Here is a 72,089-nt window from a genome sequence, read left to right as displayed (position 1 = left end):
GCTGTAAATTGCATAGGTCTCCGGTTTCCTAGCAATGGTCTCTGATTGGCCCCAGCCCTGTCTGTCTGCCCACTGCCCGCCCCTTCCCTAGGGCGGGGCTAGTAAGGGTGATTGACACCGAAGCTGGGAGGCCCAACCCCGCCCCAGCGTCCTGGATGCAATCACCATGAATCCTGCCAATTCTGAAGGGTGTAGCACCTCCTCCCAGCTGCCTCCTTTTGGTGAAGCAAGGGTCTGGATGTGGGGGGAGGGAGGCGCCTCCCATCTAGCGGGGCCCAGGTTGGAGTGAGGCTGAGTTTGGGAGGGCCAGCAGGGAGGCTCGGCCAGGGAGGCCTGGTGAGGGGGAGGGGGGAGGAAGGGGAAGGGAAATTTGCTGGGGTTCCAGAGGGAGAAGTCCAGGGCTGGACTCCCACCACACGCCCGACCTGGGAGGAGCTTGTGAGGCAGTGACAAGCAGAACCAGGACCACCAGAACAGGGGCAGTGGACAAGGAAGGTCCATGTCAAAGCCCCTCTTGACCACCTCTTCCCATCAAGCCAAGGGCACGTTGGAAGGAAGGGTGGGAGCTCAGCATGAGACACTTCCCCCAGTCCAAGACAACTAGATGCCTATCTGCTATTAGAAGTGTGTGTGTGGGGGGTGGAATTCCCGGGCCGAGCTTGGTAACACATGCATTTAATCCCAGTTACCATTGAGGAAAAGGGTCCTAAGGCTCCCCAGGAAAAAGCATGAGACCCTATCTGAGAAAGAATCTCAAATAAAAAAAGGGCTGGAAGCATGGCTCAAGTGGCAGAGCACCTGCCTAATAAGCAAGACATCCTGAGTTCAAACCAGCAAAGCAAAAAATAAAAGTCTTTCAAACATGCTCTCCTGTCCTCACTGACTTCTTACTCTGCCAACCCTTCCCTGATGCAGCTATATAGTCCTGCAGTCCAAGAACACAGCTTCAGCACCCAGAGCAGACACAAAGACACTGGCTGTGTTCAAGGCCAGCTGCCAGGTGCTCATCTAAATCCACAGTTTGGAAAGATGACCACAAGCCATCCTTCCTCCCCGAAAGTGGCTGTGGGGTTGCTGTCTGCTCAGAACTGTCTGCAGTTGAACAGACCCATGCCACACTTAAGACACAGACCACTGCTTTCCCTTCAGGACTTGCTGGCACCTGGCACTGCTTTTTATTTACCTTGTCCAGGACCCAAGTCCCAGGCTGGGAATTTAGTCTCTTCCCATCTCTTCCTCAAAAATTGGTCTGACCTGAAGCTTTGAAACTATTAGAGGAAACACTTCAAGACCACCAGGTAGGTGTGGTGGCTCCTGCCTGGAATCCTAGATACTTGGAGGCTACGAACAGGAGGACTAGACAGAAAAGTTCAAGATATCCTACCTTAACCCATAGCTGGGCACAGTGGCATATGCCTGTCATCTCAAGCTACATGAAAAGCTGAGATTGGGAGGATCATGGTTCCAGGCCAGCCAAGGCAAAAATAAATAAATAAATATCCTCAAAACTCCATCTGTACAGAGGGAAGTGGAATGGGGCAACCTGTTCCTGCGGTTCCAACAACAGAGCACCTAAAGCAGCCACGACATGGGGAATGGAAAGCCTGCCCTAAAAACAATAAGCAAGGAATAAGGATGGAGGTGTAGCTCAGCAGTATTATGCCAGCTTAGTAAGTATGGGACCCTGAGCTCAAACACAAGCACAGAGGAGGAGGGGGAAGATGTAGGCACAGGCAATAGCTCAGGAAATAACTAGCAAGAACTAGCTAGGTACCCGGTGGCTCACACCTGTAATCCTAGCTACTCAGGAGGCTGAGATCTGAGGATCACGGTTCAAAGCCAGCCCAGGCAGGAAAGTCCCTGGGACTCTTATCTCCAACTAACCACCAGAAAACCAGAAGTGGTGCTGTGGCCCAAGTGGTAGAACGCTTGCCTTAAGCTGAAAAGCTCAGGGACTGTGCTCAGGCCCAGAGTTCAAGCCCCACCACCTACAGACCCCCCTTCCCCCAAAAAATCAAGGACTAACAATTGGGATTGCATCAAATTATGAAGCCACAGAGCTGGTTTGTTGTTGTACACCTGTAATCCCAGTACTCAGGAGACTAAGGAAGGAATGGGTAACCTAGTAAGATCCTGCCTCTAGAAAGAGGTAAACCTTCAGAGCAAGCAAGGCCTGCTGACACCTGGTTTGAACAAAGAATAAATCTCTGTTATTTAAAGTCACCAAGCCCATGAGAATTGGCTGTGGCAGGCTAGAAAAGTAGTACCATCCCCATACCGTCTCCCTCTCCTCGGGTGTCATGCCTTGGTTGATTCTCTGTGTCACCTTGACTGGGCCACAGGGTGCCCAGATATGTGGTTTCTGGCCTCCCTGTGAGTTTCTGGATGGCATTGGCATTTAACTTGGTGGGCAGAGTCCAGCCAGGTTGGGCTATGCAGGTGGACGTCATCCAACCCAAGAATAGAGCACAAAGGTGGAGGAAGCTTGATTCTCTCAGCTTGCCAGCTGGAGCTGACACCTTGCTCTTCTCCCCTTGGACTGGGACTGTCACCTCTGGCTCTTCCAAGTCTCAGAGAATCTGAACTCAGGCTGGAATTCACACTCTGCCTTTCCCAGGTCTCCAACTGACAGATGGCAGACTAGATTTCCATAACTCAGAAGCAAATTGCTGACGATAACTCTTACTATATACAGATGCTCCATGCACAGCCTAAGCCCCGACTTCCCATAGGGTTACATCCTAAGTCTCCTGTCAAACATTTTGACAGACTGTAAGTCAAAGATGCCCTTCATCCACCTACCCTCCGAGCCATTGTTGCTTAGCAACACAGCACACCACAGAGGGTCCCGGGGACGTGTAAGCTCACTGTCACCACGCAACTGTCACCACGCAATGTCCTGGACATCACTAGCCAGGGGACCAAGCAAGACCTGCTGAAAGTGAACTGTTCTTGTCTTTGTCCCATGGTAGGATATGCCATTGAGAGTTCAGCCATCATAAATCAAGGACTGTCCACTCACCTACAGATCCATCCCTTGCATCACCAAGGAAGATGCCATAGATCTCATCTAAACAACAAACACAACTGCTCCAGCAGGGAGAGGGCCTGCTCTGTTCCCCAGGAGGATGGCTGTGGAGGAGCCAGTTCATGGGGGTAGAGGCAAATGAGAACTTGCGGGACCCTGGAACAGAGGCCCATGCCATTACTTAAGGCTCCTCCCAGTGGCTCACTCCCTAATATCACCATTCTGGATTCAATGTCAACAGATAAATTGGGGGAAAGAGCATGTGGAGCCCCTGCCTGTGCCTGTCACACTAGCCAGTGGCTCTGAACACTGAGGTCAAGGTGGATCTGCAGACACCAGGAAGGTAGGGCTGGATGGAGGTGACCTAGAGCTACTTGCTGTTTGTATTTGAGGGACAGCTTATATCCGAAGACCTGTGCTTTTATTATTGGTGTGTGTGTGTGTGTGTGTGTGTGTGTGTGTGTGTGTGTGTGTGTGTGTGTGTGTGTGTGTGTGTGTGTGATTAGTGCATGCACACACACTGGTTCCAGAAGCTTGAACTCAGGGCCCCACTCAGCTGCTTGGCTTTCTTGCTCAAGGCTGGCACTGTAGCACTTGGAACACACCAGGCTCACAGGCAACCCACCAGGCCACACATGGATGGATCCTTTTCCACTGCAGAGATGGGCCTGCGCAAGAGGCAGAGGCCCGTGTACTCCTTCACCCCAAGACAAGGAATGTCTGCTCTGTTTCTTGCACCAGTCACCTAAGACTTGAGGAACACAAAATTGCCTGTGGGGGCTATAAATCCTTTGATGTTCCTCTCCCATCAACATGTACTGAGACAAGGCCCCTCCTCTTCTCTCTCTCTCTCTCCTCTCTCTCTCTCTGTCTGTCTCTCTCTGTCTCTCTCTCTCTCTCTGTCTCTCTCTCTGTCTCTCTCTCTGTCTCTGTCTCTCTCTCTCTCTCTCTCTCTCTCTCTCTCTCTCTCTGCCTCTCGGTCTCTCGCTCTCTTTCTCTCTCTCTCATTGGTCATGTGGCTTGAACTCAGGGCCTGGGCACTGTCCCTGACCTCTTGCTCAAGGCTACCACTCCGCCATTTTCAGCCACGAGATCCACTTACACTTTTCTGGTGGTTTATTGGAGATAAGATACAAAGGGACTTTCCTGTCCAGTCTGGCTTTGAACTGTGATCTTCAGATCCCAGCCTTCTGAGGATTACAGGTGTGAGCCAACTATACCCAGCTATGTCCCATCCTTTTGAGCCTAGGCTAGCTGCAGCGCCAGGTCTGTGCAGGGCAAAGCCATGCTGCGATGCACTGCTAACTCCAAGTCTCCTCAGAACATGCGTACTGCAGCCCTGTGCTGCCCTGAAGACCACGTGCTGGAAAGAAACACACACACACACACACACACACACACACACACACACACACACACACACACACACACACACACACACACACTGCGTATGACCTGAGCCAACACAGCATGGCAGATGGCTCCAGCGGTTCCACATGCCTCCACCTCCACCCCCAGCCAGTTCCAGCCCCTTGGGGCCTGAAGCAGGTGGCAGAACTACGTGAAAAAGCACCTCTGGGATCCTGGCCCACACAAGTAAATTGGGGTTACACCACTCAAGTTTGGGGCTGCTCTATGGGAGCAATGATGCTCTCTTTGAGTTCCCTCAGTAATCAAAATTTCAACTTGACCTTCTCAGGGTCACAAGCAAGGCAGGAGTTTGCCTCTGGAAAATTCTAGAACCTTTTATATCATCATGGATCATGGGATCAATGGGACCATGTGACAGAGAGAGAGAGAGAGAGAGAGAGAGAGAGAGAGAGAGAGAGAGAGAGAGAGAGAGAGAGAGAGAGAGAGAGAGAGAGAGAGAGAGAGAGAGAGAGAGAGAACCAGTTAAACACAAAGAGAATAAAAAGAAGAGCCAGGCACTAGTGGCGCATGCCTCTCATACTAGCTGCAACTCAGGAGGCTAAGATCTGAGGATCAAAGTTTGAAGCCAGCCAAGGCAGGAAAGTCCATGAGACTCTTATATCCAATGAACCAACAAAAAATGGAAGTAAGGGATGTGACTCAAGTGGTAGAATAACAGTAGAATACCAGCGTAAAAGCTAAAAGACAGTGCCCAGGCCCTTAGTTCAAGCTCTAGGACTGACAAGAAGGGGTAAAAGTAAGAGGGAGAAGGAAGGAGAGGAGAGTGGAGGGGAGGGGAGGGGTGGAGGTGAGGAGGGGGAGGGAAGAGAAGGAAGGGAAGGGAAGGGAAGCTGCAGCTCTGCGGGACAGGGGCAAATGCATCATGCTGACCACAAAGGGCAAGCCCTGGAGGCCAGAGGCAGCCAGAGAACTCTGTGAAGCCTGTCCCAGGAGGGAAGGAGAGGGGAAGGGAGGGAGGGGAAGGGAGTGAGAAAGGAGAGGAGGGGAGAGAAGGGAGAGGAGGAGAGAGGAGAAGAAAGGAAAAGAGAGAGGGGGAGGAAAGAAGGGGAAGAAGGAAGAAAAGGGAAGGGGAGAAAGAAGGGTTATAGGAGAGGAGAAGGGAGGAAAAGTGGGGAAGAGTGTAAAGGGGGAGCAAAAGGGAGAGAAGAAAAGAAGGTAGGACAGAAGGACTGAGTGGCATGAAGGGAGCTGATAAGAGGAAGGAGAGGGTGGGGCTGCAATGATGGAGTCAGTGGCCTTAGAAGAAGAGACACAGTTCAGGCATGGTGGCTAGTACCTGTAATCACAGCTGTGTGAGAAGTGTAGGTTTAGAAGATCTCAATCAAGCAAAAGGGTGAAACACTATCGGAAAGAAAATAAGGAAGGAAGGAAGGAAGGAAGGAAGGAAGGAAGGAAGGAAGGAAGGAAGGAAGGAAGGAAGGAAGGAAGAAGGAAGGAAGGAAGGAAGGAAGGAAGGAAGGAGAGAGAGAGGGAGGGAGGGAGGAAGGGAGGGAGGGAGGGAGGAAGGAAGGAAGGAAGGAAGAAAGAAAGAAAGAAAGAAAGAAAGAAAGAAAGAAAGAAAGAAAGAAAGAAAGAAAGAAAGAAAGAATATCCCCCTCCATCCATCTCCCCCATCACTGAGCCCTTCTTAAAGAAATCTCAGGCCCCAGGGTTGTGAGTTTCATCTGTAATACTCCGGAGACTGAAATCTGAGGATAGATGTTGGAAGCCAGCTGAGGCAGGAAAGGCAAGAGTTTCTTGTGTCCCATTATCTTAACAATAGAGCTCCATCCTTAAGCAGAAAAAACAGAGTTACAGGCCCTGAGTTCAAGCACCAGTATATACAAAAAAAAAAAAATAAATGTGGTCTAGGCTAGCGAAAATCACAATCCTATCTCAAAAATAACTATAGCAAAAGTCAGTATACACTGTGGAAATTGAACTGTGTAACTTGCAGGCAGGCTGGGAGGGAGAAACTGAGGGAAAGCAAAGAAAGGATTGAAATGTATTCATTGCCTGACTTATGAAATAGTAACTTCTTTGTATAACACCTTAATAACTGAAAAAAATAACCACAAGCTGGGCACTGGTGCCTCATGCCTGTAATCCTAGCTACCCAGGAGGCTGAGATCTGATGATCATGGTTCAAAGCCAGCCTGGGCAGGAAAGTTTGTGAGGCTCCTATCTCCAATTAACCACCAGAAACCCAAAGTGGCATTGTGGCTCAAGTGGTAGAGCACTTGCCTTGAGCTGAAGATCTGAGGGACAGCACCCAGGCCCAGAGTTCAAACCTCACGAAGACCATCCCCCCCAAAACAAAAAGGGTTTCCTAGGGGCAGGGAATGTGGCTCAGTGGTAAAGTGCTTGCCTAGCATGCATGGGGCCCTAGGTTCGATTCCTTGGTACCACATAAGATTAATGAAGAAAAAGAATCATTAAAAAATGTTTTTCCTAGAGTTACAAGGATTTTCTCTTATGTTTCTCTCTGGATATATAGGGCTTGAACTGGGCCTGAGTGCTGTCCCTGAGCTCCTTTTCTGCAAGGCTAACACTCTACACTTGAGCCACAGTGCCATCTCCAGCATTTACTGTGATAAATTGGAGGTAAGAGTCTTATCTCCAAAGTCCAGCTTGGCTTTGAACTGCAATCCTCAGCTCTCAGCCTCCTGAGTGGCTAGGATTACGGGAGTGAGCTACCAGCACCCGGTTATATTTTATTTTTAGTTTGCCTTTAATTCTGTGATCCATTTTAAGATCACTGGTCCAATTGTGTAAGCTTGGTTACTGTTGTTGTTGATGATGATTAAGCAGATGTTTCAATGAAGTGTTTATCTTCTCTTCTGAATTTCCTCTGTCCCTACAGCCACACAGCTGTGAATTTATTTCTAATTTACTAACTTCTAATGCATGAACAGCAGGATAAAGACTTACCTGCTAAGAAGAAAGGAAGGAGAATTTAGATACAGAAAATTGTTGAATTTTTTAAACAAATATTCCTTGGGTGCCAGTGTCCAAAAAGAAATATAGTCATTACCTGACTTACATAACTGTGACCCCTCTGTACATCACCTTTATAATAATAGAACAATTTGTAGGCACCATGACTCATACCTGTAATCCTAGCTATTCAGGAGGCTAAGATCTCAGGATTGCAGTTCGAAGCTAGCCTGGGCAGGAAAGTCTGTGAGACTCTTATCTCTGATAAACTACTCAAAAAAAGCTAGAAGTGGAAGTGGCACTGTGGCTCAAGTGGTAGAGGTCTAGCCTTGAGCTCGAGCTGAGCAATAGTGCCCAGGCCCAGAATTCAAGCCCCACAACCAATAACAACAGCAACAAAAAATCCAATTGTAGACTCCTTATGGGTCTGAGACGGTGGCTCAGTGATAGAGTGTTTTGCCTTGCATGCTTGAGGCCCTGGTTCAATTCTTCAGCACCAAATAAGCAGAAAAAGCTGAAAGGGTTCTATGGCTCAAGTGGTAGAGTGCCACCCTTGAGCTGAAGAGCTCAAGGGACAGTGCCCAGACCCAGAGTTCAGGCCCTAAAACTGACCAAAAAAAAAAAAAAGCCAGAAGTGGCACAGTGGCTCAAGTGGTAGAATGCTCACCTTGAACAAAAGACACCTGGAGGCGACAGCACCCAGGGCTTGTCTCCAAGCCTGTGGGCAGACAAAAAAAAGCAAAAGAGTAAAAACGAATAATTTTTAAAATCCACGTATTTCAATCATGCTGCTATTGTGGTCATGGGACAGAGATAGGACATTTATCAAGAAATGCCCTCCAAACCAAGTCCATGGAGAATTATTGAAAAAACTTGGCCAGATGCTGGTGGCTCACACCTGTAATCCTAACTACTCAGGAGGTTGAGATCTGAGGATCACACGTCAAAGACAGCTTAGGCAGAAAAACCCTGAAAGACACTTATCCACAATTAATCAGCAAACTACTGGAAGCAGAGCTGTGGATCAAGTGGTAGAGCACCAGCCTTGAGCAAAAAGGCTCAGTAAGAGCACAAGGCCCCAAGTTAAAGGAGATGGAGGGAAAGAAGAAAGGAAGAAAGGTAGGAAGGAAGGAAGGAAGGAAGGAAGGAAGGAAGGAAGGAAGGAAGAAAGAAAGGAAGGAAGGAAGGAAAGAATGAAGGAAGGCAGGCTTATCAAATGTCTTCCTGAACAGAGAGCCAGGCAAGGTGGTGTGTGTCTGTAATCCCAGCAATCAGAAGGCAGGGGCAAGAGAATTATAAGTTCCAGGCCACCTGGAATGCCATAGCAAAACCTTGTTTCAAAGAACAGGAGAGGAAGCCAAGTCCTGGTGGCTCCCATCTATAATCCTTGCTACTCAGGAGACTGAGATCTGAGGATCACAGTTCAAAGCCAGCCAAGGAACAAAAGTCTGTGACACTCATTTCCAATTAACCAAAAAGCCAAAATGGAGCTCAAGTGGTAGAGTAACAGCCTTGAGTGAAAAAACTCAGGGACAGCACCCACTCTCTGTTCAAGCCCCAGGACTGGCATGAGTGTGCGCATGCATGCACACATGCATGCATACACACACTCACACCACCACCACCACCACCATGACAACCACCATGACCACTACCATCCAAGCTCCTCGCCAGGCAGACAATTCAGACAGCAAAATGAAGCGGCCATCACTATTGCTTTCTCTGAAATCCACATTGCTAAGTGGCTGGCTGTATTTTCCAAAGATGGCTAAAAGAATAGTTTCACCTATATACTTTTCCTTAGTTTGTTTTGATTTTGAAACAGTGTCTCACTATATAGCCCAGACTGGCCTGGAACTTCTGTTTCTCCTGATTGCCAGCACATACCACCATACTTGGCTTTGAATATTTTTTAACCAAGACCCATATTAAGAAATGGTTAGGCCAGGCACACACCTGTAATCTTAGCTACTCAGGAGGGTGAGATCTGAGGATCATGATTCAAAACCACCCCAGGCAAGGAAAGTCCAAGAGACTCTTATCTCCAATTAATCAGCAAAAAGCCAGAAGTGGCACTGTGGCCCAAATGGTAGAGAATTTGCCTTGAGCTGAAGAGCTCAGGGACAGAGTCCAGGCCCAGAGTTCAAGCCCCATGACCACCACCAACAAAAACACATTTAAGCTAGGCAATGGTGGCTCCCACCACCTATAATCCTAGTTACTCAGAAAACTAAGGATCTGAGGATTGGGGTTGGAAACCAGCCCAGGCATGAAAATCTATGAGACTCTTATCTCCAATTAACCACTAGAAAACTGGAAGTGGAGCTGTGGCTGACAAAAAAGAAAGAAAAAGAAAGATGGATGTTTAGGCCAGGTGCTGCTGGCTCACACCTGTAAATCCTAGCTACTTAGGAAGCTGAGGTCTGAGGATCATGGTTCAAAACCAGCCCTGGCAGACAAATCTGAGATTCTTTCTTTCTTTCTTTCTTTCTTTCTTTCTTTCTTTCTTTCTTTCTTTCTTTCTTTCTTTCTTTCTTTCTTTCTTTCTTTCTTTCTTTCTTTCTTTCTTTGCTGGTCATGGGTCTTTCTTTCGTGTATGTGTGTGCATGTGTGTGTGTGCTGGTAATAGGACTTGAACTCAGAGAATGAGCTTTTGCTTGACTTTTCTGCTCAAGGCTGGCATAGCACAACTCAAGCCAGAGCTGTACTTCTGGCTTTTTGGTGATTAATTGGAGATAAAAGTCTCAAGGCCTTTTCTTCCCTGGCTAGCTTGGAACTACGAGTCTTACTTCTTACCCTCCTGAGTAGCTCAGAAAACAGGCATGAGCCACAGGCACCCAACTAGCTCCATGATATATTTATCTATTTGGACAGTTTATGATGTTTCCAGGTTGGTTTTTGTTATTTTATTTTTTTGCCTTTTAAAAGAATCTGAAATAGCACAGTTGTAGCTCAGTAATGAAAGCACATATGATTCTTTTTACAGGGTGATTTCTTAGTGGTAGAATTTCTAGGCTAAAGGAGCAAATGCTTTACCTTTTTTTTTTTTTTGGGGTCCAGTCGTGGGCCTGAACTCTGGGCCTGGGCGCTGTCCCTCAGCTCTTCAGCTCAAGGCTAGCACTCTACCATTTGAGCCACAGTGCCACTTCCGGCTTTTTTCTTTTTGCTTATGTGGTGCTAAGGAATCGAACCGAGGGCCTCATGCATGCAAGGCAAGCGCTCTACCACTGAGCCACCTTCCCAGCCCCAGCAAATGCTTTTCTTAAACAAACAAACAAACTTATTTTCTGCCAGGCACCACTATAATCCTAGCTACTCAGGAGGCTGAGATCTGAGGATCACAGTTTGAAGCCAGCCAAAGCAAAAATGTCCGTGAGTCTTGTCTCCAATTAACCACCAGAAAACCCGGAGTGGTGCTGTGGCTCAAGTGGTAGAGTGCTAGCCTTGAACTGAAGAGCTGAGGGACAGCACCCAGGCCCAGAGTTCAAGCCCCATGACTGACAAAAAATTAATAATTCTATACTCTTCAGAAACACACACATATACATATCACCTTACAATTTCAAAAGGGTGTTCTCATACTGTCAGTCACTAGTTCGTTCAACGCTCATGACTCCTCCAGAGGGAGGAGACCATTATGAATTGCAACTTTTCAGAGAAAGCAAAGAGGTTTCATTAAGTGAAGTCATTCGCTTAGTGTGACACACACAACCAGCCAGTGGCTGAACCTGCCTGCCCTTCATGTCACCTGTTCCACACCCCTCCATTCCACCACCTCATGTCCACTCCTCACTTCATAACATTCCTGTGATAGAGACCTTCTAGACCCTTCTAGATCCATAATGGATGGCTGACCTTGCAACCACCATGAATGGAGCAAGAACGGTTTCTGTAAGAGCAAGTGGATCTTGGCCAATTTAGTTTTGTAGGATGATGTTCAGGGGCTCCATTCAGCAAGAAGTAGATAATTTCTGGGGCTCAGATGGTTCTAGCACTGCTTTCAAGGAGCCCAGAGAGATCCCTTTGGGCAATAGATCCTTGTCAGTTCACTAGTATAAATTAAAAATTCCACCATTAGATTTATTTACTTATTTATTTATTTTTCCCCAAAGACAATCATTGTGATTCTGGTTAAAATGCAAACCTGCAAAAAAGGTCAGAGTCTGAACACTTGCTTACATGCCTCGATCTCCTAGCTGTCTTGGTTTCCTGACTGTCAATGCTACAGCATTGCATTGCAAATGTAGCCCTCAGCAAGGTGCTCACAAGAGTCCCTAAGTGCTAAGTAAAACCAGGTCTTCTGGGTGCTGCTTGGTTTTGGTAGCTGCTGGGGAAAGGAGCTGCAGAGGGTCAGGACCGAAGAAATAGCAGTGCACCTGGGAGGAGCAGCTCATGGGCAGAGGAGGCCCTGGCCATGTGAGAAGGGATGTGGCCCTGGTGGGAGGTGGGGGCTGGTAGAGAGGATAGATGGATGGTTGAGAATTCCAAGTACTGTTGTCCTGTTGTCTGGGAAACCCATAAAGGTGACAGACCAAGGCGGCTTTCATCTTTCCTTCCCATCTCAGCAGGTGGGGCCCACCCTGGGTGGCTGGGGAAGAGGGGGAGGAGGAGGAGGAGAAAGGCAATCAGGTTCTGGCTAAGGGTGGGTTCACACTCTCCAGGGAACTATAACATTGGCTCTAGAACAGTCTGGTTCAGAATTTGGAGCAATGTGGCCAGACGGGGCGCATGGCTGTGTATGATGGCAGGCGTGGGTGTTTTATGGCTGTGGTGATGCAGGTTTGCCGGTTTATATGACTTGCCTTTTAATGTTCTGCATCTCAGGCATTGTTTTTGCAGTGCTCTCTCTCTCTCTCTCTCTCTCTCTCTCTCTCTCTCTCTCTCTCTCTCTCTCTCTCTCTCTCTCTCTCTCTCTCTCTTCTCCCTGCTCCTGTCATCTTTCCTTTGTTTCTGATCTTTTGCAGAGACATCACATAGAAGGGCAGAAGCAATGCAGTTCCTATGGCGTGCACCACACGTCTGTACACACAGGTGACCATTGTGGCCCACTTCATCCTGCAGCTCAAGGATATCCACACACATAGGACCAAGGATCAGGCTTTGTTAAAGCAGGAAGCAGGCAACTTGCAACTCAGACTTTGCCCTTCACCCTTCTCTCCACCAAAGATCTATTAAATGTGCAGACACAGAAATATGCTTATGCTGGCAATGAGGCTTGAACTCTGGACCTCATGCTCTTGCTTAGCATGTTTTGCTCCAGACTAGTGCTTTACACACCATTCGACTGACCTCTCCAATTTTGACCTTTTTCTGGTTAATTGGAGAGAAATTTTCCATGGATTTGTCTGCCCTGGCTGGTTTTCAACCTTGATCCTCAGATCTCAGCCTCTTGAGTGGCTAGGATTAGAGACATGAGCTATTAGCACTAATGTGAGAAAAAGTCTTTTCTATCAAAGGAGTTTTCTTCATTTTTGTTAATATTGAGAGATTTTCTTTTCTTTTTCCATTTTGTCCACTATGGGTCTTTAACTCTGAGCCTGGGAACTGTCTCTGAGCTCTTCAGCTCAAGGTGAGAGCTCTACCAATTGGGCCACAGTGCCACTTCTGGTTTTCTAGTGGTTTATTGGAGATAAAGAGTCTCATGGACTTTCCTGCCCAGGCTGGCTTTGAACTGTGATCCTCAGATCTCAGCCTCCTGAGTAGCTAGGATTACAGGTGTGAGCCACCGGTGCCTGGTGAGAATTGTTTTTCTGAAGGGTTCCTGCTTTGGCCAGGTGGCTTGGCCCTTGTTAAGTACACTTTACTTACAAACTTCCTTTTCCTGAACACCTGAGAAGCTCTTTGAATATTAATTACATCTACATCCCTTTCCACATTGTGAGCCTGAGCTCAGCCAATGGGAGCAGAGGGGTGGTGCCTGCTGGATCATGGATAGAAAGGGAACAGCCAGCCTGCCTGCTCTGTGTAGTTGCTTGCCAGCTTTTTGACTGATGGTGCATTCTTCTGTAGAAATAAACTTAGTCTTGATGAGTTCCGTTTGAGATACCCAGGAACTGAAAATCCACTTTACTGTCCAAGTCCTTAACCTACACAACCTGGAAGTCTGCATGCATACAGAAGAGGTAGGGCTTGCTGCCTGTCCTGAGCACACCAAGGTTGCTCTATAATTGACCATAATGCACTTGTACTGAGACAGGAGATAGCATGGGCTAGACTAGAATCTCCATCAGCTCTGTGACCTTGTCTCTATCTCCTGGCTGTTCATTTGCCCATTCAAACAATGGAGTTCCTGCTTAGCAATCTCTATGTTCTTCTCCAGTCCCGTTGGCCTTGTCCTCTTGCTTTTCCCAGGCTCCTTCTTCTCTACTATATATTTAAGACATTTTTAAAATTTGTTTATTCCTGGTGCCAGTTATGGGACTTGAACTCAGGACCTGGGCACTGTCGTTTATCTTTTACTCACAAGGCTGGTGCTCTACCACTTGAGCCACAGCCTCACTTTTGGCCTTTTGTTACTCATTAATTGGAGATAAGAATTGCACAATCTTTTCTGTCCAGACTGGCTTTGGATAGCAAGCCTCAGGTCTCAGCCTCTTGAGTAGCTAGGATTACAGATATGAGGTATTAGTGCCCAACAATCAATTATATATCTAAATGAAGTGAAACATACATAAAATATTAATTTCAATGTTGGACAATAAAGTGCTATAATGAATCCTCCATCTTAGACTGTCTCTTTGTCAATCATATAACTTTCTACTCTGTCAAGTCCCTTAATAATGGCAGCCCTTATGGCCAAATAGTTCCTAACAGGTGACAGCCCCCTCCCCACACACCAGGGAGGGACTCGAGGGAGACACATATTTTGTAAGACAGACATTCAGACAATGGCACTCAATCATCCCCCTAAACTCATGTCTTTTCTACTTTCAAAACACATTAACTCACCTGGCACCAGTGGCTCACACTTGTAATCTTAGGTGTTCAGAATGAGATCTGAGGTTCGTGGTTCAAAGCCAGCCCAGACAGGAAAGTCCATGAGACTCTTATCTCCAATTAACCACCAGAAAACCAAAAGTGGTGCTGTGGCTCAATTGATAAAGTGCTTGCCTTGAGCTGAAGAGCTGAGGGACAGTGCCTGTACCTAGAGTTCATGTGCCATGACCACCAAAAACCCCCAAGAAAACAAAATAGACACATTAACTTCATCGCAGTATTCCCCATCCCTCCATCCACAAAAAAGTAAACTTTGTCACTTATTCCAGCATCAACTTTAAAGTCTAAAATCCCCAGTATGACCAAAGTCACATACAGACAGCTTTAAATAATGCTTCCTTCTGAGTTTGTACACCAGTGGAATCCAATGTATAGTTCTAAAACACAATGGCAAATTGGCATAGAATGGACATCCCCATTTCAAGAGGGCTACATAGAACAGAAGAAAGGAATAGCCATTAAGTCTCCCAAATCCAACAGAGTGAGCAACATTAAATCTCAAGGATGGAGATGTGTCATCTTAATGAAATTCCATTTCATGGACACTTAAGGCCTCAGGAAGACTTTCCTAGGTGATGCTCAAGTTTCTGCTCATGCTGAAATTTCATGCCTATGACTTCTTTAGGTTGAGGCTGTACATTGTGGCTTTGTGCTTGTGTGTGTGTGTGTGTGTGTGTGTGTGTGTGTGTGTGTGTGTGTGTGTGTGTGTGTGTGTGTGTGTATAGCCTGGTCTTCCATCAGTCCTCTCAATATTGTCGTAGCAGAGATCTTGATAAGACTCCAGTGTCACAGCCTGCTCTCTATAGCAGCTCTATGATAAAGTGCTTGCCTTCAGCTGAAGATCTAAGGGACAGTGTCTGGACCTAGATTTCAAGCCCCATGACCACAAAAAACCCCCAAGAAAACAAAATAGACACATTAACTTCATCCTAGTATTCCCCATCCCTGCACCCACAAAAAAGTCAACTTTGCCACTTATTCCAGCATCAACTTTGTCTAAAATCCCCATTGTGACCTAAGTCACATACAGACCAGTTTTAAATCATGCTTCCTTTTGAGGCTGTATGCCAGCAGAACCCAATGTATAGTTATAAATTACAATGGCAGACTGGCAAAGAATGCACATCCTCAGGCTGGGAAGGTGGTTCAGTGGTAGAGAGCTTGCCTTGCATGCCTGAGGCCCTGGGTTTGATTCCTTAGCACTACAAAAGCAAAAAGAAAAAAGCCAGAAGTGGCACTGTGGCTCAAGTGGTAGAGCACTAGCCTTGAGCTGAAGAGCTGAGGGACAGCACCCAGGCCCAGAGTTCAGGCCCCATGAATGGACCCCCCCCCAAAAAAAATAATGCGCATCCTCATTTCTAGAGGGCTACATAGAACAGAAGAAAGGAATAGCCATTAAGTCTCCAAAATCCAACAGAGTAAGCAACATTAAATCTCAAGGCTGGAGATGGGTCATCTTTATGAGATTCCATTTCGTGGACACTCAAGGCCTCAGGAAGACTTTCCTAGGTGATGCTCAAGGTTTCGCTCATGCTGAAATTTCATGCCTATGACTTGTTTAGGCTGAGGCTGTACATTGTAGCTCTGTGCTTGTGTGTGTGTGTGTGTGTGTGTGTGTGTGTGTGTGTGTGTGTGTGTGTGTGTGTGTGTGTGTGTGTGTGTGTAGCCAGGTCTTCCATCAGTCCTTTCAATATTGTCCTAGCAGAGATCTTGATAAGACTCCAGTGTCACAGCCTGCTCTCTATAGCAGCTCTGTCCCTGAAGTAGGACCCTGTCTGGTCATCAAGGCTTTTGCAAGCATCCTTTGAAATCTGGCAGGAGGAAGCCATGCCTCCATAACTCCCACCTTCAAATTGCCTGTGGAATTCACTGTATGTGGACACTATACAAACAAGGCTTGCATTGTGCTGGCCTGAGGCAAATCTTGGCCCTTGGAGCCACAGCTGGGGGTGTGGCAGAGGAGTGCTGTGGTAGAATGTAGGGATCAGACACAAGAACACCTCTGGGCAAGGAGCCCCGTAGGTCCCCCAGGTACTCTGGGCCTGTGAGGGGATGGGTAACCCTAGAAATCTCAGACATGCCTTCTAGAAGCTTCTTTCTAGCCTTTGCTAATCTCCATATGATTACTTGTTCACAACTTTGCTTTTCTGTCCTCAGCACACTTTGTGTATGTGTGTGTATGTGTGTGTGTGTATGTGCACACTTACTTGTATGCATGCATGTGTGCATCCTGGTCTTGGGGTTTGAACTCAAGACTTTGTGCTCTCCCTTAGCTATTTTGCTCAAGGCTGGTGCACTGGAGCCACACCTCCATTTTTGGCTCTTTGCATGGGTACTAGGACTTGAACTGAGGACTTTGAACTCTTGCTTAGCTTTTATGCTCAGGGCTGGTGCTCTAACACTTGGGCCACATCTCCACTTCTGGCTTTGCTTTTTGGCTCATTAGATAAAGATAAGAGTCTCATAGATTTGTATATAACCAGCCTTGCTTTGAATCGTGATCCTCAGATCTCAGCCTCCCTGAGTAGCTAGGATTACAGGTATGAGCCACTAGTGCTCAGCTTGAACATTCTTTTTTGGCTCTTTACATGGACCGTCTCAGAACTTTCCAGATCTTTCCATGCTCATTCCTTCCTGAGTGTAAATACTGGGCTTCAGATCATTTGATAATTCCTCTCTTCTTGCATTTTACAAGAAGCTATTCAGAGAAGCCACATAGATTCCTGAACCTTTGCTCCCTGGAGAGATTTCTCCTGCCTGATTCCAGAGCATCACCCCACACATTCTGCCTTCTATAGCTTCTGAGGAGAGGGACAGAATTCACCCAGCATCTTTGCAAGTTCACAGCAAGGCTGGCCTTTCCTCTTGTTTCTTTCTCACACTTTGCTCAGCACGTCTAACTGAGGGTCCATTTCAGCTGATTCTAAGTCCTGACTGCAACTGCTGAGAACACAGTTGTTTTCCCTCCCTACCACTTTATTCTCACAGAACCCATTGCCTAATGCTTCCTTTACAAAAAAGCAAGACTCCTCATGGCATTCATCTCCAAACCCTTCTAGCTTGGGCCCTGTATCCAGCTCCAAACCCACTTCCACATTGTTAGATATTTAGGAGAGCCACCACAGTGTACCCCATGGCTCTGGGCTCCATCTTTTGTCATTTTAGTCCATCGTTATGACTATAACAAAATACCAGAGGCTATTAACAAGAGAAACTTGTGTTTTATTGCCTTGAAAATGGAGACAAGTTCATGGCCCAGCTGTCAGAGGCTCAATTGTCAGATGATGCTACACTTGGCTTCCAACATGGTGCTTGGAACATAGCATCTTTGGATGGGGACAGACACATGCTGAACATGGACACCAATGGTCAGACTCCCCTTAGATTCCTTTCTGATAGCATTAATCTCTCCACAAGGTCAGAGCCTTCCTGGCCTAAACACCTTCCCAAGTCACCACCTTCTAACACTGAGAGAATGGGGATTAATTGTTCAGCATGTGAACTCGTGTGTGTGTGTGTGTGTGTGTGTGTGTGTGTGTGTGTGTGTGTGTGTGTATGTGTGTGCACTCAGATCACAGTGATCTCACTTTCTGCATCTCTGATATAAAACATTCTGAGTGCTAAACAAGTATATTCAGGACTTCCATGTGAAATCATATGAGCACCAGGAAACATGCCAGGAACTTTAGATAGAGGGAGAAAGGATGATGGTTAGGATTTTTTTTTTTTGCCAGTCATGGGGCCTGAACTCTGGGCTTGGGCGCTGTCCTTGTACTTTTCAACTCAAGGCTAGTGCTCTACCACTTGAGCCACAGCACCACTTCCTGTTTTTCTAGTAGTTTTTTGGAGACAAGACTCTCACAGACTTTCCAGCCTGGGCTTGTTTTGAATCGTGATCCTCAGATCTCAGCCTCCTGAGTATCTAGGGTTACAGAAGTGAGCCACCAGCGCCCGCCTTTTCTAGGATTTTTATCCCTTTCTGCTGAATAGAATTAAACACACTGTGAACAAAAGTGTCAGTTTGTCCTCTGTATCTTGGTATTATTTCCAGGCCACCATTGTGATTTCTGAGAACTGGGATAAAAAGATTCATGAAGCCAGCTTTCCAAATATATAGCTTGGAGCTATATTTGGTGATGTCCATTCAAACAGCATAAGCTCATTTATGAATTCTAATTTGTATTTCACTCAGGAATCACATAGAATTAGACACCAGACTAAGGTGAGCTATATGGAAATGAAATGGACAGAACTCGAGACTTCAAAATTCTGTTGGTCAGCCAGGCCCTGGGGGCTTATGCTTGTAATCCTAGCTACTGAGGGGGCTGAGATCTGAGGATTGCAGTTCAAAGCCAGCCCTGGTAAGAAAGTCGATGAGACTCATGAACCACCACAAAACTGGAAGTGGTGCTGTGGCACAAAGTGGTAGAGCGCTAGCCTTGAGCAAAAAGAGCTCAGAGACAGCATCTAGTCCCTGAGTTCAAGCTCCACAATAGACCAAAAAGAAAAGAAAAAAAAAAAACAAGACCAAGGATACTAGCCAGGCCCTGAGTTCAAGCCCCAGGACAAGCACAAAATAATAATAAAAATAGATGCAATCATGGTTCTAATGTCTGAATTAGCTCTTACTTGTTTGAATTCTCTTTATGAAGGGATTGAGCTACTAGGGGATACTGTGAGGAGGTGAGGAGTACAGAAGTAAGGCCATTCTCAACGTTTTTGTGTGACCCAACACTCAGTTCCATAACCTTGATGGCTGAGTTGTGGGGTGAGTTTTATAGTCCTTGCCTTCCCTCTCAGGGGTGCAAAGCATTCATTGAGTTCTTCAGGTAATGATGGTAGTGTGCATGCTCTTAGGAGGTCTCCTCATCTCTATCATCATGTGAATTAGTAATGGGGTTTACACAGCCATGCAAAACCACCTCCACCAGCACATTGACCCTATGGGAAGGTAAATATATGGGCATACTAACACTCAGGCTGAGTCTGAACCAGTGAGACAGATGGCTTGCACCATGAACAGCTCCTCTAGGGTGGAAACCTGCAAGCTGGATTTCTATCTCTATCAACAAAAGACTTGACGTCCTACAGGGTCTTCTCATGACAGACAGGGTTGCACCTGGCACCTGTAGGATCACAGATCAGCTCCACAACACTGATTGATGGTTTATAGTGGGTCTAGTAAAAAAAAGAAAAAAAGGAGACAAAGCATTCTCCTCCCTTTCTTCCTTTCTTCCATTTCTCCCTTCCCCTTTCATCGCTCCCTCCCTTCCTCTTTCTTCCTTCCTTTCCTCCCTCCCTCCCTTCCTAGCTTTTCTCCCTTTCCTTCCCTCCCTTCTGCTATCCCTCCTTCATTATTTCCTTCCTTCTTTGTTTTTCCTCTTCCTCCTCCTCCTTCCTCTTCCTGTTTCCTTTCTCTTTTTCCTTCTTTCTCCTTCCTCCTTCTTCCTTCTCCTCCTCCTTCTTTCTCCTCCTCCCACCTTTCTCTCCTTCCTCTTCTCTCTTACTCCCTGCTCCTTCTTCCCCTCTTTTGTCTTCTCCTCCTCCCCTTCCTCCTCATTTTCTTCTCCTTCTCTTGTTCTTCCTCGTCATCTTTCTTTCTGTGTGCCAGTCTCAAGGCTTGAACTCAAAACCTGGGCCTTGTCCCTTCATTTTTTTTAACTCAAGGCTAGTGCTTGCCACAGCTCCCCTTCTTGTCTTTTGGGTTGTTAATCTGTGATAAGTGAGTCTCACAAACTTTCCTGCCAGAACTAGCTTGGAACCATGATCCTCAGGTCTCAGTCTCCTGAGTAGCTAGGATTACAGGTGTGAGCCACCAGTGCCTAATTCTCACATTAACTTTTAGCCCACTTAAAAAAATCTGAAGAAAGAATTTGGAATTCTCTCACATCTATTTTCCCCCTCTGTTTTCTCCCAACAGTGGCAGCTATGTGCTGCCTTAAATCAATGCCTTGTTACAGAGTCCTGGGAGAGAAGATGAGGCAACCTCCTGCCTGCTTCTATGCCTCTGGTCTCCATGCACCTTCCAGTCATAAGCCGAGCATGGTTGCCAGACCCAAGTTTCTACAGCTCCCTCCCATCCTTCCTCCAAAGTATTCAATAACTCCCTATTGCCAGAATGAAGAGTGAACTGCAAAGGAAGTGCATGCCAGGTTCCAATGTCTATCTCTAATTTTCAATTTTTCATCTATCTATCTATCTATCTATCTATCTATCTATCTATCTATCTATCTATCTATCTATCTATCTATCTATCTATCTATCTATCTATCTATCTATCTATCTATCTATCTATCTATCTATCTATCCATCTATCTATCTATCTATCAATCAATCAATCAATCTATCTATCTATCTATCTATCTATCTATCTATCTATCTATCTATCTATCTATCTATCTATCTATCTAATCTATCTATCTATATTGGTTCTGGTATGAGGACTTGAACTCACGCCCTAGACACTGACTCTGAGCTTTTTCACTCAAGACTTGCATTCTACCACTTGAACCACAGTTCCACTTCTGGCTCTTTTGGTGGTTCAATGGAGATAAGAATCTCACAGACTTTCCTGCCTGGTCTGGTTTTGAACCAGGATCCTCAGACCTCATCTTCCTGAGTATCTAGGATGACAGACATAAGCCACGGTTCCCAGTAGATAGTATTCATTTCCATTCTTACCTATAAATAGATTTATTGACTGTAAGATGGGACATAGAGCATTGTCTTCAGAGTAATGGCTTTGCCAAGATCTAGCCAGCCTCTAAAGAAAGCCCTTCTTCTGGCTTGCTCACACTAGAGATGAGAGTAGAGGAGCTCGGAATGCTGCTCCAGGAACGACGCCATCATGTTCTTCTGTGAGGGGAGAGATGTGACCCTCCATTGGGCTGTGTCTTCATGGGAGGAGAAGATTGTCTGGCCCAAAGCCCAGGTAAACATCTACTTCTCCCACCATGCATCATTCTTGACTGACAGCAGCTTTTATGAGTGAATAGCTAGGCATGGTGATAGTCATGGGAGAGCCTGGGAGAGCAAGTGAGGGCCTTTGGCCTTGTGTAGTCTAACCCCCATCCCCTTCTGATGGGGAAACTGAGCTCCTGAGAGGTGCCTCTGTTCTCTCATCTTCTCTTTTCTTAATCTGAGGCACTGAGGGGTTGAGATCACCTTGAAAAAGCAGAGGGCTGTGTTGATCTGCTCAGCCAGGGGCAGAGAACATTCCAGATATACTCCTAAATCCAAGGAGAGCCGAGGCAGAGAAGAGAATAGGAGAGGAGAGAATAGACATGCCTCTGTTTCAGAGAAATAGAATGCAATCCCAGAGCAGAGACAAGAACAGGAGAGACTTCAGAACCTATGTGGAAACTTCCTCGCTTGCTTGCTTGCTTCCTTGCTTTCCTTCCTTCCTTCCTTCCTTCCTCCCTCCCACCCTCCCTCCCTCCCTCCCTTCCGTTCCCTACCTTTCCCTTCCTTTCTGTTCCTTTCACTCCCTTCCTTCCTTCCTTCAATCTTTCTTTCTTTCTTTCTTTCTTTCTTTCTTTCTTTCTTTCTTTCTTTCTTTCTTTCTTTCTTTCTTTCTTTCTTTCTTTCTCTTTTTCTCTTTCTTCTTTTTTTTTGGGTCAGTGATGGGGCTTGAACTCAAGGCCCAGGCTCTGTCTCTAAACTCTTTTGTTCAAGGCTAATTAGCACTCTACCACTTAGAGCCACAGCACCACTCTGGTTTTTTGCTGGTTCATTGAAGATAAGAGTCTCAAGGACTTTCCTTCCCTGGCTGGTTCTAAACCACAATTCTCATATCTCAGCCTCCTGAGTAGCTAGGATTACAGGTGTGAGCTGCCAGCGTCCAGCTTAGAATTTCTTACTATAAAAACAGAGTCAGTGGCTGGGAAGGTGGCTCAGTGGTAGAGCGCTTGCCTTGCATGCATGAAGCCCTGGGTTCAATTCCTCAGCACCACATAAGCAAAAAGAAAAAAGATGGAAGTGGCGCTGTGGCTCAAGTGGTAGAGCGCTAACCTTGAGCTGAAGAGCTGAGGGACAGCACAAAGGCCCAGAGTTCAGGCCCCACAGCCAGACCCCCCCAAAATAAAGAGAAAAAAGAAAAGAACAGAGTCAGGGGCTGGGAAGGTGGCTCAGTGGTAGAGTGCTTGCCTTGCATGCATGAGGCCCTGGGTTCAATTCCTCAGTGCCACATAAGCAAAAAGTAATAAGCTGGAAGTGGCACTGTGGCTCAGGTGTTAGTGTTAGCCTTGAGCTGAGGGACAGCGTCCAGCCCAGAGTTCAGGCCCCACAACCGGACCCCCCACACACAAAAAAGAAAAACAGAGTCAAGCACCAGTAGCTCACACCTGTAATCCTAGCTGTTCAGGAGACTGAGATTTGATGATCATAGTTTGAAAACATCCCAGGCAGGAAAGTCCATGAGACTCTTTTCTCTAATGAATCAGAAGAAAACTGGTTGCGGAGATTTAGCTCAAATGTTAGCATGCCAACTTTGAACAAAAACAACATAAAACTCCTCAGATACAGTGCTCAAGTTTCAAGTTCAAGCCCCAATAGTTGCACACACAAATGAAAAAAAAAAAGAATATATTAAGAAACAGTGATTGCTTTCTACCGAAAACCTGAAAGGGATGAAGAGGTGAACTTGTTAGGAATCTGTGTACCAGAGCTGGAAGTGTGGCTCTAGTGATACAGTACCTGCCTGTCAAATGTAAGACCCTGAGTTCAAATCTCAGTTCTGCCAAAAAAAAAAAAATCTAAGCATTGCTATGGGCAGTATTAAGTTGATCAGAGTGTTTGTCAAGGGGAGTGTTTGTGCCTTGAATCACAATGGGGGCAGGCATTCTCTGTCATTAAAATTTGAAGATAGATAAACAGTAAATATTGCTGGGGGTAATTCTTGCAGTGAGGAAAGACATGGAAGTTCCAACTCTGGCTGGCCCAAAGCCATAGTGCCAGGGGTATTTATCTAAAGCTTAACCAAACCATCTGAGCTGCAGAGGTGAGGTACAATTTGGAAGGCACTCTTTTTACACAGTTATGTTTGAGAGGTGTAATAATAACAGTTTGGCTGGATGCTTGTGTCTCATGCTTATCATCCTAGCTACTCAGAAGCCTGAGATCTGAGAATCGAGGTTCAAAGACAGCCCAGGCAAGATAGCCCGTAAGACTCTTATCTCCAATGAACCACCAGCAAAAGGAAGTGTATCTGTGGCTTAAAGCGGTAGAGTACTAACCTTGACCTAAAGAGCTCAAGGGCAGCACCTAGTCCCTTAGTTTAAGCCCTGAGACTGACAAAAGAAAAGAGAAAGTGGGGGACGGGAGAAAGAAAGGAAAAAAGGAAGGAAGGAAGGAAGGAAGGAAGGAAGGAAGGAAGGAAGGAAGGAAGGAAGGAAGGAAGGAAGGAAGGAAGGAGGGAGGGAGGGAGGGAGGGAGGAAGAAAGGAAGAAAGAAAGGAAGGAAGGAAGAGAGGAAGGAAGGGAGGAAGAAAGGAAGGGAGGAAAGAAAGAAGGAAGAGAACTATAAGAAAGTTATTTTCATTCATGGAGGAAAGTGGCTTGAATGACAGAATGCTCATCGGATGCAGTCTTAACCACTGACTTTGGGAAATTACTTAATATCTCTGACTTTGAACGTCACCTTTACAGTGTGTGAATGAGCCTGGTGCATATCAGGATCATTGTGTGGATGGGCAGCACACAGTAGGATTTCAGTTGATGGCTGTCCCTCCTCTCCAAGTATCTGTTGTCCACAACATTCCACCAGAACCTCTCTGAGATGTCTGTCTGTTGATGAGCTGGCAAAGAGGCCTCTCTGCCAACTTCCACAATGCTATATTATGGGATGCAGAAACAGCTTTCTGCCATTAAACCTGTGAGGAAAGAACACTTGCTCATTAGAACTGCTCAGTGTGACTCTCCCAAAGGTCATCTCAGTTCTGCAATCCAGACTTGTAGGTTCTTGACATAGACCACTTTGTGCCTCTTGACCTATAGAAATGAAAACCTGATACAAACATCTAAATCGAGATCATGGCTGCAGAAGTAATTTTCCTTTCTGGATGGATGGCACAGTCCCAGGTCTTTTGCAATTACAAACAAATGGAAAGCAGCAGGATTAATCAAGAATGGGGAACTTTTAAACCCACAGAAGTTAAAAGCAGGGGAAGTTGACTGACACATGTAATGATAAAATCTAGACTATTTTGGCTTCAAGTATGGCTTGATCCAGGTACTCAATATCATTTCTTAGCATTAAAAGTCTTATTGTACTTTTGATCACCCAAGGTAAATACAACTACTGGAATTGACCCATGAGTTATTAGGCTGTTGAAATTCTTCTGTGACCACCTGCCTAGATGATCATTGTCTTCCTAATTGATGGCTTTGATGAGACCGCCTCCAGGTCTCATTAGAATTTTAGAGGAATCTCACTGTACAGAACCATAAAAGAATATGATACTAGGGTAGAAAAATGTCAGTGTACTACACACCCCCACTCCAAACTCCAATGGTTTCATAGAGGATTAAATCGAGACTTAAAAAGTAGTGATTGCCTCTCCCACCCAAATATACAGAAATTCTATGACATATCTGGTGTTGTAATGTAGATTTCTTGATCTTAATGGAATCAGCTTTTTTTTACTTCTATATTTTTGCTGCAACTGGGGTGGAAATAGGGTTGATAATAATAGCCTCTTGAAGATGAAACTAGCTGTCTTTTTTTGCCAGTTTTGGGGCTTGAACTTAGGGCCTGGGAGCTGTCTTTGAACCTGTGTGTGCTCAAGGCTAGTGCTCTACCACTTGAGCCACAGCTCTACATTTGAGCATTTTTTGGAGTAGGAGATAAGAATCTCATGGGCTTTCCTGCCCAGGATTGGTTTCAAACTGAGATCCTCACATCTCAGCCTCCTGAGTTGCTAGGAATACAGACTAGCTGTCCCATTCGGTTCCTTTGCTGAGAATTAGGACTCTTCTGGAAACTCTCAGCAAACAGGAGTCAGCTGTGGAGGGTAGTGTTGGCAGATGGCAGCAGGTGGATGTCAAGCTGCAGAGCACAGGGCCCTGTCCATGTTTGCTGACCCCTCTCCCCTGTGAGCCAGAGGCTCCTGGATCTGGTGTGACTTGTTCCTACTTGCACTCTCCAACACGTCTTCCATTAAATGATAACATTGTCCCCACATCATCCACGGTGGTTTTGAACACTCAGATCTCGGTTCTGCTGTGCAGAAAGACCTACTGGGCTAGAATCACAAATGTTGCTTCCATCTTTGTTTTGTTAGCATCAGGACTGAACCTCTTTGAAGGCTCACTTGGTCCTTTTAAGGGATCTTTTACTCAACATCACCAGACAAGTGAGACAGACCTTCCTTCCTTCTTTCAATAAATTACCTTCCAGCCTTCCTTATCTTCTTGGGGCTCACACCTGTCATCCTAGCTACTCAGGAATCTGAGACCTGAGGATCATGGTTTCCAAACCAGCTTGGGCAGAAAAGTCCATAAGACTCATCTCCAATAAACCACTCAAAAGCTAGCAGTGGAGGTGTGTCTCAAGCAGTAGAATGACAGCCTGGAGCAAAACAGCCAAATGAGAGTTTGAGGTCTTGAGTTCAAGTCCCATTACTGGCACATACACACAAGAAAATTTGTCTTGTAGACTTGGCCACATATGTCTGAAAATTGGTTCTTCATGGGAACCTAGTGTCAAGTCTGTCTAGCCTTGGGTTTGCCTCAGGTTTGGCCTTTTGTTTTCAACATTTTGACTCTTAGATCTTAGATCTGTCATTCCTTCAGAGAGAGACATCGTATTCCATTCCATTGCAACCTCTAAAATACTACACAGAATGCCACATTCATCTCAGTCACAACATCTTATCACATCTTCACAGGAAAAATGACTTCATGAAGTCTAATTTGCTTCAAGTTCTATTTGAACTGTGTGTGTTTGTGTGTATGACTTCTGGGGCTTGAACTAAGGGCCTAGGCACTGTCCCTTAGCTTTTTCACTCAAAGCTCAGTACTCTACATCTTGAGCCATATGCCTCACATCTGCAGGAGTATTTTGGAGTATTTTTGGTGATTCATTGAGAAATAAAAGTCTTACAGACTCTCCTACCTGGGCTGGCTTTGAACTGTGATCTTCAGATCTAAGCCTCCTGAGTAGCTAGGATTACAGGTGTGAGCCACTAGCACCTGGCTCTGGCCCCATTTGAACTAATTCTGTCTAAGAGAGAGAGAGAGAGAGAGAGAGAGAGAGAGAGAGAGAGAGAGAGAGAGAGAGAGAGAGAGGGACGGACAGACAGACAGACACACAGACACACAGACAGACAGACAGAGATAGAAGGAAAGACAGAGATAGAGACAAAGATAAAGAGAGAGAGAATGACTTCTCTTTGGCTCCACTGAGCCTTCTTGGGTTAGAAGCAAAGTTTTCCCTTTTTGTTTTGATTTTGGTTTCTGAGGAGTTAGCAGTAGGTCTAATTAATGTCATCAAAAGGACAGCATTTAATTAACTAAATAACATATTGAGTCTAATGAGAACATACTTCAGCACCCACTAGGTGGTAATGGTCTCTGAGACTAATTCCCAGGAGGCCTGTGATTGGATACAGAGAAATCTCTGTCCACCAGTGTCAGCGATCCCCCTAGAGTTGCCAGAAATGGGGCAGCCATGGTGCCATGCAGGCAGAAGAGGTCTTGGCTTTGCAGTCTCCATCTGGAGAGGGCAGTAGGGGTGATGGTGGCTTCACTTGGAAACCCACAGGCATGTGAAAATGAGCTTTGCTTTTCAAAAGCTCTCTCTATTTCTTGGTGTTTTCCAGTCCCCACTGAAGTCTGACCATGACCTGGAAAGGATGGGGCTGTCTGTCTGAAAGCTGTGATTGCCCACTTCATTCCCTTTGTTGCTGCTGAGTGTGTGGATGTGGGTGCCCTCTGCTGGACACTAGCGGATCAACACCCACGTTTCTTCAGACCCCAAAGCCCTTTTACCACCTGGGATTAAACCTTCTGAATAAGAACTTTTAGGGGGCTTAAATAGGAACTACCATGATTCATTCATTAAAAGAAAAAAAAGAACAAATGATAAGGAACCTCAGATCTTTTCAGTCACAAACAGACCCCCTGAAAGGATATCCCAAAGAAATGAACTCTGTGTCTGGGGAATGACATGCATCTGTTCTCCCTGCGTTCACGTGTTTACTGAGACCTCCATCTTGGTCTCTCATTTTGTTTCCCCACAGATGTGAGAATATTTTCCTATAAAGTGATCCTGACCCATACTTTGGAGTCCTGGGTCCTGGGTTTGACTTTGTTATGTAAAAGCTGTGTATAGGTTGTTGTTGTTACTATTATTTGCAAAAGAAGAAAGGGGTTTGTTTGGGATCTTCAGAATTGCAATTCAGGACAGTAACATCTGCATAGCTCTACAGCCATTTTCTGCAGAAAGCAGGAATGTGGGGGTGGAGCCTCTATTGAGCAGCTGGTGTTGGTTTCTTGCTAGGTGAGGGAAGCTGGTTCATGGGAAATCTTCTATAGGAGTTGAGTGGAGAGACTCTGTGACAGGAGCCATATTACTAATTGGAAGGAAACTCAAGAATGCAGATACATAGTCCAAGGGCCAGAAAAGTATGTAAAAAGAAAGCCTTGGAAGGCATTTTGAGTCATCTTGGCAGCCAGTCTTGTTCTAGATGAGAACGCAGAGGTGGCCCGAATTTACCTTCCCATCAGTGGCTGGTGTTCTGCCTAAGACATGCTTCACAATGGTCTCCTGATTCCCTTTGGGAAAAACCTCTTCCAATGACATCTTCTCCATGAGCCCATGACTCGTGTCTGTCATCTGAGCTACTCAGGAGGCTGAGATGTGAGGATTGTAGTTCAAAGCCAGTGTAGGGCAAGAAAGTCTGAGAGACTTAAAAATCTCTAATGAATCACCCAGAAAGCCAGAAGTGGAGCTGTGTGGCTCGTGGAGCTAGTGGTAGAGCACAAGCTTTGAGTGAAAAAGCTGAGACACAACATCCAGGTCCTGAGTTCAAGCCTCAGTACTGACACCAAAAAAATTTTAAGGTGATTTTATCATGATTTTTTTCCTATTTTCCTCAAATTGAAGCATCTCTCTGAACACCTGTTTCCTTTTCTCAAGTGTCTCAGGGGAGGAACTCTGCTGATGATTTACTTTTCCCAGATTTCCCCGTTATGATGGTGCCATAAAAGCAGCCTTGGTGCTAGCCATCGTCTCAAGCATCTCACATCGAATAGTTCACTGTTGTTATCTCACGCCCAACTTCTAGCCAATGTGAGGTGGAGGAGCAGAGGGAGGAAAGCCAGGGCTCTCCACCTGTCTGTGTCAGTGTCTTTGGTTGACAACATGCTGGTTTGAGAGATCTCAAGCATTTGAAGTAGGGAAAAAGTTCAGCATCATGTCTGACTGATAGAAGGTGCTCAGTCAGTAAAATGTCTTATTCCTTCTAGGACTGGCCATGTGGATTCACTGGAAGGCATTGCCAGCGGTTCTGTCAAGAGTTCTAGAATAAAGTTCATTTTCAACAGTGTCTTGCACAAATAGACACTGTAGAACATCCAAAGTCTTCTAATTAAATATGGAAGTGTGCCCTCCTTCCAGGGAAGGGGATTCTGAGTGAGAGGGAGGGGTGCAGAGAGTTCTGGGAGATTGTTTGAGTGACTGATGCTTAGGCTTCAAGCTATGGCACACAGGTGGCAAGGAGTCTGGTGCTAGCAGATGGGCAGCTTTCAGTGCAGGGTGAAGCTGATTCCTGCATGGACTGAGGGGGCCCTGACTGGATACAGAACGAGGCCATTTTCTCCTTCCAGTTCTCTGTATGGCGTGTTTCTTTATAACTGGGATGCAAAGGCTGACAATTCTGCCCGCCCCACCAGTGATAGCTGTTCCTAGCATGCATGTGCACACAGACATGCCCACCGTCAGCATTTTCAGTATTCCATTCACCTTAGTATTGTCACCAGGGAACACAGTGTGGCTCCCAGCCATGGCAAAAATGAACATTGAGGGCTGGGAAGGTGGCTCAGTGATAGAGTGCTTGCCTGAGGCCCTGGGTTTGATTCCTCAGCACCACATAAGCAAAAAGAAAAAAGCTGGAAGTGGTGCTGTGGGGCAAGTGGTAAAGTGCTAGCCTTGAGCTGAAGAGCTAAGGGACAGTGCCCAGGCCCAGAGTTCAGGTCCCACGACAGGACTTCTCCCCCCTAAAAAATGAACATTGAGCCTGGTTGTCAGGGTCGCCTGGAGGAGGGGTGTGTGGCTTTTAAATGGAAGGTTGGGGTGGGGGAAATCACTTGGGGAAAAAATGGCAAGATGTTGGTTATGGGGACTGAAAGGAGGTACCCATCGCCTGGACAGGGGGGATGGGGAAAGAGAGCTACCTCTCCACATCAGGGAATTGTCTGCGGGCAAGGAAAGCTTCTGTCCCTTCTGCTCCCTGAGGGTACAAAGAGGCTCCCGCTGACTTCCCTCTTCCTCCTTTTGTGGGTGCCCCAGTATTGGGGCTTGAACTCAGGGCCTAGGTGCTATCCTTTAGATTTTCCTGTGCTCCAGGCAGCTGGTGCCTTACCATTTGAGCCAAAGCTCCGCTTTCAGATATATATATATATATATATATATATATACACATATGTATTTATATCTGTATATATGTGTATATACATATGTACAAATACATGTATATGTATATATACAGATATATATTCAAATATATATTATGAAAACTTTATTTATTTAATATATTTTTGTAAAGATACTGTACAGAGGGTTACAGTTACATGAGTAAGGTAATGAGTACATTTCCCATGGAAGCATTGTTACTTCCTCCTCTGTTTTTCCCATACCATCCCTTCCCTCCCTACCTGCCCACTCCTCCCACCCCCCCCAGAAGTTTTAAACTTCATTTTCAACACAATTTCTTGTACATCTCATTGTCACAATGGGTCAACCTGTATCTTTATTTCAGCATTTTGTTATTTCCCTTCCCTTCCCCAAATTAGAAAATTGTATATACAAGATGCAGGGCACTACAATCAGTGAACCAGGGGTTATACCAATGGGGAAAGAACAGACAAAACAAACAACAAAATCACATAGTACATTATACATACATTAAAATAACAGCAAGAAAGATAAAACCTCTTTTTTCCCTATCTTGGGGGGGGGAGGCGGAGTTAATTTCACTTAGCATCATATTATATGGTCATATGACAGGCTTTTTTCTAACCTGGGCTTTGAACTACGATCATCAGATCTCAGCTCAGATTAAAAGTGTGAGCCACCCATGCTTGGCTTTGCTCAGAATTTTTATCCCAAGGGTCTTCTGCCAGCTCTCATTTGTCTGGGGGAGGAGGAGACACCAGTGGGAAAAGGAATGTAAGCTTTTGGTGGAGGGGGCTAGTGAAGCTAGAACTTTCTGGAAGATGGAGTTCTGTATCTCCATCAGGGCTTCAATGCTTTGGACTTCCAGTATCCACAATCACTTTTTTGGGGGGCTGTAAGTGGGGATTGAACTCAGGGCCTGGATATTGATCTTTAGGCTAGCACTCTACTACATGAGCCATAGCTCCACTCCCATCATTTTGGTGTAAATTGGAGATAAGAGTCTTATAAATTTTCCTGCCTAGGCTAGCTTTGAACCTTGAGCCTCAGATCTCAGTTTCCTGAGTAGCTTGGATTACAGGCATGAGCCACCAGTGCCCAGCTTACAATGACTGTTTAGTGAGAGGTAGCTATAGGCAGCCTGTAGGTAGATGACTTGTTAGATGGGTTTGGTTTAGTACCAGCGAATTGTTCCTGGAACTTAAGCTTGGAGCTTGGGTGCTGTCCCTGAGTTTTTGTGCTCCGGGCTGCTGCTCTATCACTTGAGCCTCAAGTCTACCTCCAGCCTTTTGGTTAATTGGAGATGAGAGTCTCATGAATTTTCAGGATGGCTTTGAATCATGGTCCTCAGATCTCAGCCTCCTGAGTAGGTAGGATTACAGGCATGAGCCAGGTGCCTGACTTAAAAATGAGATATTTTCACATGCAATTCACATGTGTTTCTAGCTCCTCTGGGACACCAGATTTTTTGATAACATTGGTCTTTTTTTGCCAGTCCTGGGGCTTGAACTTAGGACACTGTCCCTGAGCTTCTTTTGATCAAAGCTAGCATGCTACCACTTGAGCCATGGCACCACTTCCGGCTTTTCTATTTATGTGGTACTGAGGAATTGAATCCAGGACTTCATGCATGATAGGCAAGCACTCTATCATTAAGTCACATTTCAAGCCAATATTGATCCTTATACGTCTTCAGTAGTATACTATGAGAAATTGGTTTGTGTGTGTGTGTGTTTGTGCATGCATGCATGTGTGTGCATATGTGTGCGTACATATGAATGAGTATACACCTTGCTTTGCACTTGCCCAGAGCTCTCTAGTTCCAGACCTCTTGACCTGTCTAGCCATTTTAATACTTGATGGCCCAATCATTTATGACACCTGATCCAGGCAATCATTTAACCTTAGAAGTAAGTACATGAGGCCCAGATAAGGTGTGTGACATTATCAGAGTCACACAGCCTCCACCACAGACAGAGTAGGCATTGTTTACATAATATGAAGTGGCCCTGTGGCTCAAGTGGTAGAGTGCCAACTTTGAGCAAAAGAAACAAAAAAGCCAAGAGCAAGTGCAAGATCCTGAGTTCAAATCCTAGTACTGACACAAAAGACAAGGCTTTCTCTGCATCTCTATGTTATGGCATCTCATTTCCCTCAGAGATGATCGTTGTTAAGATTCCTGAGTGCTTACTTCAACATTTTATTTGGATGAATCTAATAAATTCTTTCTCCCCCAGTATTTTAACACAACAGTAATTAGGCCACTCATGGTGTGTGCAGACCTCTTCAATTTTTGCTTAACATTTTTGCTTTCATTTCAGCACACAGGACTCTTTCATTTATCTCTTTTTTTGGCCGGTTGTGGGGCTTGAACTCTGGGCCTGAACACTGTCCCTCAGCATTTCAGCTAAAGCCAAGTGCTCTACCACTTGAGCCACAGTGCCACTTCTGGTTTTCTGGTGGTTTATGGAAGATATGCCAGCCTAGGCTGGCTCTGAACTGTGACCCTCAGATCTCAGCTTCCTGAGTAGCTAGGATTACAGGTGTGAGGCACTGGCACCTGGCTTTATTTATCTTTGATGGTTGCTTATGACAGATGAACGTAGGCTATTAGTCAGGACCAACAAAGTTAATCCACTAAGAAGCACAGACAAGAAACTTCTTAGACTTTGTGGATCCTAGGATCTCTGGACCTACTCTTCTTCCTTCCTCTTCTTTTGAACACTGCTTTAACAATGCAAGGATTATCACTAGCTCACACCAACAGTCTGATGGGGCTACTACCTCTGGTCTCGAATCACAGCTCATTTACTCAGGCCTAAGGTAGAAAAAACAAAATGTAACCACCAGACACTTTGGGGACACATTTCAAGCAAAATCGTGACCAGTCTTGCCTCAACCTTTGCATCTATGAGTAATAGAAGAAATCATGTGGAGACAGTGATTCACAGACTCCGGGCTATTCAGTGGGTACAGCAGAGCTGCTGGAAGCTCTTCAGTCATTCCTTCAGAGAGCTCTGTCCATTGTGATGAAGATTTGTCCCCTGCTAGAGGCTTACCTGGAACTTGTCTTGGAATACAAAATTGGAAAGACTCACCATTTTCTCAATTTGAGAGGGAGGCTCAGAGCATAGCCGCACCCCTCCCCCCAATGCTGCTTTATCACTTTCCTCCTTTTTTTTTTTTTTTGGTACCACTTCTGTTGTTCACAGTCTTTGGTGATAGCCCTGCTACCCACACTTTTAGGGCCAGTGAGTGGATCCATGTGGAATGGAGGGGAAAGGAGTTGTTTCATCACTTTGGAGGCTTCTGGCTACCATGAACAGAACCCTGTGGCACAAATGAATTTAAATAAACAACATCAGATATATACCACGTGCAGGTACAGAAGGAAGGATGTGTCAAGATAAGACGCAGAGAGTAGCTGGGTGGGGATGCATCATGGTTTATTTTGGCATATCTATTCAACATATTAAGTCCATCTTTGGGAATAAGATGGGTGGCCTTGCTCTAGGAGACATTGTCTGCTGTTGCTTCACAGAGACAGGAAACTTCTCCCCTCCTCCCTTACACCCTTGACATGCATTCCCTCATTGGCCAGAACTGCATCACCTGGCCAATTCCTGAGCCAATCATTGATAAGAGGAATTTAGAAAACAAGCCCTGGCTGAGAAAAATTCTCTGGGGTTGAACAGATAGCTGTTTGGGCTGCCACTGCCCTTTTTAAAAATTCACTGTGTATTTTTGTTTGTCAAGCAGATCACATCTGGGACACTGGCAGAGAGGAAAGTGGGTAGAACTTTTCTTCTTCAGGGGAGAGATAGGGAGAGTTCTTTCTCTGCAAATCCCTTATCTGAGCAAACCTAGGTCCTGGGAATGAATGGACTCGGAGGAAGGCATTAGAGTGACAGGGAGGAAGAGGAAGAGGTGAAGCTTCAGAGTGAAGCCTGCCTCCTACTTCCTTCTCCATCTTTCTTTACTTTTTCTTCTTCTAAAGTTTCTGTTCTCTGCAGAGACCCAAGCATCCAGAATAGAAGCTCCCAATAGATTTATCTACTCATTTATCCTTCTCTGGGAACAATTGCTTTGTTAGCAGTGAAAAGATTTTTTCACCCAATCTTTGTTTTCACCCTTGTGGGCTTTCTGCTTATTATTGGTTGTTTTTTTTTTTTTTTTTTGTTTTGTTTTGTTTTCTTGCTTTTCCTTTTTGTACCAGTCCTGGACACTGTCTCTGAATTATTTTTTGCTCAAGGCTGGCACTCTACCACTTGAGTCACAGCTCCAATTCTGGTGGTTTCTTTTGTTAAATTTTTTTTTGGGGGGGGTCCTGTCATGGGGCCTGAACTCTGGGCCTGGGTGCTGTCCCTCAGCTCTTCAGCTCAAGGCTAGCGCTCTACCACTTGAGCCACAGTGCCACTTTCTGGCTTTTTTTCTTTTTGCTTATGTTGTGCTTAGGAATTGAACCCAGAGCCTCAGGCATGCAAGGCAAGCGCTCAACCACTGAACCACCTTCCCAGCCCTGGTGGTTTCTTTTGGTAGTTAATTAAAAAGAAGAGTCTCACAGGCTTTCCTACCCAAGCTGGCTTTGAACTGCGATCCTTAGATCTCAGCCTCCTGAGTAGTTAGGATGACAGCGGTGAGCCACAGGCTCCTGGTTCTGCTGATTATATTTTAAGCTTAAAATTGAAAAGCTTCTCTTTGAAATCTTCGCTTATGTGTCAAATGTCACTGGAGAGTTGGAACCAATTTACCATGTGTTTATATCATTTCATTCATTCCCTAATGCATTAATTCATTCATAATCCTGTAATATCATAAGCACAAGTCCAATGCTGGCCCTTCTTTCTTGCCATAGGGGGGATTTGGGCATGCCCTTTGAGGCCAGACTCCCAGGAGAGTCAAAGGAAGAAATACCAAGGACTGAGGCAAGTACTGAGAAATATAGTCCCCAAATTCCTTCCATGGAATTTTGCTCCAGAATCCATGCTGCCTGAATCCTGGAATAGGTCACCTGCCTAATCTTGTTTCACAGACAAAGTTGGCACAAGTCAGCTGATGCTTTCTGTTGATCTATCCTCCACATCGTCAGGAAGGAGACCACATAATTACATGACCAGAAGATCATGTGACCGTGTGACCACACGTCTCTTTCGCTGCTCCAAAGATGGCAGACACGTGGGATGGGGAACCACATTGGTTTCTGCATCAGGCTGACTCATTCCTTCTGTCTCTACTCCTTTCCAGCATCACAAATCTTGAGATAATGTTTGCCTGTTCTTCAGTTTTCTGGTCTACCTAATGGGAACAAAGATAACGTTTACCTCACAGGGTGATTGCAAAGATAACTCATGGGAAGTCTCTGGTCTAGGCCCTGCCTCTAACAGTGCTCGATACACTGTATTCTTTTTCCTATCTGAAAGTGTATTTTGGTCCCAAACAGTACTATTTTCATAAGCAGAGAAGCATGATCATATGCTGTTGCTGTTTAGAAGGAGGTCATCAGCAAAAGGTTGTTGCTCAGACTGGATCTCTCTCCTGCTTGGGGGCTCGAGTTGTTTGGTCACCCCATGCCTGTCGCTCCCTCAACATGTTAGAATTGAGCTGCATGTCTCACTTTGAACTATGATAATTGCCAGTAAACACTGGGCATAAACTGCATTGGAAATGATTCTTGAAGAGTTTAGCGGGACAGAAAATACACAAATGCAGAACATAGGCAACTAGACTAAGAGCCTTGACCATTGCCAAATGTAGAGTAGCAAAGAGATCAAGGAGAAAACTCCATGATTATTTCATCCACATGAGTCTCTCTGCCTTCGTGTGTGTGTGTGTGTGTGTGTGTGTGTGTGTGTGTGTGTGTGTGTGTTTAAAAGAGACAATATTATGATGATATTATATTGTGCTATAGATCCCCCAGATTGGTACCCACAGACGGTTTTGCTTGACCCACAGAAGATTTTAGACTTTCAAATTAGTTTGTCAGGTCTGGTGCCTGTGGCTCACACATGTCATCCCAGATACTCAAGAGGCTGAGATCTGAGGATCAAGGTTCAAAGCCAGCCTGAGCAGACCAACTGGAGAGGCTCTTATCTCCAATTAATCAGCAAAAAAGACAGAGGAAGAGGTGTGGTTCAAGTTGGTAGAGCACCAATCTTGAATTTTTTAAAAAGCTAAATCAGAGCATGAAACCCTGAGTTCAAGTTTCAGTGCCCACTACCACACACAAATTAGTTTTCAACATTTAAAGAATAGATGGTTTCATTCTGCATCTGGAGGAATAGATAGCTGGAGTTGAAAATTGCTACCATTAAAAAATGTCATTCTAGCTGGGAGCTGGTGGCTCACATCTGTAATCCTAGCTACTCAGGGGGCTGAGATCTGAGGATCTCGGTTCAAAGCAAGCCGGGGCAGGAAAGTCTGTGAGACTCCTATCTCCAATAAACCACCCGAAAACCGGAAGTAGCGCTGTAGCTCAAGTGGTAGAGCGCTAGCCTTGAGCTGAAGAGCTGAGGGACAGCGCCCAGGCCCAGAGTTCAAGCCCCATGACTGACAAAAAAAGAAAAAAACATCCTTGTTATTATAAAATAAATGATGCACAGAGGGGTTACAGTTCCATAAGTCAAGTCATGAGGACAATTCTTCTTAGCCAGTGGTCACCCCTTCCCATGCTCTCTTGCAGTGTTTCCTCCACTCCCATCTCCACCAGTAAGTTGGATAGTTCATTTAAAAGTGTCCATTGAGTACTGTTACAGCATTGGTTCACCCTTTGTCCCTCCATTTCTATGCCTCCAACTTCCCACCATTTGAAAGGCCAGAAAGGTGATTGGGGGGGGGCAGGGGAAAGGGGGCGCTACATTTCCTGGAACTTCATCTCCACTCACCCATATGGATCAGTGGAGTTTGCTGCCTGTATCCCTGAGCAGATCATCTGCTTAGCATGATCCAGATTCTTCTGAGGGTTCTAACTACAGCAAGGCTTGCTCCATTCTTCCAGCCAAAAGGGGAAATAAAGGCAGATTGATATTTTCCTGTCTGTCTGACATTTCACCCCCTGTCCCAGAAAGAATGTGTATCATTAACTTTATTGATCATAACAGCCATTATTTAGTAGAATTTAGGATGATTTCAGCACCTTCTCTCAATGGCTTCTTTTGAATTGTAGGCATTAACTTCTCCCACTTGGTAGAAGAGGAGACAGAAGTTCAAAGAAGCTAAGGAATTTACCGGGCCAACCTCTGATGCAGATTGACTGACAAAACACAACCCCCTGCCCTGGAACATTAAGTAAATATGATAAACTGTACTTCTCCTTTTCTGTTCTTTATCATATCTAAACTGCTACAGGCAAAAGAAATAATAATCCTTGGAGAAGTATAAGATGTTATAGTTGTCTAAAATGGTTCTCATATGGGGCTGGGAAGGTGGCTCAGTGGTAGAGTGCTTGCCTGCATGCATGAGGCCCTGTGTTCTATTCCTCAGCACCACATAAGCAAAAAGAAAAAAATCTGGAAGTGGTGCTGTGGCTCAAGTGGTAGAGCGCTAACCTTGAGCTGAAGAGCTGAGGGACAGCGCCCCGGCCTAGAGTTCAGGCCCAACGACCAGACCCAAAATTTTAAAAAATGGTTCTCATACAACAAAAAGAGATGACTATAAGGTCAACAATGAAATTAAAACAATCCTTTGAAAGACTCATATTACTTAAAGAATAACCTAGATAATCATGTATTTACTACTGAAATTAAGTTTTGAATGTATAAAAATGGCACTGAAGCAATAGAGAATGGCCCTAGTTCTCTCTAACCAAATAGACTTAGGGTCCCATATGCAGTTCCCCCAAGAAATAGACAATAACGAATAAACAAACATGCAGAGAATCACAGGAATTTGCACACACAAAGATGGAAAATCTCAAAGTCCACCCCCTGACCCCTCATGGCAGTGCTGTTAAGCATTGAAAGGGGCCCACTGCTTGTGTCTTCAGGAACACCAGCCAATCTCAAAAGGCAGACACAGAAAACTCCCATAGCACTGGACACAGACCAGGCAGAGACCAAGACCAGAGACCAGGCACAGCAACACCCAGTCAGAGACAGCTCCCACTGCCCCACTGCTCAGCCCACAATTGATATGAAGGAACATAGTGGCCTACCAACCTGAAATCTGCAACAATAGATACAGAAATCTGCCACAGCACTGACAGTCAGCCAAAACCAGTTCTAGGATCAGTAAGTATCAGGCTGGAGCCACTCGCCCCACACAGGAGACCAGTACTGCAGCACTGGTTAGTGACCCACAGAGGTTGATCTGGACCTCTCTCCCTGCTAAGAAGGAACAGCACACTTGAAGCACACAAAGAGGCCTGAGCCCTTCCATATTCCCACCACCCCAACTGCTGGCTTCCAGTGGAAGGCTACAGGAACTCCAACTAGACAGGTGCTAGGACCCTGTATCCCCCATAGCACTGGCTATCCAGAGAAAGGTCAGTGTGAGAACCAACGTTCACTCACCCACAGGGACATGCCCCCTCATCCCAGAGTAGTCCAAATCTCGGCCCTCCCTAACAGACAAGACAGGCACTGGTAGAGGGCTCTCCTGTCAGAAAACACAAACATGTGTGCTAACCAGCCACCTGTAGAGCATTTCCACCAGGAACAGCCAAGTGAATGCATGCACCAGCCCTATACAGGAGTGCAAGGTGCCTAGGTGCCAAACCCTGACGAGAACTGCAGGCCCATTAAACATTTGCAGGTCAAATCACAGGTACATGCTGTCCACCAACAGAGCACACCCTTGTTGGTAGCTGCAGCACTGAACCCTGCCAGGACCCACTGGTCCCTGTCTGGAACTGCAAAAAGAGTAAATGTATGAGCAACAGGCAGAGCACATGTAAACACATACAAGATGCACCAGACCAACTGCTGGTCACTTGTTGGAAGAGAACCAACCCAGGGCCAAGGCACAAAAAAAGCCCTGTGCACAGTGAGGACCCCAATCCTTCTGAAGCCAATGCCTAACCCAGACTCCTGAAGCTAACTTCAGTCCCTGCTGCAGACCAGACCAAGCTCCTTTCAGTTATCCCAGGGCTGATTATGCACACAGGTGCTAGCCAGCTTGGGGACCCTGCTTCAGTTACCCTACCCAGTGTAAACCAGCCCAGGCAAAGTGAAGGCTGTTGGTACCTGACAGGCAAAAATTGGGCCAACAGACAAAGATTAGACTACAGCACCGACAATCCCTGAACCCAAATGCATATACCAAAAGGAAAGATTACAAGAGTCATGGACAGTAAAGAAAACAAACCAAATCCAAAAGCCAGCAGCAATCCAGGAAAGAACTACAGTAACAAGGAAGAAGAAATGGAGGACAAAGAAACCAGTAAAGAAATGATGGCCAAATTGGCCAATGAAATAAAAGGGAAGATGGAAAAGCAATTTCAAGAACACAAAAAGAAATATCAAAGAACTTCCAACACTTCAAAAAAGATACAGACAAAAATAGACACAGTATATACCTCATTAAAAGATAGAATTAACAATGAGACCTGATATAGGAACCATAAGTTGTCAATTTCCACAATGCAAACCATAATGGAAGCTATAGGTAACATAATAAGTGAGATGGAAAATAGAATATCAGGAGTTGAGGATAAAACAGAGAATCTGGAACAGCAATTAATAGGTATGGAAAAAAGAACTCAAAAATTACCAAAAGGAAATCCAAGAATTGGCAGTAAAAGCCAAGAACTCAAATCAACATATAAATTGGGATAGGTGAGATGGAAAAATTTCAAAAGAGTTATGGAACACCTATTCAATAAGATCATTACAGAAAATTTCCCCAGTCTTAAGAGAGAAAATCTCACCTGCATAACAGAAGCATATAGAACACCTAGTAGACACGATCCTAGAACACTTCTATACATATCATAGTAAAACCATTAGACCTGAGTAGCAAGGAACTGATTTTAAATGCCACAAAATCAAAGAAGGAATTACATTACAATGGAAAAATCAAAATCGCTGAGGACCTTTCCACATAAACCCTCAATGCAAAGAGCCTGATAATGTAGTTTCCAACAACTGCCTACTCAAATTGGTGTACCCAGAGAAGCTATCGAAATGAAAACCTTTCATGACAAAAATTAAAGAAATTCATGAACACTAAACCCACACTGCAAAAAATAATAAAAGAAGAATACAATCTGAAGAAAACAATTAAGATCAGGGAATCATATCAGACAGAAATCACTAGAAGATCAATTTAGTAAGCGCAGGGAAAGGAAAGAAGCAACAAGAAAACAAGAAAATGGCAGATAACATAACACATCTCTCTCTAATAATCCTAAACATTAACACACTCAAATTCTCCAATCAAAAGAAAAAGAACTACAGACTGGCTCAGAAAAGAAGATCCATGGGGGAGTTAGGGGGTGAGGGGAGATGGGAAGGAATGGGAAGGGATGGGAAGGGGAAACAAAGGAGGAGGCAACAATACTTGATAATAAATGTACTCATTACTTTGCCCATGTAATTGTAACCCCTCTGTACAGTATTTTCACAATATAAATAAATAAATAGCAAAAAAAAAGAAAGAAAACAAGATCTATTAATTTATTGTCTCCAAGAGACCCATCTCACAGCCAAAGTAAAAACAAACTCCAAGTCATGTTATTGAAAAGATCTTCCACCCAAATGTACCCTGTAAGAAGGCAGTAGTCACCATATGGATATCTGATAAAAAACAGACTTCTCATTAAAATCAGTACAAAAAGACAATGTAGGTCCCTACATATTAATAAAGGGAATGATCCATAAAGAGAAAATCATAGTGGTCAATGTCTGTGCACCAAACAATAGCGCATCTAAATGTGTTAAACAAAAACTCTTGGATTTACAGAACAAGAAAGACCCAAACGAAATAATAGTGGGAGAGTTTCACACTCCATTCTCACCAAAGGACAGGTCAATCAAACAAAACAAGCCAAGAAGCCTCTGAACTAAATGACACCATAACCTCTTCTCAGTAGCTTGTGGAACATTCTCCAAAATAGATAATTTTATAGTTCACATAAAGAACCTAAACAAATAAAGAGAATTGACATAATCCCTTGCATCCTATTAGACCATAGTGGAATTAAACTAGTTTGTAAGAACAAAACATACTGTAGAAATTAGTCAAATACAGGGAGGCTGAACAGCACACTACTGAGTAACACCTGGGTCACAGAAGAAATTAGAAAGTTCTTCCAATTCAATGAAAATGGAAACACATCACAACAGCACCTCTGGGATACGGCAATAACAGTGCTGAAGGGAAAGACCTAAGCATAAAGAAAACAGAAGCAGCTCAAGTAAATAATCTCATGATATAATTAAAATTGCTAGAAAAGGAAGAAAAAAGTTAAATCTAAAGCTACATGGAGAGAGATGTTAAAAAAGGTTATGGCAGAAATCGAGATAGAAATTTTTTAAATATACCTGAAATTAATACAACAAAAAGCTTCTTCTTTAAAAAGTGATTAAATTGACAGACCACTTGTGAGGTTACCAAAAATGAAGAAGAAGGAGGAGGAGGAGGAGGAGGAGGAGGAGGAGGAGGAGGAGGAGGAGGAGGAGGAGGAGGAGGAGGAGGAGGGAGGAGGAGGAGGAGGAGGAGGAGGAGGAGGAGGAGGAGGAGGAGGAGGAGGAGGAGGAGGAGGAGGAGGAGGAGGAGGAGGAGGAGGAGGGGAGACAAACCAACAAGATCTGGGATGCCACATGAAAAATTACAAAGTAGGCTTCATCCCACAGATGCAAGATACATACACAAGATATATACATACATACCTACATGCCACATATGCAAATCCATAAATGCAATTCAGCACATCAACAGAGCCAAGATCAAGAACCACATGATCATCTCAACCGATGTACAAACAGCCTTTGACAAAATCCATCCACTCCTATTCAAAGAATATAAGGCACTTATATTCAAAGAACAGAAGGAAAATTCTTTAAAGCAACAAAAGTAACATATCATAGACCAACAGCCAAAAGAATACTACATGGGGAAAAACTAGAACCATTTTCCCTAAAATCAGAAACAATGCATAGATGCCCACTTTCTCCATTCTGCTTCAATATGGTTACAGGATCCTTAGCCAGAGAAGTAAGGCAAGAAAAGCACATTCAAGGGATCCACATAAGGACAGAAGAAATGAAACTATCCTTATTTGCAGATGACATGCTGTTATATCTGAAGGACCCCAAATACTCCACTCCCAAACTCATAATAGACCACTTCAGCAAAGTAGCAGAATACAAAATTAATCCACAAAAATGAGCAACCTTTGTGTATGCCAACAATGTTCAAGCAGAAAGGGAAATCATGAAAACAACACAATTTGCAATAGCCTCAAATATATATATATATAGGAATTAACCTAACCAAAGATGTAAAAGATCTATTTAGTAAAAACTATATACATCTAAAAAAGAAATCAGACACTAGGAAAGTGAAAGACCTCTCATGTTCTTGGAGAGGTACAATCAATATTGTGAAAAAGGCTATACTGCCAAGCACCAGTAGCTCACACTTGTAATCCTAGCTACTCAGGAGGCTGAGATCTGAGGATCACAGTTCAAAGCCAGCTCAGGCAGGACCAAGGCCCCGAGTTCAAGCCCCATGACCAACCAAAAAAAAAATGAAAAAAAAATGGCCCAATAATATAAACATTAAATGAAATCCCCACCAAAATCCCAATGGTGTTCTTTACTGAAATAGAGAAAACAAATAAAAAAATTCATGTGGAACAACAAAAGACCTAAAATAGGCAAAGAAATTCAAGTTCTACAAGGAGCCATGATAATAAAAACAGCTTGGTATTAGTACCAAAATAGAACCAAAGACCAATGAGATTAGAAGACCTAGAAGTAACACCACATACTTTCAGTTATCTGATATTCAACAATGGATCCAAATACATACAGTAGGGAAAACATAGCCTCTTCAACTATTGGTGCTGGAAAAACCAGGAAGCCACATGCATGTTTGTCAACATGCACAAACATCAATTCAAAATGGATTAAAGACCTCAACCTCAGACTCAAAACTCTGAAACTACTGTAAGACAGTGTAGGAGAGACTTTAGAACTTATAGGCTCAGGCAGGAATTTCCTAAATCAAATCCCAGGGGAACTACAGATTGGAGAAAGACTCGACAAATGAAAAGACATAGGTACTAAACAAGGAAGACAGCCAATCAATTGGGAAAAATCACTACCAGCAATACATCAGACAAGGCCTAATATTCCATATAAACAGGGAACTCAAGAAACTAAGCCCCTCCCAAGTCTAATAAACCAATCACTAAATGGGCAATGGACCTCAAAGGAGGTTTCTTAGAATACAAGGTAAAAATGGCAAAGAAACTGTCATCCCTGGCCATAAAGGAGATTTAAATCAAAACAGTCCTGAGATACCATCTCACCCCAGTTAGACTGGCCAATATTCTGAATTCAGACAAAAACAGATGCTGGCGGGGATGTGGAAAAAAAAGGAACCTATTGCACTACTGGAGGGTGTAAACTAATACAACCACTCTGGAAAGCAGTCTGGAGGTTCCTCAAAAAACTAAACATAGACCTTCCCAAAATCCAGCCATACCACTCCTAGGCATTTATTCTGAGCATCATGAACCAGAATATGAACAGGATACCTGCACATCCAAGTTCATTGCTGCAATATTCACAACCTCCCACAAGAAGCACTCAGATGTCCCACAACAGATGAATGGATACAAAAAATGTGGTACCTATAGCCAATGGAATTTTAAACAGCCATTACAAAGGATAAAATAATGGCATTTGTAGGGGAATGGATGTAACTAGAACAAATCATGTTGAGCAAGGTAAGCCAAGATTATGGAGACAAAAGGTGCATGAGCTGGGCGTCAGTGGCTCACGCCTGTAATCCTAGCTACTCAGGAGGATCACAGTTCAAAGCCAGCCCGGGCAGGAAAGACTGTGAGACTCCTATCTCCAATAAACCACTAGAAAAATGGAAGTGGCGCTGTAGCTCAAGTGGTAGAGCACTCGCCTTGAGCTGAAGAGCTGAGGGACAGCGACCAAGCCCAAAGTTCAAGCCTCATGACCAACAACAACAACAAAAAAGGTGCATGTTCTCTCTGATATGCAGATGTTAGATTTAAAGCACAACAAGATATGATCAAGTATACAGGGTTCTAGACACAGATATATAGTGAGACCAAAAGAGGATAGCCTTAGGAGAAAAGCACCAAAATGTAATACACAAGCAGCTCTTCATATATATATAAAAATCATAGACATATATATAAAATCATACACATATTGAAAAGAACTCCAAAGAAAACAAAGAACTTTTTCTTAATTTGTCTTATCATTTTTAGATTACTCTATTTTTTTACCTCATATATGGTGTATTCACATGCATATGTGAAAAAAGGTGGGGACAGAGCACAGAATCAGTGGAAGACAAGTAAAAATAGATAGCAGTGGGGCTCATCAACTGCATTGGACATTGATGTAAGTGAACCAAGCAACTCGTGGAGGAGATGGAAAGAAAGGAAAGAGAGAATGAGGGAACAGATGATACTAAGGAAAAGGAAAGAAATGTACTTATCACCTGACATATGTAAATGTAACCTCATTGTATATCACATCTAAAACATCAATAAAGTAATTTTTTAAAGCTATGTATAATGGGGAATGGTAATACTCAGCACTGTGGAGGCAGAAGCAAGGGGACTGCAAGTTCAAAGCCATCTCTACAGTAAAATTTTTTGTCTCAAAAAAACAAAAAAAGGATATGGATGTTACAGGTCTTGATAGACCATGTGAGGTTCTGGGTTAGATCTCTAGCACAAAACAAAACAAAACAACAACAACAAGAACTACTCTTTGTATAATTAATTTACAGTGATAATTACTGAAAGAAATGGCCTATATAGGGCTGGGAAGGTGGCTCAGTGGTAGAGCGCTTGCCTTGCATGCATGAGGCCCTGGGTTCGATTCCTCAGCACCACATAAGCAAAAAGAAAAAAAACACGGAAGTGGCACTGTGGCTCAAGTGGTAGAGTGCTAGCCTTGAGCTGAAGAGCTGAGGGACAGCGCCCAGGCCCAGAGTTCAGGCCCCACGACTGGACCCAAAAATAAATAAATTAATTAAAATGCCAAAAAATATTAAAAAAAAAGAAATGGCCTATATAAATAAAAACCAAGAAAGAAACCAACTAAAATGGTGCACAATAGAATCTGGCAGGGGGGAAAACTACAAAGGAAACATCACATCTGCAAAATCTAGTTTCAAGAAACATTAGTATGTATAAAAATCTTCAATATATAATTAATTTTTTTTAAAAAGTTTTTAATTCCTCCTGAAACCTCTAGACCAATTTTTTTTTTTTCACTGAAGAAAAATGTCAGGTGATTTTGACACAGTAAATAATTTTACAATAAATGATGTCCTAGGAGTTGGCACTTGTAGTTTTAAAACGTGGCTTGGGAAAATTGGGAGGGAGCAGAGGAAGGGCTGATATTGTCCAAAAGAAATGGACTCATTAATTGCCTTATGAAATTGTAACCATTCTGTACATCAACTATATAATTATAAAAATATTTTTAAATATGCCAAGTTAAAAAAAAAAAAACCTCAGAAGAGTTCCGGGAAGATGGCGGAGGAGAAGCTGGAATCTGAACAAGCTCTCGCATAGAAAGTAGTTTTAGAGTTCCAGTAAACAGTCCTAAGCCAGAGAATCACACCAAGTGTGCCATCACAGGACAGAGAGTTAGACAAGAGAGGGGAAGCCAAGGAAACGCATCAGCTGCCGCTCCGGCAGCGGCGGGGTCGCGGCGGCAACCACCGCCGCGGAGTCATACCTGAGACACAGAGAGCCGGAGATGAAGGAGCCAGACGCAGCGGACGAGCGGATTCTACTCAACACCAACAAGAACCGACAAGAAGCAAACATCTTCATCCTGCTGTTTGCAGACCAGAGACGACCCAGGATCCAAGACTCGGCGTGAGTACAAGCCCGACATCCTCACTCCTCAGGGAGCAGAGGAGGGAAGGCCACCCCTCCCCCCCCCAGCACCGGTGATCTCCATCTTGGATACCGACAAAGCTCGGAGGAGCTTCTAGCTCCAGCTCAGGCCTTGGAATAAAATGAGTCATTTAGCAGGTCACAAGAACTTAACGGCGAAGTGACCTGCCAGACTCAGCTCCATCCAGGGAAAAGTCACCCAGCTCAGGCGCCAGCCATCGGAGTGCCTTGCCTCACTGGGTAACCAGAGCCAGAGGCTGCCCCTCCCTCTAGCAGCCACCACAATCAATTGAAAAACAGAAACCCTGAGAATGGCTCCAGGCTGGGCACTGTGAGCTTTATCACAAAATAGCCCCAGGGAAAAGCTACTGTTTGTTGAAAGGCCTCAACTCTACCCAGAACCTAGCCTCATCACCACATCCCCCTCTTTTGTGACTCTCAAAGCAGACCACCCTCCCAGAAAACTAACCTGGGAGGGGGAATCTCAAAATCTTGGGTAAAGCAGAGCATTTTTCTGCCTCTTCCAACCAACCGACTTAAGAAACCAATCAAGCCACAGTTCCTCAAGCTGACCAGAGACTCCAACAAGAGACTGGTGGCAGACAAAAGGGAGATACAGGATTCTTCCCACTCCTCCCCCCCCAAAAAAAAAAATCAAAAGACTTTTTTTTTCTTTTTCTTTTTTTCTTCTTCTTCTTCTTCTTTTCTTTTTTTTGGCTTGTTTTTTGTTTTTTGTTACCATATATATATATATATATATATATATATATATATATATATATATATATATATATATATATATAAATTTTTTTCCCTTCTAAAACTTTTATTAATCTTTAATTTTTGCCTCTTCTGAAAAAATAATTGTTTTCCAGTAACTTTTTTTTTTCTCATCTTATAATTTTTATTTTAGGAATACGTGAATAAGAGTTTTCCTTTCTTTTCTTGTCTTCTTTCTCTTTTTCTTTCTTTCTTAATTATCTTTTTGTTTTTTATCTAGCTCTACTGAACTTCTGATCTTTTCTTCTCCCTTTCCCATCCTTAAAGCTTTTCACATCTCCTCTATGTCCCTCCCCTTCTCTGAACATATTCACATTCCTCTCTAAATAGACGGTCTTTTAAGCTAAATATTAACATTAATTTTTACGTTTCTATTCTTTTTCTGGTCTCTCTTTATTCCCCTTTCCGTCTCTTCTTTTTCTCTCTCTCTCTACTTGCATTCTACCCAACCCATTTCCTGCACTGTGATTAGGACATAGTTAACTCTCCCTGTGCCTCCCCACACCAATCTATTCCTATTTTTTACCCACATCTCTCCCTAATCCTAATAATTTCTGGTTTTCCAAATTCTTTTCTGCGGTTCGAAGTCCTTTAACATATACTCGTTTGATGTTGAATAGATGTATCTGTTGAACTAGATTGTATCTGTAGACTATTGACTGTACAAATGCAAACTTTGGTTGATGGTTGCCTTAAGATATTGTTCTAGCACAAAACTGGTGCAATCTTTATCTCAAATGGGCCGAGTAAGCCGGAAAAACACAAGAAAAATGGCAAATTCGGGTATCTCAATTCCCAACCTGGATAATCAGGGATTAGAACAGATAAAGAATAATCCAGAGGAGAGTTCCCAAATAGCTCTACAAACACTAATAGCAAACATGATAAATGAGAAGTTTGACAATGTAGAAAGGACTCTGTATGAGTGTGATAGGGAGAGAGAGGAGGCATCCCAGAAGTTTATACAGGAATATCATAAGCGTGAGGAAGCTTCTCAAAAACTGATACAGGATTTGCGTGAACAACTTGAGAATACTCAAAGAGAAAGGGAGGAATGGCGTGAGCAGGCAGAGAACACTCAAAGAGAACTGCAGGAATCCCACAGAAGGGAGGAAACTAATCAAAGAGTAATTCACGAATTAAGAGACCAGGTAGAGAATACACAAAGATCACTAAAGGCATTCATGGAATCCATTAACAAAGAGCTGAAGGAAGTCAGGGAGACCACAAAGGGAATGCTGAATGGAACCCAACAGAAGGAATGGGAGTCCAAAGAAACCATAACCAATCAACTAAGTGATTTGAGAACAAACACTGAACACCAAATTAAGGAAGTAAAGAAATTCATACAAGACCTAAAACAGAGCTTCAACAAAGAACTTGAAGCCATCAAAGCTGACCAATTAGAAGGAAAAGAAATAAAAAACAAAGTAGAGAGTCTTGATAGCAGGTTAGACCATGCAGAAGATCGAATCTCAGGGATTGAAGACAGCCTAGATATTATAGAGAAAGAACATACAACCATCCAAGACAAGTCCAAGAAATATGATAGGTCTATCCAACACCTGGAAGACACCATCAGAAGGCCCAATCTAAGGATAATGGGTGTAGAGGAGCACCTAGAAACAGAAGTTAATGGTCTAGGAAATTTGTTTAACAGGATCCTAGCAGAGAACTTCCCAAACATACAAAAAGATAGGCCTATTCAGATAGAAGAAGCTTTTAGAACCCCAAATAGACCAGACCAGAATAGGACATCCCACCGTCACATTATAATCCACACAGGATCAACCCAGACCAAGGAAAAGATCCTTAAAGCTGTCAAGGAGAAAAGGTTAATCACCTATAAAGGGAAACCAATTAGAATTACCTCAGATTTCTCAGCAGAGACAATCAAAGCAAGAAGAGCCTGGAATGACGTGTGCCATGCCCTAAAAACAAACAACTATCAACCAAGAATGCTGTGCCCAGCTAAACTCTCCTTCATAACTGAAGGCCAAATAAAAACCTTCCATAGCAAAGAAAAATTGAAACAATACATCTCCACCAAACCAGCCCTGCAAAAGATTCTTAAAGATGTCCTACACATAGAAAACGAACAAGAACGCAACAAAGGCCAAGAAACTGCACCCAAACTGAGAATCCAAGAACCTTAGGAAGAACCCAGTTTTCACAGCCCCCAAGAAGGTGGATAACATGGCAGGAACTCCCAAATACCTCCCAGTCCTATCTCTTAACCTTAACGGACTGAACTCTCCAATTAAGCGACATAGACTGTCTAGTTGGATTAAAAAACAAGACCCTTCTATCTGCTGCCTGCAGGAATCACATCTCGCCTGTAAAAACAAACATATTTTCAAGGTTAAAGGCTGGAACAAAATCTACCAAGCAAACGGCCCTCATAAACAGGCGGGAGTTGCAATCCTAATATCAGATAAAATAGACTTCAAATTAAAATTCGTGAGAAGAGATAAAGAAGGTCGCTACATACTAATTAAAGGATCTCTCCTTCAGGAGGATATTACAATTCTAAATATCTATTCGCCAAACAATGGAGCACCCAAATTTATCAAAGAAACACTACTTTCCCTCAAATCCCATATAGATCCAAAGACATTAATTGTTGGGGATTTTAACACACCACTCTCCCCACTAGATAGATCAACTTGGCAAAAACTCAACAGAGAAACCGCAGATCTAAACAGCTGCATAGATCAACTAGACTTAACAGACATTTACCGAACATTTCACCCAGCAGCATCAGAATACACGTTCTTCTCAGCAGCACATGGAACGTTTTCTAAAATAGACCACATTTTAGGCTACAAAGCAAACTTGTCTAAATTCAGAAACATTGAAGTTATACCTTGCATTCTCTCTGACCACAAGGGAATAAAATTAGAACTCAACACCAAAAGTCACCAAAGAAAGCCCGGTATCACATGGATGCTGAACAAGACCCTGCTGAATCATGAGTGGGTCATGGAAGAGATTAGAAAGGAAATTCAAATGTTCATGCTATTCAACAAAAATGAACACACAAATTACCAGCTCCTCTGCGACACAGCAAAGGCAGTACTCAGAGGCAAGTTTATAGCTCTGAGCTCCTACATCAACAAATTGGAGAGATCGGAAACTAACAATTTAATGACACATCTAAACCTCCTTGAAAAAGAGCAGCAAGATAAACCCCAATCCAGTAGATGGAAAGAAATAATCAAAATTAAATCAGAATTAAATGAATTAGAATCCAAAAAAACTATAGAAAGAATCAACAAAACAAAGAGTTGGTTCTTCGAAAAACTTAACAAAATTGACAGACCCTTAGCAAACCTTATCAGAAAAAGGAGAGAACACACCCAAATTAATAAACTCAGAGATGAGAATGGAAACATCACCACGGAAACAACCAAGATTCAGAACATTATAAGGGAATACTTCTCAAAACTTTATGCTAATAAGTTTGAGAACTTGACAGAAATGGACCTTTTCCTAGCAAATATTGACATGCTAAAACTAAACCAAGATGAGTTAAACTAGCTTAACAGGCCCATATCAAGCATTGAAATAGAAACAGCAATAAGAGACCTCCCAGCTAAGAAAAGTCCAGGACCAGATGGTTTTACAGCGGAATTTTACAAGGCCTTCAAAGCAGAGCTCACACCAATACTCCTCCAACTCTTCAATGAAATTGAAAGAGAAAGCTCAATACCTAACACATTCTATGAAGCCATCATAACCCTCATGCCAAAACCAGGCAGGGACTCATCAAAGAAAGAGAACTATAGACCCATTTCTTTGATGAACATTGATGCAAAACTTCTCAACAAAATTTTGGCCAATCGACTTCAACAATTCATCCAAAAAATCATACACCATGATCAAACAGGATTCATTTCAGGGATGCAAAGCTGGTTCAATATACGCAAATCAATTAATATTATTCATCACATAAACAGGAGCAAGAATAAGAACCACATGGTTATCTCAATAGATGCAGAAAAAGCATTTGACAAGATCCAACACCCCTTTATGATGAAGGTTCTGGAAAAATTAGGAATCCATGGAACATTCCTCAATACAATAAAGGCTGTATATGACAAACCTACAGCCAGCATTATACTCAATGGTGAAAAACTAAAGCCATTTCCTCTTAACTCAGGAACAAGACAAGGATATCCACTCTCTCCAATTCTCTTCAATCTAGTATTAGAATGCCTAGCTACAACAATAAGACAAGATGCAGACATAAAGGGGATCCAAATAGGGAAAGAAGAAATAAAACTCTCCCTCTTTGCAGATGACATGATCTTGTATTTAAAGAATCCCATAGAATCCACTCCCAAATTACTCAAGCTGATTCAAAACTTTGGCAAAGTAGCAGGTTATAAAATTAACCCCCCAAAATCAATGGCTTTTCTATATGCCAACAATGAGAAAAGTGTGGCTGAAATTAGGAAAGCAACTCCATTTGTAATAGCCCCACAAAAAATACAATACCTAGGAATTAACTTAACCAAAGAAGTGAAGGACCTCTATGATGAAAACTTTAAAATCTTGAAAAAGGAAATCAACACAGAACTTAAAAAATGGCAAAACCTCCCATGCTCCTGGATTGGCAAGATTAACATCGTGAAAATGGCAATACTTCCCAAGGCTATCTACAAATTCAACGCGATACCTATCAAAATTCCACCCTCATTCTTCAAGGAAATAGAGGAGGCAATCCAAAAATTCATATGGAACAATAAAAGACCCCGAATAGCAAAAACGCTCCTCAACGGAAAGAACACTGCTGGAGGAATATCAATACCAAATTTAAACTCTACTATGAAGCCATAGTAATCAAAACAGCTTGGTATTGGCATAAGAACAGACCTGAGGACCAATGGAATAGAATTGAAAACCCAGAAATGAACCTACAGACCTATAGCCATCTAATCTTCGATAAGGAAGCTAAAACAATAGAATGGAAGAAAGACAGCCTCTTCAGTAAATGGTGCTGGCAAAATTGGTTAACTACATGTAGAAAAATAAAGCTAGATCCTTATATATCACCCTGCACCCGAATCAACTCCAAATGGTTCAAAGACCTTGAACTCAAAGCAGACACTCTGAAAACATTACAGGATGGAATAGGAGAAACCCTAGGTCTCCTTGGCTCAGGTCAAAATTTTCTGAATAGAGACCCGGAAGCACAACAAATCAAAGAAAGGTTGGACAAATGGGATTGCATAAGATTGCAGAGCTTCTGCAGGGCAAATGGCATAGCTGGCAAGATCAATAGAAAGCCCACCGATTGGGAGAAGATCTTTACTAGCCATACAACGGACAAGGGTCTCATATCTAAAATATACTTGGACCTCAAAAAATTAAACCCTCCAACAACAAATCCTCAAAGAAACAACTGCCCAATAAATAAGTGGGCGAAAGACTTAAAGAGAAGCTTCTCTGAAGAAGAAAGAAGGATGGCCAATAGACACATGAAGAAATGTTCAACATCCCTAGCCATAAAAGAAATGCAAATCAAAACAACATTGAGATATCACCTCACTCCAGTTAGAACAGCAAAAATCAAGAACTCTAACAACAACAGATGCTGGAGGGGATGTGGACAGAAAGGAACCTTACTTCATTGTTGGTGGGAATGTAAACTTGTTCAACCACTTTGGAAAGCAGTATGGAGGTTCCTCAAAAGACTTCACATAGATCTCCCCTATGATCCAGCAATCCCACTTTTGGGCATTTACCCAAATGTTTACAAACAAGACCACACTAAAGCTACCAGCACAACTATGTTTATTGCAGCATTATTTACCATAGCTAAGATATGGAACCAACCCAGATGCCCCTCAGTAAATGAATGGATCAAGAAAATGTGGTATATATACACAATGGAATTCTATGCCTCCATCAGAAAGAATGACATTTCCCCATTTGTTAGGAAATGGAAAGGTTTGGAAAAAATTATATTAAGTGAAGTAAGCCAGGCCCAAAGAAGCATAGGTCCCATGGTTTCCCTTATTTGCAATATCTATTATATATATGAGTCAAGCGGAAAAGGTCAGATAATGTGATGTTAGGAAAATGAACCCTTAAATATGTATTTTAATGTTTTCGTTTCTTTCATGCATGTGTTTCTAACGCATTTATAAGATTATTTCTTTGTTGCTTTGTATGTCCCTCCCCCACAGTGTAACCCCTGCTTTCACTATATTTGATGTCAGTATAACATGTGGAGGAGATGGGGACAAACAAGTCGTTTAAGGATTCAGGTGGACCTGTTGCAACAATGAGAAGTACAAAATGTCATGTCAAAACCAGCTTTACAATGTCGGTGTGGGGGGGAGGGGGGTATAATTGGGTGGGGGGAGGGGGGTAAAATTGGGTGGGGGGAGGGGGGAGGCGGGGAAAGGAAGTGAAGGGTAAACAAAGGAGGAGGCTGCAATGCTTGGTAAGAAATGTATGCATTATCCTGCCCATGTAATTGTAGCCCCTCTGTACAGTATGTTCTCAAATAAAATAAAATACAATTAAAAAAAAAAACTCATAGATCTAAACATAACCCACATACTACAACACTTTAAATGAAAGCACATGAAACTTCATGTATTTTTGTTGCTTTGAAAATGACCTCTGTGTACACTTTAATGGGTTTTTTTGTTTGTGGTTTTAGTTTTGTCTTTGGATTGTTGTTCTTCATCACTGATGTCATGAAGCTTGGACTCAGCCTGGGTGCTGTCACTGAGCTCTTTATTTCGAGGATAGTGGTCTACCACTTTGAGCTACATCTCTAATTCCAGGTTTTGAGGACTGTTCATGAGTGCGCCACTAGCACCTGGCTACACTTCGGATTTTATTATTTTATGTCGGTTGTGGGGCTTGAACTTTGTGCTTGGGTGTTGTCTCTTCAAAATTCTACCACTGGAAACAAGGTCAATTCCGGTCTTCTGAAGATTAGAGTCTTACGGACTTTCTTGCTGGCTAATACTAATACTGTGTCTTTGAGAAATCATTAACGACAGCCCGAGATTTCTATAGGTAACAAAGGCCTGGATATTTTTTCATGACAAGTTGATTAAAGACAAAGCATTGGGGAAGCTTTACAGATATTTAAGAAAAGGACACAAAACACCATCTCTAGAAAGATGGCTTACATTTACATTTTCATTCTAAGAAGGCACCCTCTAAAACTTCCTTTCTATTCATAAAGTACAAGTAATTCCATCAAAAGATAGCAGCAGCACATAAATAGTCTGCAATATGATACAAAAACAGCAAAGATGTAAGCCATAACGTATTATGTAAAGAACTGAAAATATTCAAACAAGACCAAGAAAAATGATCCCATTTACACTATGTATCTCCTATATGCTTACTTATAGTACAGCATTATATGGGCCAACCTTGTCTATCTGCTTGTTTTCATTGCCAATTAGGCAGAAAATAGCCACAAGTGAAGGTGTGATACAAGAGGTAGACCTCAAGCCTTTAACAAAAAGCCAAGTAAGAAAAGCAAGTTCCTGACTTCAAACCCCAGTACTAGCACAAAAAATAAAATAAAACTATTATTATCTCGATGAAAATAATAGGGAAGGTAGTGCCATTACATCAGCATTTTAGAGCTTAAATATAAATAAATTGATGTTATTTAAATGAAATTATGAATGTATATGGAGGAAACAGAGATTATGTTTTCTAACTGTGGAGTCAGGGAGGAACTTTAAAGCAAAATGTAAATATCAGAAACAAGAAAAAAGATGGACTAATTTTGGCATAAGATAGTATGTTGGTATATATCACTAACAAAAACTAGAATAACATATTTGTAAAAAAATAATCTGCAACATATTTGATAGGTAATATATGTTGTAAAAATATTTTTAAGCTTTCAGATGCAGAGTTGTAGCTCAACAAAATGAAGCTGGAAATTGAAATATAACAGGGGAAAGTAAAGGGGAGGAGTGTAAATGAATGAAGAGTGGGTAGTAATGGCAGTATGCAGTGATAATATTCAATGCATATCCTATGAAATGAGGAAAGTTGAAGAAATGGCTTGGGTTGGTGAGAGGGAGTTGGTAGAATGATGATAGGATTGATATTGAGTAAGATACTTTGTACTTATAAACTGGTACATTGACAGATAAACCCTTTGTACAACTACTTGAAGATAATCAAAATATAAAAAACAAAAAAAAATTAGCTGGGTGCCAGTGGCTACAACTGTAACTCTAGCTTCTTAGGAGGATTTGAGTATTGAAGCCAATCTGGGCAGGAAAATCCATGAGATTTTCACCTCTAATTAATCACCAAAATGTCAGAAATAAAAGTTCTGGCTCAAGTGGTAGAGCACTAGCCCCAAGCAAAAAGAGTTCAAAAATAGTGCCCAGACCCCATTGTTCAAGCCCTGTACCAACAGACACACACACACACACACACACACACACACACACACACACACACACACACACACAAATGTCTCAAAACTCACTAAAAAGAAATCTTCCTAGGCTGGTAGTAGTGACTCACACCTCTAATCCGAGCTACTCAGCTTGATATCTGAGGCACTTAGTTCAAAGACAATCCAAGCAAGAAGATCCTTGAGCCTTATGTGTAAATAAATAATAAAAAACCAGAAGAGGGGCTGTGGCAATACACAATACAGGCACAAAAGGCAAAACAAAACTTGTTTCAGTCAAATAACATCATATATTATACTCAGAGTAATATAAATTGTCAAAAAGACCTTTTGAAAATATATACAAAAAGCACTAAAAATACTAGTACCCTTCAACCCACTGGCTGTAACAAAACAATAAAAGAGAGGCAATTGATAAGCTAAGATGATGTTTACCATGCTAATTCATAACTTAAAAAGTGAAGAAACATATAAACTAGCTAGTAGGTGATTGAATAATACAATACTTTTTATCATGACATTCAGACATACAATGATAGTCTACGTATATATTTATGTAGATAGATGATAAATAGCTAGATAGGTAGATATATGAGCAGAAATATATTTGCTGCTAATTATTCAATATTAAAAGCCTCCACAAGCATTTATATATTCCTATTCTAAGTTCTTGTCTCCTGCCTCAACATAAAAGGAAAATAAACATCCATAACTAGCATTTTACTTTTACAGGAACTGAGCACAATCTTCTCAAACAGCTCACTCCATCTTTCACCACACAGTCAAGCCCTCTACTTTTTAAATTTACATATCTCCTTTTTAAATTTGAGGCTAGAATTCTTACACTTCTCCCCCCTCCTCTCTCGTGACAACTAAAAGTGTAAATGGTCATCATGTTTTTTAAATATGCTCATTGAAGCCAGGACCCAATCACCTTCTTAGTCTTACTTTATTTCCATTCTTTTTGTTGTTGTTGTTGGTCATGGGGCTTGGATGCTGTCCCTCAGCTCTTCAGTTCAAGGTTAGCACTCTTAACACTTGATGCACAGGGCCACTTCCAGTTTTCTGAGTGGTTTATTGGAGATAAGAGTCTTATGGCCTTTCCTGCCTGGGTTGGCTTTGAACCGTGATCCTCAGATCTCAGCCTCCTGAGTAACTAGGATTACAGGTGTGAGCCACCAGTGCCCAGCCTCACTTTATTTCCAAAAGAAAGCTTCCAGCTCTCAAAGCAGAGCCTTATACAAAACATGTACCAAATAAATTTATTCCATTAACATTTTCTATGTACCTACTGCATGACAGCAGGACAATACAATACTGTGTTTGGATCTCAAAGATCATGAAATATGTTCATGTATAAACATGACTAGTGCTTGGGAAAATTGGGAAGTGGAGTAGAAGTATCAATAGGTTATTGATATATTATTATCCTCACAATAGTATGTATATTAGCTCAAATTCCCAAAAATAGCTCAACAATGTCTTATGCATGTTTTAAATATTTGATAACAATATGTCTATATAAATATATCAAGTATCAATAGATATTTGGGAATAAGAGAGGTAAAATAGAGAAAAAAGGCTTTGATTAACCTAGACATAAACAATAAACAAGTACTACTATACTGAAGCCTGTATCTTGAGAGGTGGAGATTAACACTGTCAAATTCAGATTCACCATACATCTTCCAAGAATACAATTCTGAAGATATATAAGCAAAAGTTATGGTTATAGTTTGGAAAGAATCCAATGATAGATCTGAAGTTTGTCTTCCTTTCTTAGGGAAATAGAAATGTAAGAGGAAGATATCAAAACATTCCCAACACAACAGTTGATTTCCTCCTGGTATCATTTAGTGCAATTTAATCTAACTTGACTCATTTTCTAAATTGTTACAGTTCCTCAAACTATGGTGCAGAATGACAATATGAAAAGAATGCAAATGCAGTGAGACAAAGGTAATCTCTACAAATTAGTTGATTTAAACTTGCTTGCTATTTTCTCATTCAAAAATGCTATATTGATGCATTTCACTCAAAGTGGATTTCACTCAGTATTCTTTTGCTTGCTTGCGTTTTGAGTTCTGCTGCCTACTTTGTTAGCATAGGGTTGAGTAAGGGCAGTTCATGCTGCAAAACACAAGAAAAAAAACAGAATGTCTGTAATCTTAATGCAAAATGTTGCCATCTATTGTTATAGGAAATGATATTGAAATTTCAAAACCTAAATGAGTAAGATGAATCAGTAACTGAATAGAATTTGTCACATAATGTTTCCAATGGGCATAATAAAACAGTACAATCATCAAGGCATTTTTAAAAAGAAAAGAAAAGGTAGGCATGGTGATTCACATCTGCAATCCCTACTCATTAGACTGAGGAAGATCATTGTTCAAGGTCAATATGAGACAGAACTTTACAAGACCCTATTCTCAACCAGAAAGAGTGTAGAGGTGCACACCTATCATCTCAGCTAGGGCACATAGACACACACACACACACACACACACACACACACACACACACACACACACACACACACACACACACACAAAGAACAGGAGGATTACAGCCTATGCTGCCTCATGCCAAAAGCAGATATTTTTATCTCAAAACTCACAAGCACTTCTGTGCTCATAAGAGAGTAATTGAGGGGGCTGGGAAGGTGGCTCAGTGGTAAAGCACTTGCCTTGCATGCCTGAGGCCCTGGGTTTGATTCTTCAGCACCACATAAGCAAAAAGAAAAAAATCCGGAAGTGGCACTGTGGCTCAAGTGGTAAAGCGCTAGCCTTGAGCTGAAGAGCTGAGGAACAGCTCCCAGGCCCAGAGTTCAGGCCGCACAACCGGACCAAAAAAAAAAGAGAGAGTAATTGACTACCATGTCAAAGACTTGATTTCAAATCCTAGTATTTCCAGAGAAAAAATACTTTAAATGATGATAATATAGCAACTTTCAATTGACTTTCCTTTGAAAAAGGGGACTTAAAGATAGATATTTGAGGCATCTGAACACTGGTTTTAAGGTGAAAGTTTCCAAGAGTTGGCTGGGAAGGAATTCTGGACATGGGTTCTCTGCAGTTTTTCAGTGCATGAAAATACCATGGCAATTCAGAAAATTTCGGCATGAGCCAAGGAGACCTAGGGTTTCTCCTATTCCATCCTGTAATGATTTCAGAGTGTCTGCTTTGACTTCAAGGTCTTTGGTCCATTTGGAATTGATTCTGGTGTAGGGTGATATATAAGGATCTAGCTTTAGTTTTCTACAAGTAGTTAACCAATTTTGCCAGCAGCATTTACTGAAGAGGCTGTCTTTCTTCCATTCTATTTTTTTAGCTCCCTTTTCAAAGATTAGATGGCTATAGGTCTGTAGGTTCATTTCTGGGTTTTCAATTCTATTTTATTGGTCCTGAGGTCTATTCTTATGCCAATACCAAGCTGTTTTGATTACTATGTCTTTATAGTAGAGTTTGAAATTTAGTATTGATATTCCTCCAGCAGTGTTCTTTCCGTTGAGGAGCGTTTTTTCTACTCGGGGTCTTTTATTGTTCCATATGAATTTTTGGATTGCCTCTTCTATTTCCTTGAAGAAAGCAGGCCAAAATTTTCTGAATAGAGACCCGGAAACACAACAAATCAAAGAAAGGTTGGACAAATGGGATTGCATGAAGTTGCAGAGCTTCTGCATGGCAAAGGACATAGCTAGCAAGATCAATAGAAAGCCCACGGATTGGGAGAAGGTCTTCACTAGCCATACAACAGACAAGGGTCTCATATCTAAAATGTACTTGGAACTCAACAAATTAAACCCCCACAACAAATCCTCAAAGAAACAACTGTCCAATAAATAAGTGGGCTAAAGACTTAAGAGAAACTTCTCTGAAGAGGAAAGAAGGATGGCCAATAGACACATGAAGAAATGCTCAACATCCCTAGCCATAAAAGAAATGCACATCAAACAACATTGAGATACCACCTCACTCCAGTTAGAATGGCAAAAATCAAGAACTCTAACAACAACAGATGCTAGAAGGGATGTGGACAGAAGGGATCCTTACTTCATTGTTGGTGGGAATGTAAACTTGTTCAACCACTTTGGAAAGCAGTATGGAGGTTCCTCAAAAGACTTCACATAGAGCTCCCCTATGATCCAGCAATCCCACTTTTGGGCATTTACCCAAATGTTTACAAACAAGACCACACTAAAGCTACCAGCACAACTATGTTTATTGCAGCATTATTTACCATAGCTCATATATGGAACCAACCCAGATGTCTCTCAGTAGATGAAAAGATCAAGAAAATGTAGTATATATAAACAATGGAATTCTATGCCTCCATCAGAAAGAATGACATTGCCCCATTTGTTAGGAAATGGAAAAACTTGGGAAAATTATATTAAGTGAAGCAAGCCAGGCACAAAGAAACATAGGTCCCATGGTTTCCCTTATTTGCAATATCTAGTATATATATGAGTCAAGCGGAAAAGGTCAGATAATGTGATGTTAGGAAAATGAACCCTTAGATATGTATTTTAATGTTTTTTTTTCTTTCATGCATTTGTTTCTAATGCATTTGTAAGATTATTTCTTTGTTGCTTTGTATGTCCCTCCCCCACAGGATAACCCCTGCTTTCACTATATTTGATGTCAGTATAACTTGTGGAGGAGATGGAGAAAAACAAGTCGTTTAAGGATACAGGTGGACCTGTTGCAATAATGAGAAGTACAAGTTGTCATGTCGAAAATGAGCTTTACAACGTTGGTGTTGGGGTGGGAGGTGGGAGGATTGGGTGGGGGGGTGGGGAGGAGGCTGGGAAGGGATGTGAAGTGTAAACAAAGGAGGAGGCTGCAATGCTTGATAAGAAATGGACGCATTATCCTGCGCATGTAATTGTAACCCCTCTGTGCAGTATGTTCACAAAAATAAAATAAAAAAAAATAAAATAAAATACCATGGCAAGGGCACTGAAAACCAGTGAAATAGAAATCTCCCTTGTATTTTACTGCAAGTCTTCAGAAATACAAGAGAAGCCTCATTGGTCTAAAGACTGTAATAAGAGTATTGTTTCATTAGGAGAGAATGGTGTTTTCAGCCACTGTCTTCTTCTAATACATGGAACAGATTTTAGTAAATATTGCGCAATTGATTCTGTACAACTTAAAATTTTGAGGCATGGAGTAAAACCAGATCTTTGGAATCAAGAATCAAAAATAGAGCAGTATAACTTGGCAGAGTTAAAGAGGGAACAAGAAACAAAGGAAGTAAACAAGAACGAATAAGGGAAGGGCTAAGAAAATATTATAAGTAAAAGAATCAACACATTAAAAAACTGAAGCCTATCAAAATACATCGAAGTATCCTATTGACTTGGTCAACCCTTCTACATTTAGTTCTATCCTAGTTATTATGGCTGCTCAGTCTCTGAAAGCTCAGATCTACAATGTTTAGAATTAAGAAGTAAATTGATACAATATAAAAAAATAGGAAAGTAGCACATTTTTTTTTCATTTGCAACTTATTCACATCCTTCAATTTTAAAATACATAATGGGAAAATACAGTTAAATAATTACCTGGTAAAGCCAATAAAATTTGACTCAGTTTGGGGGGAAAGATTAAGGTGGTTATGGATTTAGAATTTCTTACAATGACATTATGTACAAGACATTATGTCGAAAAATGAATTTTAGAACTTTGGCGGGGGTGCGAGAGCACGGGATGGGAGGGCAGGGATGGTAAGGAGGAGGCAACAATGCTTAATAAGAATTGTACTCATGGGCTGAGAAGGTGGCTTAGTGGTAAAGAGCTTGCCTTGCATGCATGAGGCCCTGGGTTTGATTACTCAGCACCACATAAACAAAAAGAATAAAGCCGGAAGTGGTGCTGTGGCTCAAGTGGTAGAGCACTAGCCGTGAGCTGAAGAGCTGAGGGACAGTGCCAGGCCCAGAGTTCAGGCCCCATGACCGGACCCCCCACCCAAAAAAAAGAATTGTACTCATTACCTTGCTCATGTAATTGTAACCCCTCTGTATGGTATTTTCACAATAATAAAAACTTATTATTAGTAAGTTTTAGCAATGTTTATCTTACATCTCTAATTTTGATGATCATCAAAAGAAGTCTGACTCTTAAAAGAACATATGTTTTTATACAAATAGAATATTTATCTGAAAAGTAAAGCTTTCCTTTAAATGCTAATTTCTTCAATTGGCTACTTCATGATGAGATTTGAAGTTTATTGTCTTTCTTCTAGAGTTGATTTTTTTGTTATCAGCAGTTATAAGAATAAGTCAAATGCATGATTTCAAAAGAACATCTGGATAGTAGAACATTTGCCTAGCACAAGTGAGAGGTCCTGAGTTTGATCCTCAGTAGCCCAAGAGAAGGTGGAGGAGGAAGAGGTAGGCAGAAAGGGTGTGATGGGTGTGCAGAAGGATAAAAAGGAAGAGAAAGCAGAAGTAAAGCATCATATTATTCACTGTGAAACTGGTAGAAAAGCATGACCTTATTCTGTTATTTCTGCTGACACTATAAGCAGGAGGATTCATAGATTTCTCATAAGGAACAAAAGTGCTGAGCCATACCCAGGATTGGAAAAAGCAATTGTTCCTGTTTCCATCATGTTAAATGTTTGTATGTTGGTTACCCTGAGGATAATTTCTTTCAAAATTATCTCTATTTTTCCTGCAATTAACTTCATGTCTACGTATCTATAGGTTTAACTTACCTAGGTTTTAGTTTGATGTGTTTTCTCTCTTGAGTTGAAGAGGTAACTGTGAAGAGTATGGGGCTCTGAAATGGAATTAACTTTGTCCAGAATGTTATCTTGTGCTGTCAAAATAGTTACAATAAATATTTAAAGATCTGTGATGTATCATGCATCATATAGCAAGCAGCTAATGTATTAATGACATACTTCTGGTGTACATTAATGACTGAAATTTCTGATGTACTTATTAGTAAAGTTTTTTAATCTCTCTTGTGTACTTATTTGTAAAGTTTTTTTTACTGTCTTCAAGTATAGCTACATATGCATTTGTCTGACCATATATCATTGCAAGTATGGCTAATTTCTTAGGGTTCCTCATTACATGGTCATTTTATGGTATCTCCAAATTTTTTGGTTGTCAGAGCCAAGGGTGTTTTATTTCCCGTCTAACTGCCATGAATTCCCACAATGATGAAAACTCATTGGGTGGTTAGTTGAGATCCTCAGTAATCCGTGGCTTATATTTACATTTTTCTCTTAAGAAGAATTTTTTATTAATATCAGAACTTAATATTAATATTACAATATAATATAATCATATCATAATAACATTATTAGTATTGAGGCTTTTCTTGGCCATTCCTTGAGGATTTTCCTTGGAAATCTATTGTCTTTTTCTAGGTATAATTGTGTATCCTACCCCCAAGGATTTTGAGATCCGAGGTTTCAGAGATCCAAATTTCAAGCAAATAATTCAGAACTCTGTTTATATTGCCTACTTTTATATTATTTTACAGCACTATGCCTTCAAAATACTTTATAAATTTGCCCATTCTTCTGTCCTCAAGAATTTGGACAGGCTTTTAAACAATATCTTAGAAATCTATTCTCTTGGTGCTTTATGTACTACTACACTTACCTTATTAGGATCTGTTAAACATAATCTTCTGGTACTATTGCTCTTATCTTTTTTCTATTCTTCTCTGTGGGGTATCATGTATCCCCTGAGGTGAGCCCAATTTTAGGCCATATATGGTTCCCTCATCTGTCTCATCTTTCTTCCCAGACATAAGTATTAAGAAATAACTTAGCTAGTTTTCTTGCTCACCTGAATGATTTCTCAGTACAATGTAATTCAATAGTACATCTTACAGATGAATAATCAGAGATGTGTGATCTTAGATTTCCTTTTCTTCTTTCTGTTAAGTCAAATATATGCCTTCCCAGTTCTCCAAACCTCAAAACAATCTGTATTAAAAAATAAGGTATCAAAGGTATATGATAATTGGTTATTATTTTTCATGAAGTTTTTTTTAATGACTGGTAGACAGGACAGACAGAAATGGCTGCCTTGCTTTTGAAGTTTTTTTTTTTTTTAATGACTGGTAGACAGGACAGACAGAAATGGCTGCCTTGCTTTCCCTTCATCTGGTTCACCTAATTCCATTTTGGACATTTTGAGATGTGTTATCACCTCAACCTACAGCTACATTCAGAAATCACTAATCATGGAAGTTATTTTGCTACTCTTATTCTGAATGATTATTCAATTATTTTACTGAATATCAATATAAGTTATGATATGCCACTTTCAAAATAAAGAACATAAAACAATTATCACTCATACAATGCTATTCATTCATTAATCATTTAACAAATATATTTTGAACAGTTTTGTGGGTTGGGGGACATGGGTATATCTGCTGTACTGGAGCTTGAATTCCAGGCCTGGGTGCTGTCCCTGAGCTATTTTGCTTAAAGCTAAAGCTCTACTACTTGAGCCACTTCTGACTTTTACATAAGTTAATTAGATATAAGGGTCTCACAGGCTTTCCTGCTCAGTCTGGCTTTAAATTGTAATTCTCGGATCTCAGACTCCAGAGTGGCTAGGATTGCAAGAATGAACTATTGGGCCGAGCTGAGAGCTAGAGATATAGTGTTGAGCAAAAACATTATATCTAGTCTTATAAACTGTAAGTCTTCTACAGAAAAGGGTCATTAGACAATTACCACACAAAACAAGTAAAGAATAGCATTAATTCCACAAGGTGCAAAGCAATTGTACTCACCTATTCAAGTCTACAATTGAAGGGCAAGCTGATACAAAAAGTTTTCCCAACAGACAAGGAAAGTTTACAGGAACCCAGGAAGCCTGTGAATAACAACTTCCTTTAGATAGGTAGAGTTGAATATCAGCACTTTCCTGTTTCCTCTAAAGATGCTTTTGGTCTAAACCCTTTATCTCTGAGGAGTTAGGTGAGTCACAAAGGAATGGATTGGTCACAGAGAGCCTTGTTTCCTAGTAGTGATCAAGAACCCTGAGTATCCTATGTTATAACCTCAGGTGAGGGATGTCTTTTTTATACTGTCCTGGAGCAGCTGGAGGTCTATAGACATAATGAGATAAGACAATATTCAGTAAGCTAGAAGACATTTATCTGCACTTGCTGTTAGCAAGGAAGCTTCTCCCCATAGTTTTCAAAGGTCTAGCCTCTCTAGAGTAGGTTCAGTTTTGGACAAGTGGGTGGAAGAGCCATGAAACCGGAGAATCAGCAGGAATTTTGCCAAAAAGAAATTGCCCATTCACTTTAGGGTGAAAAATGTATTTTAGTAAGACTTAGAAGAGTGTGGCTTCTCATCAGTGGCACAAGCTCAGCAGCATCATGGGACAAGCCACTGATACATGCTGCACTGCAGGAACTCCAAAACATGACAAGAAATGTTACAAATGCTATCATACATCATATCTTTTTTGTAATGTGTACAGAAAAGCTATATGCATATATAGAACCAGTAAGTAGTCTCTCTTGGGGCCAAGTATCAGAATGGGGTTTGCCACATTGACCCCAAGATGGGATGCATCATAATTGCATGGGGTATGGCATGGTAGGGTATATCTGTAATCTAGGCTATTAAAAAATTAGAGGCAGAAAGAATTACTTGAGCCCAAGAACATAAGCCTAGCCAAATATAACATAAGCCAGACAAACAGCAAACAAAAAAGCATTAGTAGCTCCCCAACTGGCAGGGTAAAGAGGCTTCATGGAGGCAGTACAGGTACCAGTCCTTGTCTTTAATTGTTCCAGTCCAGGGACCACACATGAGAGTAATGAAGCCTTTCGATCTGTGAAGATTTGGCCTGAATTATCACAGCATGTAGCACCTAAAATGCATGACCAGTAATAAAACTGCACCATTATATACATCTAATCCAGATAAGCTTTCAGAGAGCAAAAATATTTTTAAAAATACAGAAAAGAAATTCAAATAAACACATGCTCCAATTTTGTATTCTTATTTATTATCCCAGTAGCAAGTTCATAAATAGATGAGGGAGCCATCTGGGGTAGAAATGATAAAGGAATGAAATAGAAGGAAAAAGTTGTTTTTTCTGACTACATTGCCTTATATTTTGTAACGAAAGATCTTCTCAGTCTATGTACTCTCTCAGAAGTTCGTATACAGAACCTTCTATAGAGGAGAAAGAAGATCAACTGACTTGTCTGGATGGGATCCTTACAGATCCCATTTTTCCTAAGCTGGTGGGTCTTAGGATTCTTGCACTGCATATGGAAAAGTCAGACCCATAAAAATACATACTTATATCTATTTTTTTCCAAAAACTTCCATGTATTTATTACTCAGTTCATTCTTAGGGCAAAGTAAAAGAAAAAGGGAAATCAGACTTTTAATTTAAACTACAAATCTTTCTGGGTAGTATTAAATATTTCAGTCTGAATTATGTAGAGCATAAATATTTATGAATTATCTTGATTCTTCTCCAATGTAGGAGTTGTGCATAACTTTGTTATGAGCTTTGTATTTTTTTTCTAAAACCATTGGAAAATGGGCCATGTTTGCTTTTGTTTCTTGAATGACTACACTCACTTCATCCTGACAGTCTTTGTAAAAAGACCTGGTAAACAGCCCTTCTAAATATATACATCATGTTGAAGGCATAGAAAAACATATCTATTGAAAGTTAAAAATCCATTGTTGTTCTATGTTAAGCAAATCAAACAAATTTGTCACACAATACCCAGTCTTTATAAATTGGTTCTAAATTGATACACTAAAAAAAATCTAGTGATTTTTCATTGTTTATATGGTGAATTTGTCTAAGTTGTCAAAACCTTTGATTTCTTTTAATTTTATGTCCAAGACTGGAACTCTAAATCAGTATATTCTGCTTTCGCTCATTGGCTCTACCAACTAATCCAAGCTTCCAACCTCAATTTAATCCCCTTTAAAATAAGAATAACTGATTTAGGAGTTACTCTTTTGCTTACTTCTGTTTTTTTCTATAATGTTAAATAATTTTTGATGCAGTTAAATCATATTTCCATTGTTAAAAATGTTTTAGGATGTTGTTCCATTACATAATCCTTGTACTTGGTTTTCTAGAATGTTTCTTAAATAACTCTAGTCATTTTAGTTGGACAGAAAGCTCTACAAACTGACATTTTAACATATATCAAGTATGACTCTATAATCCACAAATCAAACTAAAAGATTGAAAGCCAATAAGAGTCAAATTGTAGGTTACTGTCTAAGAACTTGGAAAAATCACCAGGATTGTTATGATGTTGAAAAGATTACGTTACTGCATTGTTGGTGGGATTGTAAACTTGTTCAACCACTTTGGCAAGTAGTATGGAGGTTCCTCAAAAGACTCCACATAGAGCTCCCCTATGACCCAGCAATCTCACTTTTGGGCATTTAACCAAATGTTTACAAACAAGACCACACTAAAGCTACCAGCACAACTATGTTTATTGCAGCATTATTTACTATAGCTAAGATATGGAACCAACCCAGATGCCCCACAGTAGATGAATGGATCAAGAAAATGTGGTATATATACACAATGGAATTCTATGCCTCCAGCAGAAAGAACAACATTGCCCCATTTGTTAGGAAATGGAAAAACTTGGAAAAAAATTATATTATGTGAAGTAAGCCAGGCCCAAAGAAACATAGGTCCCATGGTATCCCTTATTTGCAATACCTAGTATATGTCTGAGTCACGCAGAAAAGGTCAATTAAGGTGATGTTAGGGAAATGAACCCTAAGATATGTATTCAAATGTTTTTTTTTCTTTCATGCGATTGTTTCTAACACATTTATAAGATTATTTCTTTGTTGCTTTGTATGTCCCTCCCCCATAGTATAACCCCTGCTTTCACTGTATTTGATGTCGGTATAATTTGTGGAGGGAAAGGATAAAAACAAATCATTTAAATAGGGATACAGGTGGACCCATTGCAACAGTGAGATGTACAAGTAATTATGTCGAAAAGGAACTTTACAACTTTGGTGCAGGGGGGTAGCAGGGAGCATTGGGTGGGGGATGGGGGGAGGATGGGAAGGGATGGGAAGGGGAAACAAAGGAGGAGGCTACAATACTTGATAAGAAATGTACTCATTGTCTTGCCCATGTAATTGTAACCCCTCTGTACAGTATTTTCACAGTAAAAAGAAAAGATTAGATGATAAAAATGTATTTCAAGTTGTTTAGCATGATTTGTCTAGGCACCAGAGTTCTGTGAGGGGGAAAAAATGAAATCTATGTTGAAGTTCACATAGATATATAAAAAGTGCTTCCAGTTTATTAGGCATAAAGCCAATAGGCCCCAAAATAAAGTTTAATTATAAAGCCAAGCTGGATATGAAAAAAAATGAGGTAAAGTAGCAAATTCTTGAAGGAAATTAATATATAACTGAAATGGCTTCTGGAGCTTTTAAAAAATTATAACTGGCAGATTAACTAGAAATCAATCATCTTATAAATATGTTAGAAACAATAGCAAGAAAGAAAAACAATTTAAGTCCTTATCTTGAGGTAAATGCTTGATAAGAAATGTACTCATTACCATGCTCATGTAATTGTAACCCCTCTGGTATGGTATTTTCACAGTAAAAACAAAACTTATTAATAAAAAATCAATCAATTGCCTTTAAATCAAACATTGGTTATTCTTCATCAGAAGTTCTTAAAACATGACTGGTGCATATTGTAGAAGGCATGAAATTTTTGTTTTGCTGTTTTCTGGCCCTTCTATACCATTAGGGATACTGTATTATTCTTTGTGTAATCACCTCAAATCCAGAATACTTTATAATTATTCAACTTGGAAGTTCCTTTGCTATACTCATATCCTGACACACTCTTTAACTATTCTATACTGAGTATTGATATAGTGAAAAATATTCCAGTGTTAAAATAATAAAACAAATAAGCTACCACTAAATGAGAGCTATTCATTCACAATTCAATTAACAAATTATTTTAGGCAGTTTTATATACATAGCCTCTGCTAAGGGCTAAAGAAACAATGATGACCAAGACAAAGGTTATTTCTAGTCTTGTGAGCTGTAAAGTTTTGTATGGAAAAGAGACACTATGCTGGTAGCTCATGCCTATGGTCCTAGCTACTCAAAGCCTCATGTGGTAGAGAACTAGACATCACACACACACACACACACACACACACACACACACACACACACACACACACACACACACGTACACAAACAACCTCAGGGACACTTTTCCAATCCTTAGTTCAAGCCCCAATAATGGTACTAAAGAAAGAAAAAAATAAGAGGCACAAAAAAATATCACACAACCCACATGACTGACATTGTTACACAGCAAGGAAGGAAAAGAATGTACTCACCTATTCAGATCCACAGTCTAAGAACAAGTTGGTGAAAAAGTGTTCCCAGAAGACCAAACAGGAGACCCAAGAAACTTCCCAATAGCAACCTCTTATGGGTAGGCACAGTTAAGTATCACATCTTCCTTCTTGCTCTGAAGAATGCTATGACCAATTACAGAAAACCTAATGGGTTAGGTGATTCACAAAGGAATAGAATGTTCACAGATACCTTCTATAGTTTTCCAGTAGTGTTATCAAGTACCTTGAATAGGTCTGGGAAGTTGACTCAGTGGTAGAGTGTTTGCCTTACATGCATGAGTCCCTGGTTTCATCTCATCAGCAACACATAAGCAGAAAAAAGCTGGAAGTGGTGCTGTGGCTCAAGCCACTCAAGCTGAAGAGCTGAAGGACAACACCCAGGCCCAGAGTTCAGGCCCCACAACCAACAACAAATAAAAAAGAAACGTCAGTAGTCCAATGTAATACCTTCAGATCAGAAATATCTTTTTCAGTTATCCCCAACACTGAACAACTCTACAGCCAGGGAATGTGTGGAGGCTGAGCAGGCAGTATTTGAAGGAGGAAGGACCATGCCGCCTGCATCTTTTACAGCAATTATATTCAAAACATAATAAAACTTCAGTAACAAAAAAAGAAATACCTTTTCTCATGATACTTGCATAGCTGGAGGACAGCTACACAAAATCCAACACAAAACATAAGTAAGAAATCCTTTCCTTGTTGTGCTTCACTATCCAGGCTTCTCTAAGGTGAACTCAGTTTTGCCTATTCCCCAGTCGATAGAGAAGCCATGAGGCAGGAGCAAGGGCACGACTTTTGCCAGAAAAAGGACTGCCAGTTTCCTTTAAGGAGAGAGGACAAAATAGGTCAGAGGAAAAGTGTGTTAAGAAATAATGTGAAGTCCCATGGTTTCCCTTATTTGCAATATGTAATATATGTATGAGTCAAGCAGAAAAGATCAGATAAAGTGATGTTAGGAAAATGAACCCTTAGGTATGTATTTTAATGTTTTTTTTCTTTCATGCATGTGTTTCTAACGCATTTATAATATTATTTCTTTGTTGCTTTGTATGTCCCTCCCCCACAGTATAACCCCTGCTTTCACTATATTTGATGTCAGTATAACTTGTGAAGGAGATGGGGAAAAACAAGTCGTTTAAGGATACAGGTGGACCTGTTGCAACAATGAGAAGTACAAGTTGTCATGTCGAAAATGAGCTTTACAATGTCGGTGCAGGGGCGGGGGGAGGGGAGGGGAAGAATTGGGAATGGGGGGAGGGGGAGGCTGGGAAGGGATGTGAAGGGTAAACAAAGGAGGAGGCTGCAATGCTTGGTAAGAAATGTGCGCATTATCCTGCCCATGTAATTGTAACCCCTCTGTATAGTATGTTCACAAATAAAATTAAATTAAATTAAAAAAAAAAAAGAAATAAGGTGAAGACTGGTTTCTCATCAGTGGAATGTGCTTACAGCCATGAAGAACAATCCTGTATAAATGCTGTACTATGGAGGAACCAATAGACAGCTGTCTATTTGCCTGTGTGCAAATGGGGATTGGCTACAATGAACATAAGATCATATTATAGAATGATTAAAAAGAATTCTTTTATTAATTTTTTTTTGTCAGTCGTGGGGCTTGAACTCTGGGCCTGGGCGCTGTCCCTCAGCTCTTCAGCTCAAGGCGAGCACTCTACCACTTGAGCTACAGAGCCACTTCTGGTTTTCTGGTGGTTTATTGGAGATAGGAGTCTCACGGTCCCTCTTGCCCGGGCTGGCTTTGAACCGTGATCCTCAGATCTCAGCCTCCTGAGTAGCTAGGATTACAGGTGTGAGCCACCAGCACCCGGCTATTAATAAGTTTTTTTTTTTTTTGTGAAAATACTGTACAGAGGGGTTACAATTACATGAGCAAGGTAAAGGTAATGAGTACGTTTCTTATCAAGCATTGTTGCCGCCTCCTTTGTTTCCCCTTACCATCCTTGCCCTCCTACTCCCTTGCCTCACCCCACTCTACACCCCCTTCCACTAATGCCCCACACAAACATGCCAAAGGGAACCAGGCACCAGTAGCTCAAACTTGTAATCTTAGCTACTTAGGAGACTGAAATCTAAGGATCAAGATTCTAAACCAGCCCTGTCTGTAAGAACCTGATCTCCAATTAACCACCAAATGGCTGGATGTAGAGCTGTGATTCAAGTGGTAGAGCACTAGTCCTGACCAAAATAGTTGAGGGACAGTGCCCAAGGTCTGAGATTAATCTCTAAGACCAACATACCCACACAGACACACACACACACACACACACACACACACACACACACACACACACAACACATAAACACACACACACACACACCAAAAAACTGGATTGAGCCTAACATGGTAGGGGTGTTCCTATAGTCCCAGGTGCACAAAAAGCTGAGAAACTAGAAATAATTGAGACCTTGTACTAAAATGAACAGCAAACAAAGGCATTAGTTGTTCCCCACCTCAGCTGGAGGGCCCCTATGGTAATAGTTTAGATAAAAGAATGATCTCTGTCTAGTTCAGCACAGATACTACACTGTGAGTAAATAAGTCTTTAGATGATTACACATAGGGCTTTCAGTCATCACAGTGTGTATCAGCCAGCATTAGTGACCCAGAACCTCAAACGCTCCATTATGTACATCTATGCTGACAAAGCTTTCAGATGATGTAGCCCAGAAAATATCTGATAGCCATTGTCTAGAAACTCACTAAAGTATTAAATAATACCTGTCTTGAATTTCTGATTCATAAAATTATGAGCAAATAGTTTTTTTTTTTTTTTTGTCGGTCGTGGGGCTTGAACTCTGGGCCTGGACGCTGTCCCTCAGCTCTACAGCTCAAGGCGAGCGCTCTACCACTTGAGCTACAGTGCCACTTCCGGTTTTCTGGTGGTTTATTGGAGATAGGAGTCTCACAGTCTCTCCTGCCCGGGCTGGCTTTGAACCGCGATCCTCAGATCTCAGCCTCCTGAGTAGCTAGGATTACAGGCGTGAGCCACCGGCGCCCGGCGCAAATAGTTGTTTTAAACTGCTAGGATTTGGGTAATTTGTTACATGGCAGAAGCCAGGTGAAGGGAAGTGATAGGGTAGAGAGGAAGGTTAGCCAAGAGTTAAGTCCCAAAAGATAGTTAAGTCTTCATGTTAGCTGAGAAATGTGGTTCATTATACTACTTCACTACTTCTGTTAATACCTTAATTTTGGCTTTGTAAAACACACTGACATAACCATATTATATACAGCATATTACAATATAGTACAAAATTATAATCACCCCATTTTGTTTATAATCAAAACTATTATCAGCCTATATTAGAATGTTGCAAATTCTACCAACATTTCACAGATTTTTTCAAGTAAAAGATTTTAAAAAGGGAGATTGTCCCCCAACAAAAAATCTTCAAAGAAACAACTGTCCAATAAAT

At 42.0% G+C, this 72,089-nt stretch overlaps 1 long non-coding RNA gene across 5 annotated transcripts; it reads right to left on the bottom strand.

Moving 5' to 3' along the window:
- Positions 1-33,197: 33,197 nt before the first annotated feature.
- LOC138827549 (uncharacterized) lies at positions 33,198-69,500 on the bottom strand. Of its 5 annotated transcripts, XR_011372127.1 has the most exons (8): positions 69,277-69,490; positions 68,878-69,017; positions 68,634-68,777; positions 64,023-64,105; positions 63,062-63,201; positions 61,972-62,075; positions 36,865-37,034; positions 34,023-35,278 (listed from the first exon to the last, which is right to left on the bottom strand). It is a non-coding gene; the product is annotated as an uncharacterized lncRNA (long non-coding RNA). The 5 variants fall into 5 exon arrangements; XR_011372126.1 differs by lacking the exons at positions 34,023-35,278; positions 36,865-37,034 and adding an exon at positions 33,198-33,313 and having other exon boundaries at positions 69,277-69,488; XR_011372124.1 differs by lacking the exon at positions 36,865-37,034 and having other exon boundaries at positions 64,023-65,116; positions 69,277-69,500.
- Between the last annotated feature and the right edge of the window lie 2,589 nt (positions 69,501-72,089).

This window comes from Dipodomys merriami, unplaced genomic scaffold, assembly GCF_024711535.1.
Source record: "Dipodomys merriami isolate MVZ:Mamm:240054 unplaced genomic scaffold, mDipMer1.0.p SCAF_1576, whole genome shotgun sequence".
NCBI lineage: Eukaryota > Metazoa > Chordata > Mammalia > Rodentia > Heteromyidae > Dipodomys > Dipodomys merriami.
This window is presented reverse-complemented; position numbering and strand designations above follow the sequence as displayed.